Below are 55,070 nucleotides of genomic sequence, written 5' to 3'. Positions count from 1 at the left end.
GAATAAATCATTTCTCTTACTCTCTCAAGGGGTTTCCCATACTGGTATTTGAAAGTTGTTAGTTGCAAAAAGGGGCACTTAGAATTCCAAATTATTCCTGCTAAGGAGAATAACATTCAAAAGCTATAATGAAACAAGTGTTTGCAAGGATCTAGCTTTTGCATGGCCTCTTTTAGTATATTATTACCTTTATTCCTAGGTAATAATTGTCTTCTCCTTTCACAAGGACAAATTGAGACTCTGAAAGGTAAGTTGAGAACAAAGTTCTACAAGACATTAAAAGAGCTGGTGCAAGAATACATCCTAACTTGGATAGACCAGAGGGCCCAGGAAATTAGCTCCAAGCCAGGCCAATATCATGATAGTGAATTGCCTTGAGCAGATTTCACATGTGGCTTGTGGTAATTTTAAAGTATGCTCACAAATTCTTTTAACACTCCTCCCATATAAAGGTGTAGTCTAAGTCCCCTCCTCTTGAATATAGGCCAAACTTAGTGACTCCTATGTAAAGAACAGAATGTGGCATGTGGCAGAACAGAGGGACTTCGAGGCTAGGTTAGAAAGTGCAACAATTGACTGACTCTCTTATTCTCTCTGGACACTTGCCTTCGGAATCCAGCCACTATGTTGTGAGGAAGATCAGGCCATAGAGAGGCCCTGTGTAAGTGTTTCAACAGCTCCAGTGTTCCCAACTGACAGCCACCATCAACCACCAAACATGTAAGTGAGCCATTAGATGATCCTAGCCCTCAGCCTTCCACTGCTCTAGATGATGCTGAATGGAGAAGAGACCAGCTGTCCCAGTTAGAACCAGCCCAATTGCAGATTTGGGTGCAAAATAAATGTTGAGTTAAGCCACTGAGTTTTGGGGTGATTTTATACACAGCAGTAGATAACCAGAACAGTGTTTTTAATATGTTATGTCTAATTCCCACTACAAGCTTAGAAAGTAGATACTGCTATCCATTTTTTGACATGGAGTAAACAGGTCCAGAAAAGTGAAATGACTGGCTCAGGTTTGACACCAAGTGGCAGAGATTAGGATTTAAGAGCTTCAAAGAACAGGCATCTCCATTACTCCATAATGGCAAGGAGATTAGACCATTTCTTCAGCATTAGGAAGAACCTGGATTCCAAAAGCAATTTGGTTTTAATAATAACCACCACCATTGTTTGCTCACCTACAACATGTCTCTGTATAGGCTTAAAAAAAATATCCAGCAGCTTTATGGAGGTTGTATAGGGCTTTTTTTTTTTTAATATACCATTAAGGCTTTGACATTTTTTTTTAGATTTTTTTTTATTATTATTATTGGGGAAGGGGAACAGGACTTTATTGGGGGAACAGTGTGTACTTCCAGGACTTTTTTCCAAGTCAAGTTGTTTGTCCTTTCAATCTTAGTTGTGGAGGGTGCTGTTCAGCTTCAAGTTGTCCTTTCAGTCTTAATTGTGAGGGGCACAGCTCACCTCCAGGTCCAGTTGCCGTTTTCTAGTTGCAGGGGGCACAGCCCACCATCCCTTGCGGGAGTCCAATCAGTAACCTTGTGCTTGAGAGGACGCATTCCAGTCCAACCAACTGAGCCATCATCAGGGAGCTCAGTGGCAGCTCAGCTCAAGATGCCGTGTTCAATTTTAGTTGCAAGGTGCTGCCCACCATCCCTTGCGGGACTCGAGGAATTGAACCGGCAACCTTGTGGTTGAGAGCCTGCGCTCCAACCAACTGAGCCATCCGGGAGGCAGCTCAGCTCAAGGTGCCGTGTTCAATCTTAGTTGCAGGGGGCAGAGCCCACCATCCCTTGCGGGACTCGAGGAATTGAACTGGCAACCTTGTGGTTGAGAGCCCACTGGCCCACGTGGGAATCGAACCGGCAGCCTTTGGAGTTCAGAGCATGGAGCTCCAACTGCCTGAGCCACTGGGCCGACCCTGTGTAAGGCTTTTTACCCACCTTTTCTCATTTAATCTTGACAATAGCCCTCTGAGTGGGTTATCATCTTCCTAATTTTACTGATGAGAAAATCAGGGCTAAAAATAAAGGGCCTAATTCTCCACGGCCTATAGGGTAGAGCTGGGATGCAAACTCCTCCAATTTGCAAATGTTTCCCTCTACCTCTTGCCTGCAGAGAACAGATCATTTGTAAGAAACACTTTTTATTCAGTATTATAGAGGAAAAGAAAAACGTTTTCATAATTCTTTTCTCTGTTGTCAAAACTCCAGGAAGGACTAAGTGATAACTCACTGCCCAATCTGATTTCACAAGAAAGTGAAGCTAAAGAAAGTAGTCTCCTTCAAAGAAATGTAGACTTCGATACCCTTTAGCAAGAAAAGCTATGATTCCTTCCACACCTCTGTATCATTTTACACAAACCCTGGGCGGTCCCACTGGGCAAACGAGCTGGTGATAATCCTGCAGAACAGGCTCACAGGTGATCTCGGTCAAACCTTTCCTGACGGCTCCTCTCCCCCCAGCCCCCCTACGCACAGCAGTTACTCTCATTGCTCACAGAGTAGGGATTTAACATTTGCGTTTCTGTGTCCCTGTCAGCCAGAGTCTCGGCACTGGGTACGAAGTGCTTGACGTTCGTTCGCCATCTCATTTTCACCCACACACTTGCACTTTCCCTTCCCATGCAGACTTCTGGTTATGGGCGGCAGGGAACATTTCAATACATTTGTCGCCCTTAGCTCAATCAAAAGCAATCGTGGCAAGTTTGCCTACTAAGGCATCAACGCGTGATCTCGTTTATTCCTCACAGACTTATACAGAGAGACCATTTTAGAAAGGATAAGAGCTAAACTCAGAGATGTCACCAAAATTATACCACTAGTAAAAGAGCTGAGGTTCGAGCCCACACCCGGAAGGCTCAAAAGCCCCCAGGTTCGCCTAACTCATTCGCACTGGTTAGCCCCTGGGTTCGCCGCCAGCTCGAACTGTGCAAACGCAGCCGTCGACACGCTCCCAAGTCGGGCCAAGCCGCGGACCCCGACCCACTTCCCTGCTGCCACCTCCTTCCCAAAAGGAAAGCCTGGCGCGGGCCCCAAGCACAGCCCATCCCGTTCCGCCCCGCCCCGAAGCGCGCGTGGGAACGCGGCATCCTCCCCGGGGCTGCCCACGACGACCGCCTGCGCGCACCAGGGAGGGCTTCCGCCGCCCTCGACCCGGGCTCCTCGCCTCCGCCGCCACCGCCTCCCAGCCACCGCCTTCCCGCTACCGAGCGCACACAGGGGCCAGCGCCCGGGAAGCGCGTCGCGATGTTTCTCTTTTCCGTCCGGCATTGCCGCGGCCACCTCACATCCGGGCGAAGGCGGTGCTGGGGCCCGGGTGCGTGGAGGGAGTTATTAAGGAGGAGGGGGCCAGGGAGGAGGGGCGGAGGGCTGGGCCGCGGTTACGGCGGCTGAAGAGAGACAGCCGGAGCGGTTAGGGGGGCGAGCGTGAAGGCCTCGCGGAGTAGCCCTCGGACCGGCGCGGACGGTGGGGAGGGGAGCGACGGCCGTGGCGAAAGACCGCCAAGCGGCGGAGGCACCGAGTAAGGGGCTGGCTGCGGCGGCGGGGTCTGGGACGCCGCGCGCCAGGGCCCGCAGGGAGAGAAGGGGCGCGGGCGCGCTGCTCCCGGGGTCGCGTGCCTGAGCGCGAGCGCCGGGGCGCGCGCGGGGGGCGGGCAGGGACGCCAGGCCAGCGGGGTGGCGGGCGGGCAGCGGGCTGGCGGGGCCCGAGCCGCCGGAGCGGACGGCGGCGGGCCTGCGCCGGCTCCTGCGCTTAGCGCCCGGGCCGGGGGATTCGGCCTCCCGCTCCCTCCGGCCCGCCTCCCCTCGTGAGTAGCATCCCCGCCCTTCCTCGGAAGGAAGGCGCTGGGTAGGGGCCTGCGCGAGAGGCCGGGGGTTGGGGTCGCGGCCCGGGAAAGCTGAGTTTCGGCGTTCGCTCCTTCCTTGCCACGGGCGCCCCTGACATGGCCACAGGTGCGGCCGGCTGGGCGAGGGGCGCTCGGGCTCCGTCCCCAGACCCTGGCCCCTGGATAACAAGGGGCAGCTGGCGCCGTCCATTGGCAAGTGACAGGCACTGTATTACAGCCCGACTTACCGGATCCCCAGCCCCAACGAGTTTCCCATCTGCCCCCACTCCGGGAAACTTCCCCTCTACTCCCTGAACGGTCCCTATGGGTGGCAACGACTAATCTTGATATCCTTTTGTAGTAAAGCTGCTTAAAGGCTCTCTACCCTAATTTGGGCACCTTCCACTTCTTTCCTTACGTTTTTGATGCTTAGAGCACTTTATTTACTAGAAGAGATAACTACCAGTGGTTTTATTTCCAATTGGGTTCTGGTTTATAGCGTAATTGTAAGGGTTTTTTTTTTTTTTTTAAAGGTAGTCATTTTAAGAGAGAGTTTCAGTTTCTTAAACAGTTAAGACTTCTGAAAAATTATTGTTCTCCGTGACAGTTTTGTGCTGATTTATCTTCCAGGTGCAAAGAATTGTAGACCAAGGAGCCATGGATAGGAGAAGTGTGGGCGAAACAGAAAATGGAGATGCTTTCCTTGACTTGAAGAAGCAGCCGGCCTCGAAATCCCCCCATCGCTATACAAAAGTAGGCTTTGTTACTACTGAAATAGTGTTTCTTTATAAAGGTGGGGAGGTTAGTAACATTGTGTAGGTATTTCATTAGTATTATCTAAAGTGTAGTCTCATTCTGACTTACTAAATGGACTAAATATTAACTAGATTTAGTAAAGCATGGCTTTGAACTTTTTCTTCTAAGTCTGAATACCGAGTTTAAACTAGAATTTGCTTCTAAGTAGTTTTCAGGTGAAGGGAATATCTGCTCAGCTCCCATATGAATTTGTGGACCAGTGTATGTTGGCACACAAATTCTGTAATAGCTGTGTGTGTCTGGTATGTTGTTGACTTACATGCTATAGAGTAAGGATTCCAGCTCTGAGATGGCTCACAAAACCAGTGTCCTCTGTATTGATGTTTCTTTAAGAGGTGAACACCCCAAAGGAATACTCTTTGGTGCATTCTAGGTGCTTGACTGGAGTAACCAGATTTTTTAATTCTGTTTTTTACTTCCAGTTATAAATTAGATGTGGATTCACAAAAGTAAGACTTCAATTATATTTCCCCTAGCTAAAAACCTGTGATTTAGAACTGCTCGGTCTAGATACTTGCTTTTTCCAGGGAGTTGCAAATCACCTCAAGGTCGTATATTTATTGAAGCTATTGTTCCAGTATCTTGTTGACTGTTGAATGTTTCTGAAGAGGTTTGCAGGACTCAGCTGTGAATTCATTCTGGTTCCCTGAAATGTATTGGGCTGGAATACATAAAATGTGCTTGGGACAGTTGACAGGAAGGGTTATGTCCTAGGTGGGCCCATATCTGTCTTTTTTTTAGTATGGAACCAATCAAGGACTCTGGTGTAGTTATTGTCCCTAGTTTCCCAGCATACTGATGGGTTAATATTTTAAAGTCAGGCTTTGTCTGAGTACTGGTACCACTACTCTCACCTACTTGATAAAGTTACTCTTACCTACTTGATAAAGTATCAAATGATGTCAGTAATACTCATTTTCAGCATTAAAAAAAAACTCTCTAGAAGAAAAAGTGTTTTCAGGTGTAAAAGAGTTCTTGGTTAATTGCTGTCTTAACACAATCTGTTTTGGCATCACAGTGAGTTGATAGAAAGCACTTTAGTACTTCATTCATATTTGGTCTTCCCAAATGTAGTTCCCCTCAAACCTGAGAGTGCTTGAGTATTTCACAACTTAAATTCATCACCTGAAATGTTGACAGGTGAATTCTGAATGGAGAAATGCTTATTAAATGAAGGAAAACTGATTTGAACTGCTTTTGTGATTTCAACTCAGCCGGCACCTTTTGAATAAAAGTTCTAACTGGTATTCTCTTTGTAGAGTCCTGGCAGAGAGGCTTTTGAATCACTTTCACACACTGATCTGAAGGTGGCATGTATATATCATACTTAATGTATATCCATCTTTATGCTTAAGTAATTTTTAGAAAGATATTATTGGTCTCTGTTAGGGTAGAACTTATGTATGTCTACAATAAAGATGAAGAATCTCAGTATTGCCCATTTTTGACAGTCCAGCCTCAGAATTCTGCCGTATTTAGATAAATGTGCTTAAAATGGTTAAGAAAGGCGTTTTTTAAGTTAATGACAGCAGACCTTAGATTTAATGGTCTTCACTAACAAATTTAGTTGGAAATAGGTTTACTTTCCGCCCCATTCAACAGAATTTAGTTAATGGCTGGTTTAAGATTGTGTTCAAACAATGTTAGGGTAGTGCTTTCGTATGTATGTTTCTCTACTTTAGTAATTTTATGTGAGACCCTTTCAACTTTTTCTTATCTTCATCAGGGATCTTTGTTCACCAGTTCTCGAGGTGTAATACCTGCTTTTCTATTAGTGATACTATCTTCTGTTTGAACTACACAATAGAAATGCTTTGGATCATCCCATTCAGATCTGTGTGTTTTTTCCTTCAAGTGAACAAATTGATGTTAGATTACAAAATATGCATACTTTGTGCTGTTCCTCCTTTGCTTCTGTATCTTGCCACTGACCCCGTATTAAATGTTGTCACCTGCCAGTTGGACAGGAAATAACAGCAGAGGACACTCAAAACATTCAACTTGATCTTGACTAGAGTTAATCATGCACATTAAATCTAAAGAGTAGATGTTAGATTATCTGAGCTTAATTTCATGTGTGTTCTTCATTAGAGGTGATTTGTTATGAATTGGCACCATTTTAGTCATCATTGTCTGTAGGGATCTTTAAAAGGGGCCACCCTAATTTGTGGCTGATAGTTGATCAGTGGTACAGCCATATTTATGTCTTTTCTTTAACACCATTAAGAAGGTAGACAAGCAATTGAAGTGGACTGATTTGAGTAATCCTCTTAGCCTTCTCGTAGAGAATCAGTTGCAAGACATGAAGTCAAGCCTCTGAGAAAAGAGTAACTTATTTAAATCCTAGGTTGAAATCAGCAGTCAGATGATCGGTTTTTCCTATACAGAGGTTTCATTTGACAGCTTCATAGGTTTCTTTCATAAACTGAGTTGAGTAGTCACCTCTAACAGGCATGATTTCTGTGACACATTTAGCTAAAACTTCTTAAGCTAGTATAAAAATAAAGATACCTGTTTATATTGGGGAAGGCCAAATTATGGTATGAAAAATCATTATAAAATCTTAATGCTTCAGCTGTCCAGAAAATCTAGCTCCCTGGAAGTTCTTAGAGGGGGCTGGCCGTCAACACCATAGATACTGTCTTCTGACTGCACTTCCCTCCGTGTTCCAATTCTAAGTCATCTTGAAAAGTTAAGATTCAGGGCCTTGCCATCATGAGTGTCCTTTCCTATTCACTCATGGTGGGAACTTCTACATGAGTCAATCATTTCACAATTGGAACCTTTAACATAGAAATTTATAGGCAGGGCCTTTGATTTAGGAAAGGGTGCTATGAGAGGAGGCCAACTTAGGGGAAGCCTGCCCAATGACGTGGCAGTTTGGCTTAGGGTTCTCAGTTGTCTCACTGGACAGGGACACAACACTGAGTGACAGAGTTGCTGGGAGAGATTGTGCACCTTCCTTTGTCCTCTCAAGAGAAGCAGAGGAGAGGAGGCGAAGGGGCTGTTGAATCCTGCCTAGTTTAGGATCCCCCACTTTACCTCTTACTTAACCTGTGTGGCCTTCAGCCATATACTTAGCTTCTCTGAATCTCATTCTTTTCCTCTGTAAAATCCAGGTGGAATAGTATCGACCTCATGAGTTTTGTGGGGAATAAATGAGAAAATACATGTCTAGTGCTTAGAAAAGTGTCTGGCACACAATAAGTATTGAAAATTGCTTAAGGCCTAATAAGGGTATAAGGTTAGGGGGAGATACTAAAAGTTACCTCCTTTAGATACCAATTTTAGATCAAGTTGCTTATTTTCTAAATGTCATGGTGACCATCTCCATTTTAATATGAAACCGGAAAGCCCTATTAAAGATGTCATTCCAGCAACCCTTAAAAGGATTTTCTTGTTTTCTTCTAGTATTTTTCTACCTGCTTACTTAACATTTTATATTGCTTTGTTATCAGTTGTATAAACACATTTAAAAGTCAAGGTTTATTTTTATAAACCTTGGCATTGGCCAGATCAACAGAAAAAAACACTTTCCTTTTTTTTTTTTCCCACTTCCCTTCTTAGTTTCAAATAAATCCTTTCCATAGAAGAAGGTATTTGTGTCAAGTCAGCCACCATTAGATGCTTGGGTGAATCCAGGTGCTAAATCCTGCTTATCACTTCTGCAGGATCCAGTTTAAATCCTGACTTGCCTGAACTGTTCTAAATGGTGCCCCCTTTAGCAACAAACCTCACAAATGGGGGGATGGTGGAATGTATCCCATGAGTCCCCTATGTTGTTAGTTCACCACTGCGTTGGCTGTCATGTATGGATACTATTATCCCATTGTGATTCTATTTTTAAAAGCTTTCTAATCCTGTCAGAAAAGTCATGTAAGTCGCTAGAATGAAATATCAGGTTAGTCAGCAACTATCTTGAGAGTCTGATGGGCTAAGCCCAGTGCTAGAGGGTGTGTGGAGGGTAGGGACTGGCAGAGGAGGTCAAAGGCAGACCCAACCTGAACGCTGCCCCAGGGAGAGTGGCCTTCTTTAGGAGGACACTGGCTCACTTCTAGAGTGTTTGACCATTGGCAATGAAATAAAACCTGGGTTTTTTACAAAATATTTAGATTACTACCATGTTTCCCCAAAAATAAGACCTAACCAGAAAATAAGCCCTACCATGATTTTTCGGGATGACATCCCCTGAACATAAGCCCTAATGTGTCTTTTGGAGCAAAAATTAATATAAGATCCGGTCTTACTGGGAAACATGGTGATAAAAAAAATTGAGTTTTCTACTCTTTCATCTCTTATAAGTGACTTGTATGCAATTCTTCTATAAGGTCAGAATGTCATTAGAATGCATAGCTGCTTCTGCATGGGATTGCTGCAGGAAAAAACTGGATGAAGATTTTAACCACTGTTGTTTTGGCCTTATACTCAGTGCTCATTTGCTCTCTGATGTTGACCACTAAAAGTGGGTGTCCATATTAATGATTCCCAAATATGTAGATTGTTCTCAGGGGCTTGACATTTTCTTTAAGGGAGGCTGCTAAAACTAAGAAAATGTGTTTATACTTCCTTGGGTGTGTGGCTCTCAGGCAATTAGCAGCTTGTTCTTGCCTGGTCAGATTTAAATACCCTGTGAAAAAAGTAAGGTCTCAGATGTTAACACTTGTCTAGATGATAATTTTAGCGAATTTGTCCATAATCAGTAAGTTCCTGTAGGTTCTTAGGATTCTACGAAAGAGTAATCTTACATTCCCTCCTGAAGTACTCATAAGGAGGGAGCACTGCCAATTCATATTGGGCACTTTACAAGTATTTTTCCTTTAGCTAAAGTTGAAGGTTTTCTTTGAAAATATCCCAAAGGGTTTCTTTCCAGGAATAATTGCTGTTAAGGGCACTTGATGAGATGGTAAGTTTAAGAACACTTCTCTTGAAAGTCTGGGGAGCCTTGGGGCCAGGGACAAGAGTGATCTGTCTGCTCAACTCTAAGCCTCACACACAGGAAATGTTCTGTGCAAGGTATGAAGAGAACAAACTTCGTATTGACTTAGCTCTTGGTCTCTCTCCTCCCTAAAGTGGGGGGGTCCTCTCAAGCTGGGATACCATATTATGCAACTTAAGACTTTGCTGGGAGTTAACAGATTTAGCTCTCTCAACCCTATGAAGAGGCTTTCTCTCATTTTTCCCTAAATGTCCAGGTGGACATTGAGTCACATGTTGAGAAACATAATCGGGATCGGTTTAAAGCACTACTTCCTAACCTCTTGGGGGTCTGTTGGAGATCTTTTGAAGGTATGAACAATCACTGCAGAAATAGCACAAATGCATACTTTTGTATATGGTTTCCTTGAGACCATAAAACTGGTTTAAGAAGCCCTGCTCTCAAGAACAGTAAGTGTAGTTTTACCGGGATGTTTCATGTTATTCCCAGCAGCTTTCACAGTCCAAGAATTATTTTCCCAGTTCTCAGCGTATTATTGAGGAAAGTGACTCTCCCTCCTCTCTAGAAAGGTGGGCTGTGTTTTAGCCATTGCACTTAGCGGTATATCCTACCACAAATCATGCTGCTGGCATTATAATGCCAGTGTGCAATTGGCTCCTTGCTCTGCCTTGTGTCCCCACAGGCCTGTCAGGTTTGTATAGTCAGTCACTTGAGCACTTACTCACATCTAGTATATGCCAAGCATGTAAAGTCACTGAAGAAAACTGGAATTCTATGGAAGGGAAAGTTAACACATTTTTACCAACCTGAGCAACTCTTTTGTATCTGAGAATGGTTGGCATTTATCAGCCTGCGATTAGAGCAATCAGTCTGTAAGAAGTGAAGTTAAACAAAACATTAACCTTTGATGACTGAACCTCTTAGGTTAATTTACTTAAAACTGTTTTTTGAGATATAATTTACATAAAATTCACCCGTTAAAGTTGATCATTCAGTGGTTTTTAATAAAGTCACAAAGTTACACGACCATCACTACTATCTTAATTCCAGAACATTTTCATCACCCCAAACAGAAACTCTGACCCATTAGCAGTCACTCCCCACTAGACCCTTCCCATAGCCCCTGGCAGCCATTAAGTCTACTTTTTGACTCTGGATTTACTTGTTCTGAACATTACACATAAATAGAATCATATGTGGCCTTTTGTGTCTGGTTTCTTTCACTTAACATAATGTTTTCAAGAATCATGTTGTAGCATGTATCAGTACGTAGTACTCCTTTTTATTGCCAAGTGACACTCCATTGTACGGGTTTTCCACATTTTGGCTATTGTATTTTTGTTTGTTTTTTTAAAGATTTTATTAGGGAAGGGGTATAGGACTTTATTGGGGAACTGTGTGTACTTCCAGGATTTCTTTCCAAGTCAAGTTGTTGTCCTTTCAGTCGTAGTTGTGGAGGGCGCAGTTCAGCTCCAGGTCTAGTTGCCATTGTTAGTTGCAGAGGACGGAGCCCACCATCCCTTGCGGGAGCAAGGAATTGAACCAGCAACCTTGTGGTTGAGAGCCTGCGCTCCAACCAACTGAGCCATCCGGGAGGCAGCTCAGCTCAAGGTGCCGTGTTCAATCTTAGTTGCAGGGGGCAGAGCCCACCATCCCTTGCGGGACTCGAGGAATTGAACCCGCAACCTTGTGGTTGAGAGCCCACTGGCTCATGTGGGAATCGAACCAGCAGCCTTCGGAGTTAAGAGCATGGAGCTCCAACCGCCTGAGCCACTGGGCCAGTCCATAACTGTTTAACTTTTTAAGGAACTGCCACTGTTTTCCACAGCAGCTGCACCATTTTACGTTCCCATCAGCATTGTTAGGGTTCCAATTTCTCCACATCCTTGCCAGTACTTAATTTTCCTTTTTTTAAAATAGCCATCCTAGTAGAGGTGAGGTGGTATCTCACTGTGGTTTTGACTTGCATTTTCCTAATGACTAATGATGTTGAACATCTTCCATGTGCTTGTTGGCCATTTGTGTATCTTCTTTGGAGAAAAATCTATTGAAATCTTTTACCTGTTTTTAAATTGGGTTGTCTTTTTGTTGTTGAGTTGTATGAGTTCTCTCTATATTCTGGATATTAGACCCTTATCAGATACAGTAGCCTCACCCCCCACCCTTTATCTGCGGAAGATACAGTGGATGCCTGAAACCACAGATAGTACCAAACCCTACATATACTATGTTTTTTCCTGTACACACATACTTATGATAAAGTTTAATTTATAAATTAGGCACAGTAAGAAATTAACAATAATAATAAAATAGAACAATTATAACATGTAATAAAAGTTATATGAATGTGGTGTCTGTCAAAATATTTTATCATGCTGTATGAACAGTATGGATATGCTGGACAGAGATAAGGAATGTCCTAGGCAGGATGAAGCGGGATGGCTCAAGATTTCATCATGCTACTCAGAATAGTGTGCAGTTTAAAACTTATGAATTGTTTATTTATAGAATTTTCCATTTAATATTTTCAGACCACGGTTGACTAGGGGTTACTGAAACCACAGAAAGTGAAACCGTGCGTAAGGGGGCACTACGGCATATGATTTGTTTATTTTTTCTTATTCTAGGGGTTGTCTTTTCATTTTCTTAATAGTGTCAGAGTTTCTAAATTTGAAGTCCAATTATCTGTTTTTTTCTTTGGTGCTTGTGCTTTCAGTCTCATAGCCAAGAAACATTGCTTAATCCAAGGTCATGAAGATTTACACCTATGTTTTCTCCTAAGAATTTCATAGTTATAGCTCTTATATTTAGGTCTTTGATACATTTTGAGTTAATTTTTGTATATAGTTAAAAAAAAAACTTTATTTTTTAGAACAGCTTTAGATTTACAGGAAAAACTAGGAACATAGTAAGAGAGTTCCTATATACTCCTTACCCAGTATCCCTATTATTAATGTATTGGTGTGGTACATTTGTTACAATTAATGTTGATACATTGTTATTAACTAAAGTCCCCACTTTGTTCACATTTCCTTAGTTTTTTTCTTTCTTTTCCCTCCCTTCTTCCACCTCCCCCCCACACTCCGGTCCAAGCCGTTGTTTCTCAGTCTAGTTGTGTAGGACACAGCTCCCTGGCCCATGCTGGTATTATGAGCCTTGTGCTCCCCCCTCGGAGGTCACCACGATGACTGCCGGCCACTCATGCTGGCTGCCGGCTACTCCGCTCACAGCAGCACATGGAGCAGCAGCCCAGCTCCCGGGAGAGCTGTTGTTCACAATCTTAGCTGTAGAGGGCGCAGCTCACTGGCCCATGTGGGAATCAAACCCGTGACCTCAGCTGGAGCATGGCGCTCCAATCAACCACCTGAGCCACCGGGCTGGCCCACATTTCCTTAGTTTTAAACTAAACACACTTTTTCTGTTCCAGGATTCCATCCAGGGTGCCATATTACGTTAGTTGTCATCTCTCTTTAATCGCCTCATTTCCCTTTTTGTAAGGCTATTACCTTTGTTAAAATACTTTTTTGATCCCCACAAATAGAACATTTACTACTACTACATGTTTTGTGGCTGAGTTAAAATGTTAATCTTTCCCAGTTGACTCCTAAATAGGTAAAATCGGAGTTTAAGCAAAAAGCTGTAGTAAAGAGGGAATACCTATTACTTGGACTCCCTATTATCTTTTGGGGTTAAACATTTCAAATAATGCCTCATTGTTTAGAAACCTGTGTATTGAGAATATATATATTTAAGTATGAAATATATTGCCCTTGGTTTATACCGTGTTTCCTCGAAAATGAGACGTAGCCGGACCATCAGCTCTAATGCGTCTTTTGGAGCAAAAATTAATATGAAACCCGGTCTTATTTTGCTGTAATATAAAATCGGGTCTTAATGTAATATAAGACTGGGTCTTACATTAATTTTTGCTGCAAAAGACGCATTAGAGCTGATGGTCCGGCTAGGTCTCATTTTCGGGGAAACGGTAGTAAATTGGGTTCTTAGTTTAGCATTTGGATTTGAGGATGGTGAAGTAAGGGAATATGTAATAATCTCTGGGTTGCTTCTAATAGCAGAAAATGGCTTTGCAATCTTTTTTCCATAGTGTATGTATAAGTACGTATTTGTAATATTGCAAGGTCTTCCCTGTTTCTACTGGAAAATGTTTTAAGCTCTCCTGTCCTTAGGATTTCTGTATTGTAATATTTGCTATTATCAAAACCATTTACTATTGGTCCATCTGCCTCACTCCTGCTTCTCCCACCACCAAATTTGTGTCACCCCTGCACCTCTTACTATGTTGCCCTGAAGATTTCACTGGACTCTCATCTTCACTGGCGGTTTGCAGGTGGTATGCCAGTGCTTTGACAGTTATTTTCAGAATTTTGAGCAGTGTTGAGACATTTTCTTATATTTGAAATTCTGTTCATTTCAGACTTCTACATTTTTCTAGATATTTCTATCCAAAAAAATAAGACATAATTATAAATAAATCCTAAATAAATGAGAATGCCTGATATTTAGGTTTTAAAACTAAAATGTTATTTGGTCCTAGTGCATTTTGAGGTCATGGAGAAAACATTTGATGCTTCAGGTGTCTAAAGACACTGAGTGAATTCATGACATGCTTATGTGGAATGTTTCCTGTAGGCTGAGAGAGTACATCTATCCCTCCATAGTTACCCCAAAACATGGGAAGCAGTGGTTGAAAAGACAAGCAAGCATTCTATTGTCAGGCATGAGATTGGGGGTTATCGCAGAAGTCACAGCACGATGGTATATGCTTTTTGCAAGGCAGTTGTATCATTTTACTGGTACTAAAAGTTTGGGAATTGCTTTTTTCCCTTTATTATGAAAGTGTTTAAATGTATATAAAAGTGATGCAATAGTATTTGAGTATATGCATGTATATGAGCAGATATATTAGTGTGTGTGTGTATATATATGTACACACACACATACACACACAGTCATACATAAATGCACATATATCCTAGTTCTGCTGAAAGGGCCTAGAAGCAAATGAGGATACCCAGTTTCCAGACCTTGGTTTCCTATATCATTCCACTTAAAGGAACTAGAATTTCTCAGAAAAATGGCCAACTCTGGGTCTAGGACAGGATTGGTACAAGGTAAGACAGAAAGTGAAAAATGATGAGGTATGTCAAAAGGACGCAGGAGCCAGCTTGAAGAGGCTCCCAATTTGAGCACCAAAATAATTAAGGACATTAATAAATTATAGACCATTGGAAAAACTAGGAATCTGTGAGCCTTTGCCAATAATAAATAGGTTAATGGCGAGAATGGAGGATTTGTATTTAGAGTGGAATGCCAGGTGCTGACTGGTAAATGTGGAAGAGGCCTACAGTTGGAAAATCAAGATTGGTTTGGGCAAGAATCATCAATAGATGCTAAATTTGGAGAAATTTTGATGAAGACTGGGACATTTGGATCATTTTAAAGTGTCTCCCTACAGATTGCATACTAATTGCAAGAGGGAAAGTAGTAACTGAACAGTATAGAACCGTTTCTATACTGTTCAGTTACTACTTTCCCTCTTGCAATTAGTATCACCTTGACCAGTTGATCAAAATTAATCATTATTAGTAAGGGACAAATGGCCATCATGGGCATCCAAAGGTGATGATGCTATGAGATGGACACAGCATCTCTTAGGTCAGTATTCTGCTCCAGGGATGCTTAGTCCCAATCTAATCATCAGAAAACATTAGACAAACCCATAATGAACAAAGTTCTCCTAAAATACATTTCTGTATTGTTCAGAAGTGTCCGTGTCATTGAAGACAAAAGAAGCTGTAGAGATGTTCCAGATTAGAGACTAAAGAGATGCAACAACCAATATCTGATTCTAGGCTGGATCTTGTGTAGGAGGCTGAAAAGATATGGAGGATATTATTGAGTCAACTGACAATATTGGTATCTGGAGGGGTAGATTAAAGTTTCTTGATAAGTGGTTATATGAAACTGACAGTTGTCAACCAGGTTCTGAGAAGTAAGCCCTTATGCCCTAAGGCGTCCATTCTGTAATGGATCTGCTTCTCTCCTATGCATCTAAAATTATACTGGCCAAGTGTAATCCTTGGGAGAATGGAAAAATAGTCACTCAAATCATTTTTTGTAGGGCTTAATTCTCTGAAGGGGCTAGATAAGAGGCTGTGAAAGAATATCCTCATTTTTAGGAAATAGGCATTGAAGTATTTAGGGGTGAAGGAATGACATACAGTCTTCTCTTAAATGGTTCAAAAAAATTACATATAGCGAGTCCAAATGCTAAAGCAAATAGGGGAAAATGTTAACAGGCAAATCAGATAAATAGTATATGGGTGCTTTTTTCCCTTGCAACTTTATATTTAAAAAACTATCTCCTTATAAATTGGTATCTGATGCATTTAAGAGTAACATTAGCTGGATGTTTTACGTAAGCCTGAAGCTTTCATGCCTTAATGAGCACTCAGTGTTGTGGAATATACTACTGGACAGCAATTTATGAGAGAATGTCTTAGCAAGAAGCTAATCACTGTTAATTGCCAGTTGTGTTAGAGCGTCTTGTAAGAACCTCGAACTGACTCCAGTACTTTCTGGAATAAGTCAAGGTATAAATAAATAAGAACTGTGTGAAATGCTTAAGGTAGACAATTACTAAAAGCAAAAATAAGTTGAAAGTGTGTGAAATACTCTTCACAATCATATTTGATTTCTCTTTCTAGGAGGAGCTTTTGGATATAAAAGAACGCCCTCATTCCAAACAAAGGCCTTCATGCCTCTCTGAAAAATACGACAGGTAGGGTGGGTGCTTCTATTCACCTTTTTATTACATCAAACTTGGTAAATTAGGAATTGTATTGTTTTGGAGCTTTTTAGTAGAATTATGAGTGGTGAGATTTCAGGGGTATTGACATTGGGCTTCAGCATAAATACATGAACATGGCTAGCATCTTATTGTATTGTCTTCATCAGTTTTATTATTAATTAGCTTTAAACCATCGATTCAAAGATTTGAGCTACAAGGGACTCTGAGGCCAACTAAACCAATTCACTTTCAACTAACTAGTGAAGAAACTAAAACTAGAACATGACTTGGGCAAAGGCACATAGTCAGAAAGCAGAATTAAGACTTGAACACGTGAGTCCTCACTGAGGTCTTTTCTCTCTCCCAGTGGTTTTTGCACTGCTTTCAGCGTCCTTCCTCAAGGGTCTGCCCAGGTAGGGTGATCAGAAGGTCTCTGAGCCGTTTATCTGTGTCCCCTTCCCCCCACCCCCGGAACTCCCCGAAACAACTCATCCAAATTAGCCCTTTGGCATCTTGGGCTCCTTCCTAAGAAGTGGAAGGCTTTGGTTTGAGAAGACTATAGCTAAAAATGGTCTGTAAATCTCTTACAATAACCCTACATTGCACTTCTTACAGTCACCTTAAGACTTAAAGGTCACTTCTTAAATACAGTAGTATCTCGGTTTTCGAACATCTCCATTGACGAACATTTCGGTTTACAAACGCCATAAACTCAGAAATAAATGCTTCGGTTTTTGAACACGCCTTGGAAGTCGAACATGTCACGCAGCTTCCACTGAGTGCAAGATCTTGAGGCCTAGCTGTTGGCTGTTTTTGAATATTTCAGAACTCGAATGGTCTTCCGGAACGGATTACGTTCGAAAACCTAGGTACCACTGTATCAAGGTAGGAAGTTCATATTGGCCCACATTTTCAGCATATAAAGCACCTATTGTGTTTAATGTCTTGGTTGAATAGGACATACTCTTTATTTTGTATATGGACTGTTCAGAAGGTTGCTAAATCTGGACTCCTCACCACTTGCCCCTGAAAGTGATACTTGAATAATGGCTATTCCAATTGGTTAAGATTTTTTGGTAAGTCTCAGATAGCCTGAGGGTTTTGTTTTGTTTTTCATTAAAGCTGTAAAGCTTTTTTTATGCCTCAAGTTGAATTTTTTTTTGGCATAACTATTTCTTCTTGGCATAAAATAAAGTTTTGTGGGCACACATATTCCTTTTATTCTGAAGTGGAGACATTGTGCCTAGTAATAGTAACGAACATAGAGCTAGAGGAAAGAGCTGCCCATTCTGCTGTTTCTCTCCTCTCAGAATTAAAATTTGTTGGGTTCTTAAACTCCAAGCAGTTCCTACAACCAGACGAGGTAATATGTCCTTTATTGTGGGGTGTTTGAGACTAAGAGGTTGACTCACTTAGTCAAGAAATGTTCAGTTCCTGCCATGTGGCAAATACTGTGCCAGGTGCTATCAAGTACTGCCTGCATGGAACATCAGTCTGTGGGAGGATACAGTCAAATATAAGAGTTTATGAAAGACAGGTACAGAGTTCAGTGCAGCCTGGTCTGATCCAGAGTTGGGGAAGTGCTTTCTGCAGAAGACTAAAGTGCATAGCTCAGTAACTTTCCAGGATGTCCCCGGTGGTGATGGCGGAGCTACAGTTCGGTCCCACAAGCTCCAAAGCTGCTCTGCACACTGTACTATCTGTCCCACCCACCCCCACCCCATCATTAGAGAAGGAGAAACAAAATAAAACCCAAACCACACATTTTAAGTTCATAAGAGCTGTCTATCTTGCTTATGGGAAAAACTGAGACTGCGTAGGAATTCTAGAAAAATACACACCAAGCATTCCCGGAGTTACTTCTAGTGAGAGGATTAAGGGATTTTTCCCTCCCTTACACTAATTTTTAGTAAACTGAGTAGTCAGTGTTTATGGAGCCATCTTCTTTGTGTAGGACAGGTATAGTTACTTTAATCCATATGCACCCCAAGGTTTGTGGTCTGAATGTTTCATTTATACACAGAGCACTGGTTTTCAAGTGACTACTGGTGTTATGTGAACAACAACAAAGTATTACTGAATTAATAGTTGCTTTTGTTTTCATCTTAAAAGAGAGAACTATTCTGATGGCAACCGTGAAGTTTTATTTTGGAAAGGATTTCCGTAACTTGAAGAAGTTCAGAAATTAGACTACGTATGTAGTTCATGGGTGCAAGTGCTAACTGTTGGTACCCTTTGACTTATAGTGATGGCGTCTGGGACCCCGAGAAGTGGCATGCCTCTCTTTACCCAGCTTCAGGACGGAGCTCACCAGTGGAAAGTGTGAAGAAAGAGTTGGATACAGACCGGCCTTCCCTGGTGCGCAGGATAGTAGGTGAGCACGCTGTCACTCAGAAGTGGAGGGAGCAGTTTTGCAGACAATGCTCTTTGCTGCGGCTTCATTCTTACCTGCGAGAGCTTTATGCATTGGAGCAAAGTATCTTTATCGGGAAACTGATTTACCAATTGGATTTTTCCTGATTAGCTGAGTAAAATTATAGCCTTCCTGTATAGCAGAGGCAAGTAGACTGTATTAGGCTGTGTGCTTTTGAATTAAAAGTACTGATGTCGCTCATTGACATGGATAACAGAGTTAGATGTGGAGCATAAAGTTAGTAGGGAGCATAAAGTTGTACTGGAAATCCGGTTATGCTTAGTCTCGTGTGAGACTCGTCCTCAGGTATAAATCAGTTCTGGCAATTCTTAATTTGTAATGGATTGTGATCTGAATGTAGGGTGTAGATATAATTTGAGACTGGAGTACAACTTGATCTTCCATACCTCTACCCTTTTAAACTAGAAAAGATACTGAAGAGTGAAATGGGGTCCTGGCAATACAAAAACTAGTCAAGGAACTTATTGCAAGAGGAACTCCTTTTGAGATAGGAAGACAATCCATCATAAATTTGGAACTGAGCGAAGAAGATAGGAGTGACGCTAGTTTGAGCTGTAAGATATTTCTACACAGACTCTATTAGTACACTTAGTTCAGTAATGTCCCTCAAACAAGGAATTTATTCTAACAATCATTAAAGATGTGCCACAGACTTCATTAAAATGATGAAAACTTAGAAGCAACCTAAATGTCCAGCAGTAGAAATAGGTTGAGTATGTATGAGTACTACATTGTTCATCTATAAAAATATGTTGGAGATGTGTTTACCAAGTTATATATAACTGTCCATGTTATATCTTGTTTTGGAAAAAACTGAGACACTGCATGGAAATTCTGGAAAAGCACACATCGAAACATTTCAGGAACTGTTTCTGGTGAGAAGATTACAAGGTTTCTCTCACTTGGACTTACCTTCAGTTTTCTGATTTTTCTAGGAAGAATTTTTATGTGTTGACGTGTATTTTTCTTACACTTTTATTGAAATATAATTGCCATACAATAGACTACATCAAGTGTACCATTTAAAGTTTTGACATGTATACACACGTGAAGCCATTACCACAATCAAAGTAATAAGCGTTTCCATCACCCCCAAAACTTTCCTAAGTACTCCTCCTGTGAATCTCCTCCTCACACTTCCCCCCCAGACAGGCACTGATCTTCCTGTCACTACACATTAGTTTGCATTTCCTAGAACTTAATATAAATGGAATTATATGGCGTGCACTCTTTAGGTAGCTCAGAATAGTTGTTTTAAGATTCATTCATGGTGTCAGATGTATAAATAGTTCCTTTTTGTTGCCCAGTAGTATTCCATTGTATGAATTTGCCACGGTTTGTTCTCTGTTGATGGACATTTGGGTTTCCAGTTTTTGACTGTTAACCAAAACTATGAATATTCATGTACCAGTCTCTATATGGACACATGCTTTCTTGTCTCTTGGGTAAACATCTAAAAGTAGAATGGCTGGGTCCTATAGTAGATGTATGTTTAACGTTTTGAGTAACTGCCATGCCATTTTCCAAAGTGGTTATACCATTTTACAGCAGTGTATGAGAGTTCCATTTGCCCCACATCCTCCTCAGTACTTGAAATGGTCAGTCTTTTTGATTTTAGCATTTAGCAGGTGTGTAGTGGTATCACATTATGGTTTAATTTGCACTTCCCTAATGAGTAATGATGTTGAATATTTTTTCATATGCTTATTGATCATCCATGTATCCTCTCTGGCAAAGTATCCGTTCAAACCATTTGTCCATTTTTTTAACTGGATTGTTTTTTGAATTTTTAATAAGAGCTTTTGTATGTATTGGATACAGGCCGTTTATCAGATAAATGCTTTGAAATATTTTTTCCCAATCTATGGCTTATTTTTGCATTCTCTGAACAATACACCAGATTCTTGAATAACATCATTTCATTCAGCATCATTTCATTATAACGTTGATGAGATGCCCTAGGAACTTAACTTTTGTTTATATCAGTTAGCCTCTGGTAAAACTGGTTTAATTATACATCGTTCGACTTAAAAGTCACAGAACCTATCAGTGACATTAAGTGAGGACTTAACTACCATGTTTCCCCGAAACTAAGACCGGGTATTATATTAATTTTTGCTTCAAAAGACGCATTAGGGCTTATGTTCAGGGGATATCATCCTAAAAAATCATGCTAGGGCTTATTTTCCGGTTAGGTCTTATTTTCGGTGAAACACGGTATATCTGTCAAAGAGCAGAAGTTTTAAATTTTGATCAAGCCCAGTTTATCATTTTTTAAAAGGGATTATGCTCTTGCTGTGTCGTGCCTGAGAAAACTTTGCTTAACCCAGTGTCACAAAGATTTCCTCCTGTGTTTTCTTCTAGAAATTTTATAGTTTAAGGTTTTGCATTTAGATCTATGATCCATTTTGAATTAATTTTTGTGTATAGCACCAGATGTGGATTCGGGTTTATTTGTTTGTATATGGATATCCAACTGTTCAACACCATTTGGTTGCTTTTTTCTGTTTATTTTTTTTTGGGGGGGGGTTGGTGGAGGGGAACAGGACTTTATTGGGGAACAGTGTGTATGTACTTCCAGGGTTTTTTCCAATTCAAGTTGTTGTCCTTTCAGTCGTTTTGTGGAGGGCACAGCTCAGCTCCTGGTCCAGTTGCCATTGTTAGTTGCAGGGGGCACAGCCCACCACCCCTTGTGGGAGTCGAACTGGGCAACCTTGTGGTTGAGAGGACGCGCTCCAACCAACTGAGCCATCCAGGAGCTCAGCGGCAGCTCAGTTCAAGGTGCCGTGTTCAATCTTAATTGCAGGGGGCGCTGCCCACCATCCCTTGCGGGAGTCGGGGAATCGAACCAGCAGCCTTGTGTTTGAGAGTCCGTTCTCCAACCAACTGAGCCATCTGGCCACCGAGGAGCTGAGCTGCAGCTCATTGACTTCCTTCTAGTTGTGGAGGGCGCAGCTCGCTGACCCATGTAGGAATTGAACCCGCAGCCCCGTTGCCCAGAGCTCGCACTCTAACCAACTGAGCCACCCATCCGCCCCTCAATACCATTTGTTGAAGAGACACTTTATCTTTTTCAGTAGTTATGTTTTCAAATGCTGACACCTACTATAGTTTATTTGATAAACCATTTGCTAATAATTACGTAGGTAAGGACTTAGTCAAAATAAAGTGATTGAGGAGACGAATCATGGAAAATCATTTATTAAGTACGTTTATTGCTCCAAAGAGAAAAAGCAAAATCTGTGTTACTTAAATATGCAACATACATGTTACTCTGTAACTTTTAGTGGTGACTTTTGCAATACCCCTACCGCCGCCAGTCGTGGACATGCCACCTAGAGAGGAAAAATGCCCTTGCTGGTTTGCTTATCTTTCTATTTCTGGCATCTTTGCAGATCCACGAGAGCGCGTAAAAGAAGATGACTTAGATGTTGTTCTCAGCCCACAGAGACGAAGCTTTGGAGGGGGCTGCCACGTGACGGCTGCTGTTAGCTCCCGGCGCTCAGGAAGCCCGTTGGAGAAAGACAGTGATGGGCTCCGCCTTCTTGGGGGACGAAGGATTGGCAGTGGGAGGATAATCTCTGCTAGGACCTTTGAAAAGGATCACCGCCTTAACGATAAGGACCTGCGGGACTTGAGAGACAGAGACCGAGAGAGGGACTACAAGGACAAGCGTTTCAGGGTTTGTTTCTAGATCTTTTGGCACCTCGTGTACATAGGGACTCAATATTCACTTCATACCAGGTTACTTTGAGATCCTGGATGAATACAGCCCATTCATTCTTAAGCCACATAGGGAGCAGTAGAGAGAGCGGGGTGGGGTCGGGGCGCAGCTTCAGTTCTACAGCATAGTATCTTCATTGCACCAGGGAGCGTTATCTAATTCACCAAGACCTGGATTGAGGTAGAAGTGCCTTAAGTAGAATCTTATTTTTTATCTTGTATTATGTATTTTCCAGAGGGAGTTTGGCGATAGTAAGCGTGTCTTTGGTGAGCGTAGAAGAAATGATTCCTACACAGAAGAAGAACCCGAATGGTTCTCAGCCGGACCCACAAGTCAGTCTGAAACCATTGAGCTGACTGGCTTTGATGATAAGATACTGGAAGAAGATCACAAAGGGAGAAAAAGAACAAGGCGACGGACAGCCTCTGTGAAGGAAGGTCAGCAGAACCTTTGGGATGGTGTACTGTCTCCTCAGCTTGTGCCTGCTGCTAAACAGAAATGTGTCACATTACCATGTTAAGAGCACTGGGCACACGAAGGCATTCCCCAGAGATAAGAAACATGGTAGAAATAATGAGAGGTCTCATGTATTGAGCACACTTTATGACTAGACACAGAAGCATTTTGTCTATATAATCCTTCTAACAACTCTGAGCTAGGTACTTTTATGCCCATCTTGGAGACGAACAGTTAGAGGTACAGGGGGCTTAAGTGACTTGTCTGGGGGGCACCAGGGAAGTAAGTAGTGAAGAGTTAAACAAGGTGCTTTTACACTTCGGAGCCCACCTTCCTCACCAGGTATGAGACCTTCCTGGGTGACTTGGCATCTCCTAAACTCAGTTTTCTTAACTGTGAGATAAGGTTAGGTGTCTCCTTTACTAAACTGAAGAAAACAGAGCTAAATGTATGAGATGTGCCAGATGCAGAGTAGGGGCCCCATTAGTTGTTTTCAGGGCGGGCAGTCACCTGGCTCAGACGTGGCTAGTTCTGGGCTGATGGTTTTGGGAAGAAGCAGTGAAGAGCCAGGTGGGCTAGTCTGGGTTTGGAGTTCTGAGGCTGCTGCTTAGAAACACGATAACCTTTGATAAAACTCTTAACAGGTGGGCCTTTTTCTTTGTAAGGCAAAGACAACACCTACTTCGTTACTTCGAGGGTTACTTTTAGCATCAGGATCAAATGTACACATCAGAGCTCAGCCTCTTGTGGACAGTTACTCAGTAAATTCTAGCTCCTTGCAGCCTTCAGGTTTAGTGGGGGAAAATCCCTTTTGGCAGAGACCAGGCAACAAAAGGGGAAAGCTATTTGAACATGTGAGTGTTTAATCAGTGCCACTTTAAAATTAGGCTAAAACATTTAAACAGAAATAAGCTAATCGGATTTATTTAGGAGAAAGAAGGGAGAAATCATTTTACTTGTCTTTTTTTGCACAATCTTTAAAATACAGAGACATTACCATTATCTTATGCTGTTAAACTTTTCTTCCCTAAAGTAATGCGGGAAATTGATGGGTAACTTCAGAGACTTTGCTATTAAATTGCCTTTGAGATATGCCTTTGTCTCGTTCTCGATTAGACTAAAGCAGCACCAGCAAGTGTGGTCTTTTTTCCTAATGATGCAGATCAGGCTTCTGGTGAGAAAAGCATATTTTTCTTCACTGAAATGAAATTTGATTTTTAACCATTCTTGTATCAACAAGTGGAGAGGCCAGAAGGAGTGAGATATATCAGTGGTGTCACCTCCTCACCTTACAGATGCAAAGAGAAACAGGCCTGGAAAGAGGCAACAACCTGAGACCCTGTCACACAGGTTTCATGACGGAGCCTTGAGTAGAATCCAGGGGTCTTGGTTCACTCACCCCCATCAGTTAATTGCAAAAGGTTCCTAGGTTGTCTTAGCAACTGTACTTAAGAAAAATAGGTACCCTGTAGTTTCATCTTGGCTTCAAGAATGAAAAGGGGGGGAGGAATGGTGAGTGCCTTTTAGTTCGTTTTTGTGTCTGTATTGCAGCTTTCCACTGAACTTATCATGTAACAGTTCTTTGCAGACACGTGCTAGTCTGGGAGTATAGCACTGAGCAAGACAAACATGTTCCTTGCCTGCAAGCTTTTAAAACAGATAAGTATTGAGCACCCATGCTAAGTGGTGTGTATATGGTGGCAAATGAAACTATTTGAATATGTATTACACTTGTGACCAGCACAAAGTTATGTAGAACAGGAAAATAGTTAAAACCCTCTAGCGATAGAAAAGAACATTTTAATTTGCATTCTCTCTAATGAAAGTATACGATCATTCTGAAATGTGATAAAGCTTGCCCTTAGTTATCTTTCCTGGGTCACTGGCTTTTGAGGCAATCATAATAAATGGCCAGTTATGTTTGTCTGCCGGTGCATATTCCTCCCTACTTGTGCCCACTCTTCAGTTGTCAGGCCCAGTTTGCTTTCCAGAGAGCTTGAGGCTGCATAAAATTGCATGTGGGGCACTCTTGCTACTTGCAAAAGCCATTCATCTGTTAAGAGATGGTCCCATTTCAACACAGGAAAAATATTAAAGTTTCTTTTGTAAATGGATGAGCTATGTATATATAAATTCTTCTGGCTCCCATCCTTAAGTTGGGAAACAAAACTGCAGCAAAATGTATGTTGCTTGTAAGTCCTGAAGTCGGTAGGCAGGTTCTGGTGGGCAGAGTAGGTCAAGGAGAAGCACTGCTGTAGTGGAACGGACACAGACGTGGCCTTGATTGGGTGATGAAGTTGTTTGCTTTTTCTAGGGCTCAGTTTCTTTGTAAAAGAAGGATAATATCTCCACCAAAGTAGTCACTGTAGTTTCAGCGTAAATCTTTGAGGGGCTACCGTCATTGCCTCAGGTGGTTAGCCGTAAGATGTGCTGACCACCGCAGAGACGGACTTGCCTCATCCAGGGCTCACAAAGGTGGCAGACACCCCTGTGGAGGAGTGGTGCTGCCTCACACGCACAGCGGAGTGTGGCAGAGCATTGGTGGGCGTCCTGGGGTTGAAACTTCCACCACTTGCTGGTGTGGAGACCTTGGGTAAGCAAGCCACTTAAGCTTTCAGTTGTTGTAGTCCTGCTTTGCTCTCAGAAGTGTTACTGGAACGTCAGTGCAGACGACAGCATTTAGCCTCTCTTGGTCTAGAATATCCTGGCTGATTAATATCAAGGCTACGGAACTGTTGGGGACTTTTGAGAAGGGATGAGTCCAGGTTTTATGCTTTTTTTCCTAGGAGATTTTCACATCTGTTGTGATGTTGAAACTGTAGGCAGCTCTTATATAGGAGTTTTTGCAGGGTGGGGCTTTGGGAGTTCTGTTCTTCAGATTAAAAAGTTGAATGCCCAGTATCTCTCAGTGCACTTAAAAGAAAAAAGTTTTTGGTTTTTTTTTTTTTTTTAACCCTACGGATTTTGCTTTTTGCCCATACTCTCGCTAAAATTAAGATGTTAGTTTCCTTACACATTAGTTCTCGGTAGCTTCACTTAGACATTACCTTCCCATCCTAACAACCAAACATTACTGAGTTTTAAACGTACCAGGCACTACAGAGTAAGACAAAGCTGATTAGAGCAGGTTACCTGCCCTCAGAGAGCTCAGTCTTACCAGACGGTTACTGTAATATAGCATGGTAAGTACCCTGAGAGAGAATACAGTGATTATAGAGAAGGCTGTGGTTAATTTTGCTGGGTAGGATCAAAATGGATAGGCAGGGCAGGCTTCCTAGAGGAGGTGACATTTGTGCTTTGCCTTGAAGGATGAAAAACCAACCTGTAGGCAAGTGAAAATTGCCCTCATGCTAGGTTTCACATAAATACCTTAGGTTGCAGAACGCTGATGGTGCCAGATGCATGTGTGAAGACAGAGCCAAATTAATTCGGTTCCATTTTGAATCAGTAAGAGACTTGGCAAAGATTATCTTTTTAAATAAATAAATAAGTAATTAGAAAAAGAATCCACTACACTGTAGAAAACTTGAAGAATGGGCTGAGTAGGGGCTACAGTCCTGCTCTCATCATGTTGGTGTTCTGGCTTGTTAAGGCTGTTTCCTCCTCTAGCTCCCATAGGAAGGGACCTGTTTTACAGTTGCAAATGCTGTATCAGCACAAGAAGTCTGCTTTTAAAGTCATCGGTGGCTCTTTTTCGCGTGTGATGATGGCTGAAGCCACAGAGTAAGTGTGGAGCGGTTCGCTTGATCAGACTGTGTTTGTCCTGGTTTTGCTTTCAGGCATAGTCGAGTGCAATGGAGGAGTGGCCGAAGAGCACGAGGTGGAGGTCATCCTCGCACACGAGCCTGCTGCTGATCAGGAAGTGCCGAGGGACGCCGTCTTGCCTGAGCAATCCCCAGGAGAATTTGACTTTAATGAGTTCTTTAACCTTGATAAGGTGCCGTGCTTGGCTTCGGTGAGTGTAGCAGCACACTTATAAACAGAGGAACCAACTATGGGCTTACATTTGTCCTGAGTCTTAAGATACCTCTTTTTAAAGTATTGTTTTGCTAGATGTTTTGGGGTTGTTATGGCTTTTTTTCTTAATTTTTAAGAATGAACTCGTTTGAATTTTTGAATTCAAACAACTCATTTGATTTTTGTTGGCTTTGTTTTCAGAGGCTTAGTGGGAATGACTAAGTGAGAATTCAATACAAGTTAACTTTCCAGACTGGTAGCATTGGACTAAGAATTCTTCAGATGTTGAAGAACATTATCTGCTTTAACTTTTAAGTAGTTAAGTGTTTGTTGTAAAGATTTACAGTGGAAGTGGATTTTTATAACAGGTGATTGGTGTCACGCTGATCTGCATTCCTTGGGTAAGGCTGGCTGGTGAGGTGGTGCCTTTGTGATGCGATGGTTCTGAAAACCTTTCGTGCAGAGGAATTCGGGATGCTCTCAGTGTTGCTGCTGAACTGTTGCAGTCTAGGCTTTCTTGACTTTTACAGTAGAAACAGTAAGACATCCCAGACCTTCACTTGCTACCTGCCCTTGCTCCTATCCCCTTCAGCCATTTAGCGCTTAGTATAGCCTCATCAAACCTGTGAAGAAAACATTTAACTGGCCTACATACACAGAAATTAGGTTTTCTGTGGTTGCTGAAAGAATGCACAGAACTCTGATCAAACAGAATTTAAAAATCATTTGACCAAAAGAATCTGTACATTCCAGATGTCCCACTTACCAGACCAAATACAGCAAGTAAGTTTGACCAGTCCTTTAGAATTGATGGTTCATGGAATTTAACTTAAATGACTCTACTGCTTGACTATAACTGCTCCTTGTTTGATTAGTGCATGAGCAGATAAAACTGGGCACGACAGAGCGGGCAACATTGGCCTATCTCTTTTTGTCATTTGCCTGCCTCACCCTCAACCCCCAAAAGATGGCCACCCAGAAAAGGTGAGCAGACACGGCACAGCACTGATAGGTACAGGGCCACAGATGAGTTCTAGGGCAGTACTTCTTAAATTCTCTTTGGTAAGGGGGGCCAGGTTTTATTTCCAATCCACTGAGGACCAAAACTTCAGTATAAAGTACGAGTGTCAGCGCAGTGACAAATTGCTGTAGAGGTTTCTAAGCATGTACTCTCACTCTCTGAAATTACTTCTATGTAGACAGCATGGTCCAAGCCCACAGTCTGTGGCACTGCTCAGGAGCATGGCTCCAAATCAACTGGCAACTGCTTGGTTTTGTTTCTTAAGTTGTAGGAGCAATTTTAACTCAAAGTTTCCTAGCCAGAAACCTCACTAGCTAGCCAACAGTCCTTTGGCTCACTATGAACAGAAGGGTCACATCCAAATGTGAACTTAATTTACTTGATGTAAAATTGAGTGGTCCTCTCAAATTCTTAGCTTTTGAGGGGACAGTAATTTTTTATTTTTATATCAACAGACAGTGTTTGGTGACTTTTCTTTTCAGTGTTCTTAGAAGACAGATGGAAATCTTATTGTAAAAAGTTTTCACAGCAAAAGGTCAAATTTAGAGACCTGTACTTGGCTTCAAAAGTGAGCATCTATAAAACTTACCTGTGTGTTGAGGCAGACAAAAAATTCAAAACAAAACTTTTAACGATAGGTAATACACATACAAGGGCTTTAGGCTTTACATATAATTAGTCATTTAATTCTCACAAAACCTTTATAAGTTAGTTTACTGTTGTTTCCATTTTATAGATGAGGAAACAGACACAGAGATTTAAATAACTCGTCCAAAGTCACACAGCTAGTAAGTGGTGGGAACTGAATTCTGATTTATGCGGTTTCAGTTAATAGTCTTTGCTCTTAATTCCCCACAACTATACTCCCTCTAAAGCATAAAAGGGAGGAATAGGAACTCAGCACCATTTTATCCTTTGGCTCTCACCCTCAACCAAAACTTAGCTAATGCTGAGCAGTATGTACTGGGTAGGAAATCTATCCGTGCTTTTTATGGAGGTACTGCTCATTAAGGTGTGTATACTGTGTAACATTAATTTAAAAGAAAAACTGGGATCAGTAAAACAGGTGCTTCGATGTGCTATATGACCAGCTAGATTCTAATACAATGCTCAGAAAATGACCAGTCAGTTGGGGAAAATAAGTAAGAAGGGCTATATAAGATTTGAATGTCATTTAATAAATGTTATATAAAGTGCTTGAAATGGTACATGGCACTCCATAAGCTCCACAATGTTGAGAATTAATAGGTATAAACAGAAATATACCTATATTTCTAAGCTGTATTTACTGCTATTAGAAGTTGACAGTCACAAAAATCGATCCAAACTGAAAGTTTGGATCCCATGTGCAAATAATTTCAGTTAAATAATTAAAAATAGGCTTGTTTTAGGTATGTTGCAACTCTTAAACTACATACAGTGCCTGATACATAACAGGTGCTAAGTATGTTGAATGAAGAAAAAAGGAAATCAAAACGGAAATCCTAAACTATGTAGAGTGATGAACAGGAACATAACATAGAAAATCCTTGGTGGCGTAATCAAAAGTATGCGTGGAAGAAAATGTATAGCCTTAAATGCACTCATTAGAAATCCCAAAAAAATTAAACTACAGTGAAACAATACAAAAATTCACAAATTTCCATAAAAGTAGAAAGTAATAAAAGAAAAGCATTGATCAATAAAACCTAGTAATTGTCAAAGAGAAAAAATATTACACAGTATCTGTTTGATAATCAGAATAATAATAAGAATCTTAGGATATGACTTGTCTAAGTGCCCTTTGTTTGAGGGACCCGACTAACAGTCGTACAGGTTACTTTAAAAATGCTATTAAAAATCTAGTCTAGAAAGAGCAGCTGAAGCATACCAGAATACAATTCACAGGGTCCTCTCCTTGATCGGTTGATGACCAACAAGGATGTAGCAGAGGGTGTCTTGACCAGGAAGTCAGAGCTATGGGCTCAGGTCTCCAATTCCTGGGCCAGGTTGCAGGATGGGAGGCACGGCTGTTAGAGCATCCCAGCTTGCTCTGTGGTAAAAACGACTGACAAGCTAAACTCTTTCAGGTTCTTTTTGGGTTTAAAATGCTTTAGTTTCTTGAAATTGGCATTTCCAGTAAATGTGTGTAAAAGTAACTTTGTTTCTACTCTTTATGTCTTAACTATAATAAAACTTAGCCTATAATAAATCTAAGCAAAACCCAGTTGGTCAATGATCAAAATATGGAAACAACTTTCCTTACTACCTATCATATCTTTAGAAAATGTCCAATATAAAAATACTTTATATTCATGTCCTTTACTTTTTCATGTTCCTCCTGTGTATCTTCTGATTTTTCCCTATACAGTATGATCAGAGGAAATAAAAGAATTAAAATGCAAAGCCATTTTTTTGCTAATTTCAAACTTTCTAACATTAAAATATTTTTAATAGCTGTAGCTTTTAGTTACTTTTAAAGTAATTCCTGTTTATCACCAAGGTGATTGTATCTTGGGTACAATTCCCAATTTTTCACAGTGCCACATGATTCATGCTTCTCTTATACTGTATTGCAAAATTAGTGCATTTAAAAGCATTATTTAAGGTGTGAGAGTCTGCAAGTGGAATGTGATTGAAACTGTCTGAATAATACCTCAGAAAATCGAAGTACCACAAATAATAAATTAGTGTCTTGAATTAAAATCCCTTGTGTTCAAGAGAAGTATTTTGTGGTTTAGTTTGGGTATGTATAATGAGAAAATTCTTCCAGATAAGAATAAAAGAGTCTTAACCTTCCATGGCTGAACTTTAACTGGAAACTACAGGTGCCACACTTCAGATAAAACAGTCACTAACTGTCATCCATGTACCAGCTTGGGGAAAAATGTGTTTTCTGTTTACCATTGGTATAGAAGTGAAAGTTGATGCCTTATTTTCAAGGATGTGCCTCTTTTTGGATTGACATTTGCTTCATCTTGTCTTTCTAAATATCAGTAAGAACACTGCATAAAGATCAATTTGAATACTTAACTGGATTTATGATAGAGTAGAATTGAAAAATTTCCTTTTTAAAAAATATTTAAATCTAGTTTTTAAGAAGGATTGGTAATACAAATTACTATTATGAAACAGTGTTGAAGAAATCATTTCTGATCATAGTGCATCGTTTAGTTGGCCTTATTATTAAGCCAAACACCATAGAAGTCTGATTTAAAACAAAACACACCTGAAAACTCCCCATTAAGTTCATACAGATATTAGAGATTAGTTAGAAGTTCATTTTTCACATTCTGACACTTTGTAAACTTTGGCTTGGAATTATCATCTCTATGAGCTCTACTTTTTAACTTTTGACTTCTGAAATTATCAGTGTTGAACTTTATAACGTTCATTACAACTTTGAGAATGTTTGAAGCAAGGGTTTTCTTTCTTCAACTCTCCACACCTGATGTTTAGTTGAGGCCACGCATCTGCTTGGCAATGGGATGCTTTAGTCTTGGTGCCGATTGTGATTTTGAAATTATGTCCTCCTAGAACTCAGTAGTTCATGGATTTTCTAATAAGGCAAAGGATAGAAAACAAAACCGCTTTCTGTGGCCCAGAGGTTTTGCTTTATATGCTTAGAAAGTACATGGTTGGTTATGCCTGAGTTTGGGTTACTCAGAAATGACCCAGGAGAGGAAGAAAAATTAAAGATGTTCAGAATCCTAAGTTCTGAGGGTGTTTACCTTCAGGTCAGCTACTTCAAAGGAAGTTTCAAAGTAAGTGACCCTTTCTTAAAATTTGAACCTTCTTGTCCTTTTCATTTAGAAACTATTGTCTTAGCTCCTTTTGTGTTTCCCTTTAGATGATAGAAGATGTTTTGGGAGAAGGGTCCGTCTCTGCCAGTCGGTTCAGTAGGTGGTTCTCTAACCCGAGCCGATCAGGAAGCCGATCCAGCAGTCTTGGGTCAACACCACATGAAGAACTGGAGAGACTTGCAGGTAAATGGCTTCAGATTCTGGCCTTGGACGTAGACTTGAGCTTTCTCTGACATCGTTCATTCTGTCTTCATTAGTCGGGGGTCCGTTAGGGTTAAAGGATCTCTGGATAGTGAAATCTTTAATTTGTGTCCTTTTAATAGTGTTGAAGATAATGTGTCTGTGCTATATTGACACCAATTAATTATCAATATATGTACTTGAAATATTAGGTCTGGAGCAAGCCATCCTCTCTCCTGGGCAGAATTCGGGGAATTATTTTGCTCCTATACCATTGGAAGACCATGCTGAAAATAAAGTGGATATTTTAGAAATGCTACAGAAAGCCAAAGTGGATTTAAAACCTCTTCTTTCCAGCCTTTCTGCAAATAAAGAAAAACTTAAAGAGAGCTGTAAGTGTTTATTAGAGTCTGCTTTAGGTATCTGAAAAAGCTTCAATGTTGTCTTAAGGCAGTTAAATCTAACATACTGTTTCATCAAAAGTCAAATAGATGGTGGGTTTTATTTAATGTTCTTCAAAAAAAAACTTTCTATCAAACAGTAGCACCTCTTTGAGAACCTGTAGTCAGTGGGTCATGGGCCTTGTGGTAAGAACTTTTCCACCAAGTCTCCTTTCTTACCTGGAGCCTAATTATGACACCAGTGAATGGTACAATCCTAACTTGACAGCTCCTCACACCTTTGCCCCAATCTGCCATGTTCTTGCTTAGGTTATAAGCCCTCAACATAGAACCTGAGTGAGATAATAACCGTAGTGCTGGTAACAGTCTTGCTGATGTTGAGCTGCTGGGATTCCTGTCCCTGGGAACAAGTCTCCAGAAGACTCATTGTAGATGTCCTCCTGCAGGATGTGCGACGGGATCTTGTCACATCTTTTTTTTCTTTTTCTTTTTCTTTTTTTTTTTTGTAGAAAGAAAGAAAAGCAGGTTTATTCAGAATGCTGGAATTCTGGGAGAACGGGGGGCTCCTGTCCAAAGGCCATCTGCTTGATCTTGTCGAGTCTTAAAGCATAGCACTTCATGGTTGTGGTTCCCTCGTTTCTAGCACCTAAACATTTTAGGGTAGTTATGCCGTCTCTTATTAAGTATGCAATTATGGCCTTATTCCCACTGAGCAACAGTAATTTTAAGTATCTTCAATTCGTCTATTTTTGGTGTCAGCCTTTTTTATTTTCACCTTAACCATCATGATAGCCAAAGAGAATTCCTACCACATAGTCCTTTGCTTGGCTTAACCTGGACTTTCTCAACCTTTTCAGCACATTCAGGGGTTGTGCTTTCAGTGGAAGAGGTAGAAGCAGGGCTCAAGGGCTTGAAGATGGACCAGCAAGTGAAAAATTCAACTCCCTTCATGGCAGAACACTTAGAGGAGACCCTGAGTGCTGTAACCAGCAATCGACAGCTCAAAAAAGATGGAGATATGACTGCATTCAACAAGTTAGTGAGCACCATGAAGGCAAGTGGGACTTTGCCTTCTCAGCCCAAAGTCAGCGTAAGTATTTGGCACAAACCCCTGCCTTTCCTCCTTTTCCCTCTTCTATTGCACTTCCCACCACAATAAATGGATTTTTTAAAAGGTATTCTGAGTAAGTTGGAAATTCTTTAGTAGTCACTTAGTCCTTGATGCTTTTGTGTGTTCTTTAATTATCGCCATCCTATTTGTTATTAGGGAAAGATTTGTGTTTAATCTGTATGTATTGTGGGTGACAGTATAAAGATTGAAAGATTCAGACATAACTTTAAGTCACTGTTGAAAAAAAAAAAGGTGTAAAAATATGTTTTTGGATGAGCTCCAAAGAAAGTCTTCTGTTTATTCAGCTACTTAAGTTAAAATACCTTACTGTATTTTTATAGTCAGATCTTTTCACACCTTCTAATTATTCCCAAATACCTGGGATTACCGGCTTTCTTGATTAGGCAGTTGGCAGTGGTACAAATCATTTGTAAAGTATCTAGGATAGATTTTTCAAGACAAATGTACGCTGTATTTACTGATAGAAAAAGCTGTGACTCCAAACTTGTAAAACACCTTTAGGCATGAAATTAAAAGGTGACCGCATGTCAGGTGTAGCACATGCTGGTCTTTGTCATAACACATTTGAGGGTAGTTCTCCGCCATGGCCTATGTGTCAGTATTGCTGTTTCTTGATGATACAAAATAAAAGGAAACGGTAAATCTGAATAATAAAAACATAGACTTATTCCAGTTAAGCTATAGCAAGTTTACCAAATTGAGTCTTGCACTTGTTTTCCCCTTACACCTTCTTGTCTGGGGACTACAAGTTAGCTACGGCAGTGATAGATTGTACCTCGGGAAGGCAACTGGTTTTTGGTGTTTCCTATATGACCAGCAGTTAGTGACAGAGATTCCAACAGAGATAGTATCATTGTTCCCGGTCTTACTGCCAGGACTGACTCTCTACCTCTGAAAGGAGGCATTTCAGGTAGGTAGACTTATTCCTATGTATCTGACCACACCATGCCAATTGTAGGGGAACGTTTGTCATAAACTACTTTGGAGTAAATTTCCATACAAAGAATTATTAGATACAAGTTCTTTCAAAGGAAGACCAGATTAAAAGATCACAAACTATCCTGTACTCCTTCCTTGTTACCTTTGTGTCTTGGTGACTGGGTGCTGACTGCAGTGGTGTGGGTCAATTCTGTTAAGTAGCTTCTTTCTTTTAGAGTGAGTACAGAAATGGGAGTGGGGAAATTCAACAGGTAACCTGATGCTTTTGAACATTTTGTTTCAGATATGATTCTAGGGTTTGATATTGACACAATTGACCCTGAGTTGTAAGGTTTAATGTTGGTGTTTCAGTGCTCTAAAATATGTCTGGTTTCAGCCAACCAAATGAGCCTTAAACACCTGCACGTAAAGGGATGGGTGACATAATTCAAGTTGCTAGGCAAAGAGGAACACAAACTCAACCTAACCTAGAAAAAGAAGTAACAAGGAAAGTAATGTAATAAGCACATTAGCCCCAAATACTGCTTGATTTGCATGTTGTTGAGTCATAGTCTACTTCTAAAAGCAAGTCTTTCATTACCTTGCTGTGTGTGTGATGTATACTTTTTCTGATCTGCCCCCATCTGTTTAAGTTCAGTCATATTGTTCCATCCCCAGCATAGGACATGATGGTTTAATCTAAACTCCATTTCAAATTGAATTGTATACTCTATCCTCCAAATATAGTAAGCCCTGTAGTATAAAGTTGCCTACTTGTTTTTGTTAGATGGAACTAAATGACTTTTGAGGATATCTCTTATTAAAATCATCTGCATTGAGTCCCAATTCCAAAAACAGCGATAAAACACTTGGATGTCTTTGGGCTATTGGTCACGCCCGAGATTGTTGCTGTGGACCTTGGCATCTCCACCTAGGAGAAGGGAAACTGTACCAGAGCAGGCACTTTAGGCAGAGCTAAGTGGGCGCAAGGATGTACTAACGTGCAGGAATAATGCAAGTTGGATGCAAAACGTAACTGCTGCTGCATCAGAGGAGCAATAAGTGGAGGATTTGAATTTGATCCTGTATATGAGACCCCATTGTTACAGCTTACTTATAAATAAATAATAAAGTTTAAATTTCCTGAAATACGAAACTCTGAAATATAACAATTCTGGCCAAAACCGCATGTTGTTTACTAGGCTTTTAAGTAACATCTGTGGTCTGTAAATCTTGTTAAAGATAATGGGTAGCAAAGGTTGCCTCGAAAATTAAAGCCTGTAAATTGTCAAAATTTCCCATGTGTAACTTTTTACTAAGTAAGTGCTTCCCTATTTCACCATTTTCCCTTCTTTTGGTCACAGTGTTAGAAACAGTGAAATGAACTGGGGTTAACACAGGGAGGAAAAGACCTCGTCTGAGGGTCTGTGACTGGATTTCACATGCACATATGAAGATTCTTTTCCCAGATCTTTGGGACCCATGTGTTGACAGAGTGGAACAAGTTGACCTAAGTTAATTTTCTGTGACTTTGACATCGTTCTGCTCTTCGTGCTGACTCCCTGGGGAGTTTTTAATGCTTTCTCGTGGTCCCCAATTAATCTCAAAGTGAAGTGTGTAAGAAGGTTAAAACCAGTTTTCCTCTGCCTCTTTTAGCGAAACCTTGAAAGCCATTTGCTGTCCGCTGCCGAGAGTCCGGGCCGGCCTGTCCCTAAGAACATCCTGCAGGTACTTCCTCATCTTACCGAGTCCTCAGGGCCCTCAACAGTTGTCCTCTGAACGGGTTCTTGTGTGGGGCGAGCTCTGGGCCTTAGAGCATGGGCCATGTCGCCTGAGGATATGTCACTGACTTAGTTCTGTGTTGCTATTAATCTCAGGGTGGCGTGGGGAGGTGGCTAAAAAAGATGACAAAGTAAGCCCTGATTTCCAGTTTGCAATTTCTATGGAAATTTAAAGTAACCTGTGTGTGTAGCACTAACTTACAGCAGATGTTGCTAGGTGAACATTCAGAGAAATGTGCTGCACGGACATGTGCCAAGTCCTTCAGTGGGGCATGAGGGAGACTTCATTGGCTTCCAAAAGTGAATCCATACCCTCTGACTAGGCGGAAGAACTAGGTTTGTTCACAAGGACTTGACTTTTCTGCCTGTAGGAATTACTGGGGCCACCAGTTCAGAGACCTGCTTCTTCCAATCTTCTGAGTGGCCTTATGGGGAGCTTGGAGCCCACAACATCTTTGCTTGGCCAAAGGGCACCCTCTCCTCCCCTGTCACAGGTGTTTCAGACACGAGCAGCCTCAGCAGACTACCTTCGTCCTCGAATACCATCACCAATTGGTAAATACTCCTGTGTGTAGGTATCCGTCCATCTGTCCCTGTCACGCTGTACCCCTCCCCCCAAAAGGTTATACTCGTCCAGTCTTTTTTCATCAGCATCCTTGAAGACTTGAAAAATAAATGTGTGGATTTTTTATACTTTTTTCTGGGGGTGGTGGGGACACAAATGTGGAAGGTAGTTTATTATCCAACTGCTCATCTAGATAAGTATGTTCATGTTACAGTTTTTTCTCTTGAGATTGATCTGAATTGGATCCAGCTCTTTAGTCATCTTATTTTAGGAATTCAATCCAAAAAAGTTAATTTGACTTCCTAGGTTTTTTCTTGGTAGACATCGGAATGGTGGCTCTCTACCAACCTAATGAAGTTGATATGCAATCAGCTGTGAGGTTTTGTGACTAATTCAGAATATGAATGGAAGAAGCACTTCCAGAAAGCTGTCTCAGCAAAGTGTTGTGCAGAATCCCATAGTGTTCCTACCACCCTGGACTACTTTAGGCTTCCGGCCACTCTGGTCCCTGCCAGTCATACCTTGAGAAGAAGTTTTTGTAACCTTCCTCCACAGTTAGGGAGATAGAATGGAAACAGTGTGCACCTCAGGGCACTGGTCTCTGCTTTGGTTTCAGCTGGTTCGTGATAATGGGTCAAGTCACTGGCTAGAAAAGTTCTTCTCTGTCAGAGGTCTTAGCTCTGAAAGGGACAAAACTGACAGCTTAGTGGAGAAGATAGAAAAGCAGCAATTCGAGTCATTAAGTGCTGATTGAGGACCACCTAGCCCACTGGGGGTGGAGGGCACGGAAGAAGAGGGACACCCTCAGCCCGGGAAGTCAGTTCTTCCTGAAAGATGGTGTTCAGGAGCAGCATGCACTGGTGATAATGTCTCTGATGGACAATGTGCTGTCTTGACACTCACTGATACTGGAACTTTCCCCACAGGTTTCACCCCAGGACCACCGCAGCTGCTTGGAGATCCATTCCAAGGCATGCGCAAGCCCATGAGCCCTGTCACAGCCCAGGTCCGGCTGAGCTCTTTCTCAAACTCAGTCTATTGCTTGCTTTTCATCCTTGTTGTTGTTTGTGGGATGGAGAATTAAATTGCTATAATTCTTGGAAGTGGCTTTTAAACTAGAATTCAAGCTCAGCTATAATTCAAGTGAAGGCTAGAAAATTAGTGAACAATTAAAGTCATACTTAAATAGTTAAAGTCCTGTTCAGTGGGTAGCAGCACAATTTAGTCAGGTTGCAGTATCTAATTTCTCTCAGTTGCTGCTTAAATATACCCTTCTAAGAGAGACCTTTATGTAAAGTTCTTTGGCTGTCCTCATTCTTCTGTTGATCCTCCTCTGCCACTTGTGGTCAGCAGATGAGCCAGATTGAATTGCAACAAGCAGCTTTGGAGGGTCTGGCCTTGCCACATGACCTTGCAGTGCAGGCAGCAAACTTCTATCAGCCTGGTTTTGGGAAACCGCAGATGGACAGAACCAGAGATGGATTCAGAAACAGGTAAGTTACCGGTCTTACCCTTGTGGGGATTTGCAAATTAATTTTCGTCAGGTTAGCAAATGAGTTACCCACAGTATAATTCTGTTGTACACACTCATATGTTGTACAACATCTGGTGAGAATTCTATCTCACTCTAGATGTGCAGTAAGAGGAAATAACATGATTAAATTCTACAGCATGGGGATAGGCTTTACATCCTATTTAATTTCATTTATATTTTTGATTTAAAGCGTTCGTTTTTACAAATGTACATTGCTCCTTATTTGCAGTTACGCTTATGAGATAATGAAAAGCAAAAGTCTACCCAGCTTCCTCCCCCATAGATTCCTCGCTAAGTTATCGGACTATCCCTGGATGCAGGTTTATTGATCAAGAATTTGTTGGTCAGAACTGATGAGTTTGAGGGTTTGTTAATCAGAGCCGTTAACAAATGATTACTGACCTCACTTCCTGTTCTTTCTGCTAGTTGCAACAAGTAGTAAAGTGAAATGAATCATGAGTTGTGGGGGTTAGCAATATTGTACTTTTTTCATTGTAAAATAAAACAAAACAGCATTAAACAAATGTATTGCTTAGTATAAGGCAGTCTCTTGTTAGCTACCCGGAAACCCTCCATGTGCCCTGTCCCAGTAGTACCCCTTTTTCTCCCCCAGAAGTGACCCCTGTCCAGCCTTTAAGGACATTTTAGTCCTGCCCATACAGTACTTGGTAATTAAGAAGTATGTATGTTTTGATATGATTCTTAAAATTTTCCATATTCATGTCTCAGTGTCTTGCTTCAGCTGGTGTCTATGCTGACACTTTCAGAAAACATTGAGACCAGTCAGCACCCTGTCCCCTTGCCTGAATGCATCCTACCTCAGTACCCCTCAGCCTGAACAGCTCAGGACCGGTCTGCTGAGGCCCGGTCACTGAATTTCTCTCTACAGCATAATGGAGTTAATCTAATACTCGTTGGCATGATTTGTCGACTTTGAGAACACTTTTGATATCCGGAATTGTATTTGCTTTTGGCAACAACCCTGTGAGGTAGATGGGATAAATAACTGCATTTTCCCGATACAGAAACTTAGGTTTTTTAAGTGTGACGGACTTGAAACTAGTGAGTAGACCTGAGTCAGTGTCAGTGGAGCCTCCATGTTTTGGATCAAGTGTCAGCCTCGCAGGCCCTCCCCGAACACGTTATACATGGTTAGGCCCCCAACAGACATGACTTCTCCTCGCCTTGCTTTGTTTTTTATTGTCCTTAACCACCTTTCAGCATACTATTTAATTTTCGTCCATCTCTCTGCTCATAGTAACCCCTCTCTACTCTGACCACAAGAATGTAATGAGGCCAGAGATTTTGTGTGTGTGTCTGTTCCGTTTACTGCTCTATCCCCGCACCTAGAAGAGTGTCTAGCATAGAGTAGGTCCTCAAGCATGTCTGTCAGGAGGAATAAATTCTAGGTCATCAGGACCACCTGTGGGGTTCACGTCTTAATCACTCAATACTACTGGGCTTTCTTTCCCCTCGTCATATTCAGAGTCTCAGTATGGCAGCAGTGGGGCTTACCTTGTACAGACTGGAAAGAAGCCATGGGTTTAGGATTCCCATCTGCTTATGATTCAGAATAACTTCCAGAATCATGGACTGTACTTGGCCTTTGGCTTTTGTGGTGCAAGGTTGACATGGTTGAGATGCAGTGAAGCTTTCATTAGCCAGTGGGCTCACATAATTCATTCTTCTCTCTGCCTGTTTATATCTTCATCAGCTGTGTCCTGTTTCCTTTCAAGTTAAGGTAGAATGTCTGGGGAGAGAAGGGAAGTCTGTTCTTTTAAACTTTATGTGGGAGGCCTGCGATCAGCCTCGTGTGTAGACTGGGAGTGGTGGGGAAATGCTGCATGTAACTAGGCCTTCCAGTAGCTGAAACTGTCGGCGCCCGGTTTGATTGGAACCAGTGTCTCACGGGGCTCACTTCTGCCAGGCACAGTGCTAGTCACTGTTGCCCCCTACGCTCTGGAGCACAGCGTCACCCACCTCACTGGAATAGTCTACAAGTAAACTCCACCAGCCCCGGGTAACCTTACTTTCCCACGGCCTTCCCAAGTCCCTGGACCTGTTCCTTCTACCTGAATCATTGTTCTCCATCCTGCAGACTCTCATTGGTCACAACCAGTTTCATGCAGCTCCTTCCCAGAGAAGCTTTCCCAGAGTCCAATAGAAGTACCCTGTCATTCCTTGTACCCCTCATTTCTCCATTATGTCTTGTTGGTACCTAACATCTGCATGCCTTGGTTTGTCCTCGGTTAGTAAGTGTCTCCTCCACTAGACGAGAGTTCTTGCAAGGCCAGGACTCTGTTTCCGTTAGCTTTTGTCTTCCCTCAGAACTTAGCATGTGGTTTTGTGTATTTAGACACCTATTAAATGCTTGGGAAATTGAACTGGAAAAGGGAAACAGGATGTTAAAAGTCCTGGGCCACTGGTCTTGAGTGTTTTCATGGTTTTAGGACTTGGACTTTGAGCAGATTGGGGCTCATACTGATCCTTGGTTTGTTCACAGGCAACAGCGAGTGACCAAGTCACCGGCACCCGTGCACAGAGGGAATTCCTCTTCCCCTGCCCCCGCTGCCTCCATCACAAGCATGGTCAGTGACCTTTGCCTTGGTGAATGACTTCTAAGCTTCTCCCTGTTGGGCTGCGCTTGTGTTGTATCACTGGGAAGCCCAGATGTCCTTGAGTGCCTTCCACAGAATAACTGTCTGTTTATTGAGCTTTCCCCTCTCAGGATGCTGTCTAACTCTTAGGATTCTAGTGACGCCCCCTACACTGGGGAAGGTGTGTTCCAGCAGATGGACGAGTATGGCTGGAGCACACGAGTTATGTAGTATGTTGAAACAGGTGAACAGTTGAGGTGGGGAGGAAAGGGGTGAAAGACAGAAGGTGAGGCAGTTGGGGTGAGTGGGGTCAGATCCTGGGATGGCCGGGGAAACATGGTGAGTTAATGAATTTCAGATTTAGGTCTTAGTGATACAAAGTATATCTGGAGCAGAGGGGTTTGCTTACTTGTGGTGACAAGCCCAGTCTTACAGCTGACTGATGTACTGGCATTACTTATCTTTTAAAGTTTCCCTCCCCACGTTTTTATGACCTAGTCACAGCTGGCAGACACGGGGAAAAGTGTTACTGTGCTTGAGGACCCCAGGTGGGCCTTTGCACTAAGCACCGGAAGGCAGGGTCCCGAAAGAGCTTTGCTTAGCCAGCCACGGATTCGGGGCTGGTCAGTGATAAGACTTGCATGCATAAGAAATCATCAAGGTAGAAATCAGCAGCGAAGAGATGGAAAAAAGGACCCCAAATGGGGAATCCTAGTGGCTGAGGACAATGGTAAGATAATTTTGGATTTTCTGGTAGCTAAGTTAAGACGGGAAGCACCAGGAGTACAGCAGGTCCTCGAATAATGTTTCCTTCAGTGTCGTTTGTTTATAATGTTGATGAGATGCCATAGGAACTTAACTCTTGTTTATATCAATTAGCCTCTGGTAAAATTGGTTTCATTGTACGTCGTTCGCTTAAAATCACAGAAACTATCAACAGCATTAAGCGGGGACTTGCTATATAAAGAAATTTAGGCTCTGAGGTTGTGTCTAAAATGTCCTTTCCCACCTAGAAGGTCTACTGCTCCAGGATATACTTCTGCTATGTTCTTGCCTCTTCCCAGCCCAATGCCCTGGCTGGGGAGGTGGCAGCTGCATAGGCAGGTCCCCGTCACCTCAGATACAGGTAGGTTAAAGCGCTCTGTGCTTTAACTACCTTTATGTTACAACTAAGTCCAGGTTTTGATGAAAGTGAGTTGTGAGCAACAGGGACCATGTATATGGCCCATCCTGTTTCTTTTCCTCCAATAGCTAGAAACCAGCACCTTGGAGTTGGTCTCTGCCCCGTGTAGCCATAAGGGGACTCGTCAGCTTGCTGAGTAGTTTGGCCAGTTAATCCTGGCTTGATTAGGGAAAGGCATTTAGAAAATGTGCTGATACTAATTGTGTGTTTCTGCAGCTTTCTCCTTCCTTCACCCCTACCTCAGTGATTCGTAAGATGTACGAGAGCAAAGAGAAAAGCAAGGAGGAACCAGCATCTGGGAAAGCAGCTCTTGGTGACAGTAAAGAGGACACTCAGAAGGCCAGTGAAGGTACTGCAGAGCTGTGGCGGGTACACTGCCCAAGAACGTACGTGACAGGGAGCATGGGCTGGAGTGCTGAGCAGCCTGACCTGATTCTCGGCACAGCCCCGGGCAAGACCCCGACCGCTCTGGACCACGTTCTGCGTTTGACAGTGAGAAGGGCTGGACCAGCTCACAGGCGCTTAGCCACTTGAAAAATTCTGATCACTCTAACAGTAGTGTTATGAGTGCTAGTTTTAGACAGGAAGGAATGAGCTTTAGTCTCGGATCCTTATTTAGGCCTCAAAGTTGAACTATTAGTACATTTGGCAAATTTATATAGTTCAACCAGTTTTACTTCTGGAAGTTTCTCTCCAGTCTATGGAGACTAACTGTACAACAAAATTGTGCAATAGGTGAAGCATATAGCAAGTTTGGAGAGCCTTTTAGAAGTATATAGAAATGTGAGAGGCTTTTAGTAGTTGCCGGTGAAACGGTTAAGGTCATGGTGAAATAGATTGTAGTAAGTTAGGTCTATACAGGTCGTGTTGGTGGGAGAGCTTTTCGCCTGTGAGAAAGCTTCTGGGGAAACAAGGACATCCTGTTCGTCCCACTAAAAGGCAGTTAAGATTCCTTTACCATCCTGTAATTGTTATTTAAACTTTTTGTTGTGATGGATTTGCATAAGTTTACTCTTACTTGATTTTCCCCTTGGGCTGAAAAGCATATTAACCCCAAACAGCTGACTAGGACGGGCCCAGCTCCCCACACACCAGACCCCAGCCATCGGGGCAGAGCAAGGTGCCAGCTGAGTTAGACCACCAGACCTGACATGCCAGGCCCCCTTGGCCACAGCTATTCCTAGGTTGGGAGATTCTAAGGATAAAGATGTGGGTATCTTAAGAGTTGTATCATTTTTAACTTCAGAGCCTTTGGGATTTTAGAGTTTAGCAAAAATAAACTCTATTCCAACCAAGTGTTGAAGACAGGAAAACTTGGGGTCTAGTCCCATCTCTGTCCCTGACTTACCCCGACAGTCTTGACTGGGCCTATACACAAGGCAAATGATGGTCCCTATGATGCAATCATCTAAATTTGTTGAGGGGATCAAATAAGGATTGTGAGCTTTCTAAGGAATGAGATTTCCTGGATCATTGGGAGGACAGTGTTTGGGAGACATAAGCCAACACCAAAATGTTCTGTCTGAATCCTTACAGAGAACCTGCTCTCAGCCAACTCTGTGCCCAGTGCTGATCGAGACTCTTCCCCCACTACGAACCCCAAACTGTCAGCGCTGCAGCGGTCTTCGTGTCCCACCCCACTGTCCCAGACCAACCGTTACACCAAAGAACAGGATTATCGGCCTAAAGCACCTGGGAGAAAAACACCCACCTTAGCATCCCCGGTGCCAGGAGCCCCTTTTCTCCGCCCTGTCCATCAAGTCCCCCTTGTGCCCCACGTCCCAATTGTACGGCCAGCTCACCAGCTTCACCCAGGCTTGGTCCAAAGGATGCTGGCCCAGGGGGTACATCCGCAGCATCTTCCAAGTTTGATCCAAGCTGGTGAGTTTCTGACCTGCCATGACAACAGTTGCTAGAACTGACAAAGTGTTGTACTGTGGGAGGTTTTCATCCCTAGAAAGATGTTACTAGATTTTTCCATCTAACTGGTGGGCAGTGGGTCCAATCCATCCCGTAGTCCATTAAAAGATTAGAAACCTAGTTTGAACATTTACTGTTAATAAACTTTCAGATCAGCAAAACTGTACAGTCAAGCTTGAACATTCCCAGGTAGATTAAGATTACTTCTCACCAGTTTCTTCTCTCTGCCCAACAACAGGTGTGCTTCCTCCTGGGATGGATCTGACCCATTTACAGGGAATATCTGGCCCAATCCTGGGTCAACCCTTTTACCCTTTACCTGCCGCTAATCACCCTCTCCTAAACCCTCGTCCTGGGACCCCACTGCATCTGGCAGTGATGCAACAGCAGCTACAACGCTCAGGTAGGTTCAGGAATGGGCCAGGTGAGCTGGGGATGGGCTGAATAGGTTTAAAGCTTTACACCAGTTTCCAGTGAAGGGGATGAATTGACACTGACAATTCATTCTGGAACTTCTCCTAGAAAGACTGAGATAAGGGTTTTACCAGAGAATAGGATGAAGTAAACCAACCTCTATGGGATTTGAAATTCCTGCTCCTGTAAAACGGGGAAGAGCCAGGTGTGCTCTGGCTTTTGTCCTTTGCCTCTGAAGGGGAGGCTGAGCATCCTTCCGACGCCCAGAATAGATGCCCTCTCACCAGCTGATGTTAGTGCTTCTGTGATGTGGCTGCTTGCTGTGGGAAGTAGGGGTCATGTCATCTACAGTGGGTTCTCGGTGTGATGGCTTTTGAATAGCTCTGCTTTCCAAGGTTTTATCTTCTGGCATTTTGCAATGCAGTTTCCTTAAGAAGCCTCAGGATAAGTCATTTGGTAAAGAATTCTGTGTGGTTTTATGGATAGGGTTTGATGAAGCAGGGCTTGATCTAGAACTGCTCCCCCTTCAAGCTCTGAATAACCACCCCTTCCTCCTCCTCCCCACAGTTCTCCATCCTCCAGGCTCTGGTTCCCAGGCAGCTGCTATCAGTGTTCAGACGACCGCTCAGAATGTGCCCAACCGGTCAGGCCTGGCCCACATGCACTCCCAGCTGGAGCACCGCCCCAGCCAGAGGAGCAGCTCCCCAGTGGGCCTTGCGAAATGGTTTGGCTCCGATGTGCTGCAGCAGCCCCTGCCCTCCATGCCCGCCAAAGTCATCAGTGTGGATGAATTAGAATACCGCCAGTGAGCAGGGCAGGCAGGCTCACCGAGCCTGGGCCTGTGGTGGCTCCCTGCTCAGGACTCCGCCTCGTCCTCTCGGATTGGTTTACAGGCTTTTACTTTGGAGCACTCTCTGCAAAACTGTTTTGGGGGACCTAGGCCTCCTGGGAGGTCTGCATGATGGAAAGATCTTAACCGATCAAGTAAAGCCGACATGGACCGAATACAGGCTGCAGTGCTAAAAACAGTCTTTCTTTTTTTGTAAGATATGTGAATGAAGTGTTGGTGTCTTAACCAAGAGGTGGCACCTAAGGGTTCTGAGAAAATAAATGTATAGACCCTTATGTACAGACCTGTGTATAAACAACTTTTGTATATACGTATAGGATAGGTTTTTTGAACTTATACAGCTGTACATAAAAGTAGCTGGTAGTTAGGCCTGTGTCAAGTTTGGATTTCTTGCACTTGTAAATTTGGGGTTTTTCTTTTGGTCGATTAAAACTGCATATGCTCTGTCTGAATGAAGTGAATGGCATCATTTCTCCCTGCATCCCTTCTCGAAGGGATTCATACGGCCCAGTAGGTTCCTTGAGGGAAATGATCTAAAGTTTTAATTTTTCTTTAAAACTCAAGGCGTTGATCTCCTTTAGGAGGAGGGAGCCATGGCCTTCTTTCTTGAGCCTTAAGACCCCCATGGGTAAGTTTATTTTGGTCTTGTGGCCTTGTGGCTAATACCAGATTATAGTGAGCATTTTCTAAGGTTAAACGACCTAGTGAAAGCAGTTTGCTTATTGGGTAATCACACATATGGGAGTTTCTCCCAGACAAATCCACGTTTACTGGAGCAAAAGGAAATAGTTTGTTGGCATCCTGTTCAGCTCAAAGTCCCCGATAGGGAAAAACAGGGCCCCAAAGTTATGATTCAGTCCACTAATTTTTTTCCATATAGAACTTCTCTGGAGGCTCTGATGCCTCGTAAGTGATTCCTTGTGTTCTGTGTCTCCTTTTCCCTCTGTTATTTTCATTGTTCACCTTAATTACATGCACAGCACTGGAGAACAGGATTCTACCAGAACACTACAGCTGTGGTCTTGAGTCCCCTTTCCTGATCAAAGGTTTTTCGGTCCTACTGATCTGAGGTGATGATACTTATTTCTCAAGCTCCTCAAGTGAATTTTCCCAAGTTCTCGATACTTTGCCCACTTAGGGCCATCAGTTACTTTGACTTTATGCTGGAAGGTCAAATAACGAGGCCATTCTGATTCTCAGGTGAAGGGCAAGGTAGTTGGATTTTGACTGGAAGGGTATAAAAAACAACCTGAGTCTTGACTGTAAGGGGTGTTGTCTATAAACCTGGAGCTGCCCACCCTGCCCTATACTTCCAGGAACATAAGAAAACAGGTCACCTTTCAACAAAACCTGGCTCCATGGATTGAGCATGAGTGCTCTCTTCCTGGTACGTCAGCTTCATTATCCTCCCTCCCCTCAGTAGGATTTGCTCTCACTGTGATTATTTCTTGCAAACATTTTGTTTCCACAGGTAGAAGCTAGAAGGCAGTCTGACTCGCGTAACTGGCAGAACAGACACCCGAATCCAGTTCCACATTTCCTTTCACTTCTTTCCCCTTGGTGTTGAACCAACACTTGGGGGTATAGGGTGGGGAGGATTGGGTTGGAGCTGCCAGTAAGGAGGCTTTTAGAAGGAAACTGGTAGGACAGAAATGAACAAATGTAGGCACCAAATAAAGGGCAAAGCTATTACCCAGTGATTGGTGAGATGAAGCCGGAAGGAAATAAGGGAGTGTTGCTAAGAATAGCACAACAGAATCCAGAGGTACAGATTTTAACAAAACTATTTTGGTGTATGGGAGGGAGTAAAGGGTAAAGAGGAATCTGATGCAGTCCTCCAGGAGCTAAGAGCCTGATACAGTGCTCAGAGTGGGAAGAAGTGATGTCTCAGCTAATAAGACATGTCTTACATGCAGCAACTTTGGGAACTTAGCAGGCATGAGAGAAGTTTAGAAGCAATCATAGCTGGAAGGAAGGATGTGCAAAATAAATGTTAAGAGAAGCTAAGGATGTAGAAGGCCTCCTCAAAGTCAAACAGCAGAGGGCCACAGAACCTCATGGAAGACCTACCTGTAAGGATGGCGTCCAGGGAGAAGAGGAAAGAACAAGTGCCTCCCAAAGGAAGCAGCTGAGCAGCCAGTACTTGGGAAGTCAGTGGTAAGGAATGAGAAGTGAGGGGTAAAAATGGAGAGTACGACCTGGCCTTTCAGAAGATAGTATCTGATAAGCCGGGCTTTAAGATGGAAGGGAAGCCAGGTCCACTGGCCCTTCTTCGTAAATGAAAGAGACGTGCACAAACACAATCCAGGAACAAAGATATAGGAGTAAACCCTGATTCCTCAATAATTCTATTCCTTTTACCAGCAACTGGTTCAAGAATGAACATGTGACCCAAGTTAAGCCGCGTGTGACACAAAAAGGTCAAAATAGCTGGGCAGCTTCAGCGAAATGGCTTCCCAAAAAGATAAGATTCTGCCTCTTTACTATCCTCTGGATGCTGATACAAAGCCTGGGGCAGCAGCAGACATTCGTGACTGAGGGCAGCCCATTGCCCAGCAAAGCCAACAAACTGGTGGGCAGAGTAGCTTGATGGAAAGAATTTGGACCCTTAGTGACATGACAGTTGCCATAAGCCCATCTGAGCTCCAGACAACTTATGTGGAGTCAGAGTTTCCTTCATTTCAGCTGGCTGTGTGTGTTGTTAAAACACAGCTAAAAGCATTCTACCTAATTAATGGCATAGGACAGTGAGTCTGCTTAGCTGTGCTAAAAAAGACCGGGAAGAAACAATATGTAACAGCCCAGGAAATGCCAACCACGCTGTGATAGCCAAACCACTAGCCTTGGACTTCATGAAAAGACTTAGCTGTGGGAATGCCCCTCCCTGGTGGTCCTACCGCAGGCAGCATTCCGGACACAAAACTACCCCTCTCCCCAAACTCCCAAAAGGGAGAAAGGTAGGGTAAGGCTCTCAAGCACCTGGGGCCCACCGATGGGGGAGGGGAGGGCACTAGCGATGGAAGCGAGGCCTAATCAAAGCACTCCTGGTGCCTTCGATGAACTGGATTTCGGCAACCTTCCCTCCCCAACATCCTGGCAGTGCTAAATTCTGGCTCAATGAAAGGGAATTGGGGTATGAGGGTTCCCCCGAAAACCCTATATATGCTCTGGCTAGAGAGCAAAGCTTACTGGAAATCCCACAGCTCGGAAAGCCAATGTTTCTCTGAAGAGTTAGGCTCTAGAGTATGGCTTGTATTATGAATGCATCAGTGATTTTAAAGTCTATAACCTGCAAAGTGACTAGGATGACAGGCCTGAGGAGCTTGTCTCCTGGATCTGGGGACAGTGCAATGCCCAAGCTCCAGGAAGACTATCAGAGGGAAACAGGTAACCGTCCCTAAGGTAGCGGGAGTAACAAGTACTGCAAAAGGCTGAGGATGTGGCTAATCCCACTTCCCCATCCCTCACAACCGGCTGGCTCTAGCTCACTTCATCATCAAACCATCTTCCTGCAAATCAGTTTCCCTCCCTGATTTTCTCGAGGACGACCCTTCTCTATCATCCTTGTAATCCACAATGAAATCACCTTTGGCTTCTCTTCCACTAAAGACCAAGTCAGTCAGTCACCAAGTTTCAATTTCTTTGTACCTATATGCCCACACCCTCCCTCGGCCCATATTCTCACTAGCCCAGTCCACCAAAGATTTTTGCCAATTTCCCATTATCAGGGCAATCCCTTTATATTCCCTTATTCTCAGCCCAAATCCTCTGATTATGCCCTTAGTACCCTCAAGTAGTCCTGCCCTCACCCCTCCTAACCCACCCTCCCGCCTCCATACATACACGTTCACACGAACCTGCTCAGATCACACTGGCTGCCTCACTTGCAGTGTTCTGCCTCCATGCCTTCGCGCAGGTTCTATGGTTGAGGCCAGGACTGCCATGGGGGTTCAAGCAGAAAGGCTGGACTACAGGAAAGGAGCCAATAAGTGGCCCAACTGGCAGCATGGTTCAGCTCAACATTCAGCCCCACACTGATACACAGCTGTGCTCTGACTAGGGCGGCCGCGAGCCCAGGTAAAGCAAAAGGGACCAGTGACAATAAGAGCAACATTCACCAAGTGCTTACGTGCCAGATATTGTGCCAAGCATTTTATAAGTACCATCTCCCTTAATACTAACAATCTCCACTCTAGAAGATGCTATTACTATCTCCATGTTACATGAGGAAACGGGCATAGAGAGGCTGCGTAATTTGTGCAAGGGTCCACAGCTAATTAGAGGTGGACCTGCCATTCCAACTCCAGTGTAGCCGGTCAGAGTACTTAACTGCCATACTACACCGTCTCCCAAATGGGCTAGCCTTGCAAAGAATAATCAGTTAACTTACATCAAGTCCCTCCTCACTTCAGTATCATCTGGGAAAGAGTACTTGAAAGGGCTGAAGGTCACATCCAGATGGAAGGGTTTCCCATAGTTGCAAGGGCGGCCAGATAGCTCAGTTGTTTAGAGCGTGAGCTCTGAACAACAGGGTTGCCAGTTCAATTCCCACATGGGCCAGTGAGCTGCACCCTCCACAACTAGATTGAAGACAACGAGCTTCTGGAGGGGCAGCCAGATGGCTCAGTTGGTTAAAGCGTGAGCTCTCAACGACAGGGCTGCTGGTTCAATTCCCGCATGGGATGGTGGGCTATGCCCCCCGCAACTAAAAGACTGAAAACGGCCACTGGACTTGGCGCTGAGCTGCGCCCTCCACAATTAGATTGAAGGACAACGACTTGGAGCTGATGGGCCCTGGAGGAACACACTGTTCCCCAATATTCCCCAATAAAATTAGAAAAAAAATTGCAGTCACATTTTTATCCATTTCACACTCAAGACCAAGCGCCCAAGTACCCCTTCTGCAGCTGCCTCACTGTCCATACCCATCCTCAGTCAGTCCATCCCGAAACAAATTCTGACAGTGACACATGAACTGCACAGAGCCAGCTGCCAGCTGGCCTACCAGGTCCTTTATGCAGTTCAACACACAAGGTGACACCAAATTAAGATAAGTGAAAAAATAGAAATGTGACCTGGGAAAAGGGGGAAAAAAAAAGACAAGTGAAGTTCCAGTTTGGGTGCCTCCATCTCCCTCCCCTGAATCCTGATCCAATGGCTGCCAAAACCAGAAGGGGCTTGGGATGGGGTGCTTGGTCCTGGGGAAAGTTGCAGTGGTTGGCCCAGCAGATGGGAAAAGGAGGTGGCTTCACTTCTTCACAATCTGAATGACATCTTCGTCCTCCAACGTATGGTCTTTACCCACTTTTTGAGGATTGTGTTTCACAGAGAGACCCCAGACCAGAGCACTGTATGGAAGGGAAAAAAGAACAGTCAGTATAAATAATCACCCAACTTCTTCCCTATCTACCCGGGTGCCATCTTTCCACTCAGGTTTAGCTTTCCAGCTCGTAAGAGCCACAGGCCTTTAACAGCCGTGGTCCCCTCTCCTAATCAAGAATCACACTCAAAGCTCAGAGGCTTTGGATTCCTCGGTAGTGTGGCACATTGCAGCCTTCACATACAAAGTGGCAAAGACGTTTAGAAGTTGTGTAGTTCCTTTTGTTCCAGAGCCCGTTTAAGAAAGTCAAAGAAAAAAACACAAATGAGAAGTGTGACAAGCCTAGCTTAAAGTTAAAAGGAAAAAGCAAGGGTTTGTTATAGAGAAATACCCTGAAATAATTCAGATTGGAAATTGATTCTTACATACACAGTGTCAGTTATAGACTGTTAAAGAATACCAGTTTTTCATTGGATCTACTGAAACATCAATGAGTATTGATAAGAAATGCAGGGCCCCCTCCTCAGCCATGCTAGGAAAATCCTCCCTCCCTATCAAGAAACCATAATTGGTATATTCCCCTGATTTCTTAGAATACATGAAGGTAATTTTTATCCATGAGTCTCTGATATTAAGATGTTGTACTCGTGATGGAAACTGGTGAACAAGATACTGAGACCTGCCTCACAGAGGCTAAGAACTAGGTAGGTCCCAAGAGGTAGAAAATGGTGATCATACTGTTATTATACCACCTTTGCATCAAAACTTTAAGAATCTATATTCACGACGATTTCACTTTTTAAACACGTAACACTATTTATAAAATAAATATATATATAAAAAATTTGGGGCAGCCCCTTAGCTTAGTTGGTTAGAGCGTGGTGCTCTTAACAAGGTCACCAGTTCAATCCCCACATGGGCCACTGTGAGCTGCGCCCTCCACAACTAGATTGAAACAACTATTTGACTTGGAGCTGATGGGTCCTGGAAAAACACACTTTAAAAAAAAAATTTGTTTTCAAATTCACTAACAAACCAGATCAATACCTGTTTACTATCTTAAACAAGAAAACTAGTTTTTATCAGCCATACTCAATGCCTGCAGTAAAGTCACTGCTTGCTATATTGTTGATGGCAATGTAAACAGGGTCAGCCTTTTTGGAAAGCAATACAGCAACATCTATCAAAAGCTATAATCATTAATCCTATTTCTAGATTAAAGAAATAAAAAAGGAAAGATCTGTGAGTGAAGACTAGAAAATTATGTAAAGTAGCAAAAGATAGGAAAAATATAGTTATAAAAATGATATATATGAATCTTGTGACACATGGAAAACACTTATAAATGATCAAAAGATACGTGCTGTGCATGAGGTCAAGGATACAGAAGGAATGGCACAGAGACAAATGTTATAATTAATAGGCCGAAAGCTGAATCTTTTCTATTATTAAAATAGTTAAAATGCTATTTGGGCAGTAATTTAATAAACAAAATAAAACCAACAGGAAAATAGTGACCAAATAAAATTCTATTTGCTTTGATATGTCTCTTCCCCAAAATATTTTTCTCCCCCCTCATTTGATTCCCTGGTTAACGTACAATTCTAGAGGCTTTGCACAGTGTTCTGCCACCATGGAAGGCAGGAGCTATATAGAAATCCATAAAATTTTAAAAACGAAAATGTCTAATTTTCCCCAACTCTCCACTGATTCAAGCCTGTGCCAAATTATAATGGTTTGATGATAGTGGAAATTAGGACCTAAGCGTGGAATAGTTATTTTAGATAAAATAAACATAAAGCTTAATAAAGGACTTCGCTCTTTCAGTATTCTTAGGATGAGAAACAAGTTCTTTTGTTTCTTGTTTCTTTTTTTATTGGGGAATATTGGGGAACAGTGTATTTCTCCAGGGCCCATCAGCTCCAAGTTGTCCTTCAATCTAGTTGTGGAACTGCAACCTTGTTAAGACCTCACGCTCTAACCAACTGAACCATCCGGCCGCCCAAGAAACAAGTATTTTTAAAATGTCACACTGTTTCTATGCTTCCCTGATTTTTTACAATTATTTTTTGTTTTTAAAACAGGACTTTATTGGGGAACAGTGTGTACTTCCAGGACTTTTTTTTTTTTTCCAAGTCAAGTTGTTGTCCTTTCAATCCTAGTTGTGGAGGGTGCCATTCAGCTTCAAGTTGTTGTTCTTTCAGTCTTAGTTGTGGAGGGCGCAGCTCAGCTCCAGGTCCAGTTGCCGTTTTCTAGTTGCAGGGGGCACAGCCCACCATCCCTTGCGGGAGTCAAACCGGCAACCTTGTGGTTGAGAGCCGACTGGCCCATGTGGGAATCGAACCGGCAGCCTTTGGAGTTAGGAGCACGGAGCTCTAACCGCCTGGGCCACCAGGCCGGCCCTTAAAACAATTTTTAAAATTTCAGCTTCTAAAGATGAAAAGCTATTCATAAATATTATAAGCCAGTTAGTTAAAATATTTCTCACAGGATTATTGATTGCAATTCTGAACTACTTTATGTGTACACTAGAATTAAATAAGTAGATTATAGATAATAACAGCCAGGTTTCTCACTGTTGGAGAAAGAAGTTAAAAATAAGAAAAAGGGGAAGGCTAAAATGAACCAAAAAAATCAATCAACACAAACTTAACCAAATGATCAAAGTAAATATCACCATCAAATGACATCGACATCATGAATCCTGTGATGATACACTAAGGACACGTCATTTTTGTGGTATTCTTACCAAAAACGCATCTGACTTCAATCATGAGAGAACACTGGACAAACCCAAAGTGAAGGACATTCTACAAAATAACTGGCTAATACTCTTCAAGTGTCAAGGTCATGAAAGACAGTGAAAGACTAAGGAAATATTACCGGGAGACTGGAACACTGGAAGACTAAGGAGAAGTGACAACTAAATGCTATGTAATTCCTGAAACACAAAAAAGGACATTGATAGAAAAGGTATTAAAATTCAAGTAATATACCAACGCTAGTTTCTGTTCTTGGAAACTGTACTATGGTTATAGAAACTGATGATGTAGGATGAGGGATATAAGGAAACCCTCTGAAGAATTTTTGGCAACTTTTCTGTAAATCTAAAATCAGTTCAAAATAAGATGCTAAAAATAACATAAATAAATAATGAGATGCTCATTGCTAGTGAGCTATCATTGCTTGTAGGCCCTGTCAGCAGTGAAAAGTACGAGAAAGAGATTGGGGCGGTTTACCCATGCTTAAGGTTTAGGGGGGATTCAGTACTCCATCATATTGGATACGGGCAGGAAGAATTAACATTTGTGCTTGCCAAGAGGAAGATGAACTAATGAGAAAATCAGAGCCCTTTGTACTGTCGGTCCTCTTGACAAGAAGAGGCTTCCAGAGCTCTTCCTGCTCCAACTTCACATGGTTTTAAGAGGACATTGCAGAGTTCTAACCAAACAAGCATTTCAGCAGCCTCCCTGATGCCCAATTTCTTTAATGTTATCGTAAGAATTCCTAGTTAATGGACTCAGTAGCTCACAGGGAAAAGAAGGTGCCACATACCCATGATACTTACTATTTAAATTCTTTAATAAGATTTTTGTGAATCTTCATGCAGAAATCCTCCACTGTGGTCCTGGAGTAAGGCAGCACCACTGGGGATGTGTAATCTGGCAACTGGCCTTTGGGTTTGGTGTAACTAGAACAGAGGAGGAGCACAGGTTGTCTGCTTCTTGGAATGTTTCATGTGTTGACTGAAAATCAACCCGCCATCACCCCTGAGAAGATCAGACCCAGATAACCTCGAACCTGAGGAAAAAAATGCCCTCAATATGGCATAGCAGACGATAGGAGTTAATTTATTTATATCTCCAAAAAGATTATGTTAATGGGCTCCACAGGAAATCATTTTAGGACAGTCTGGTTTAATTCTTACAGCAATATTACCCTATCCACTGAGACTTACATCCTCACTAGTTTCAGATAGTCCCAGATCTTTTCCAACAGGTCATCAAAATTCCAGCGGTGATGGGCAGAGATGGGTACACAGTGAGGTACCTTATAGATGATATCCAATTCCTCAATGGAGATCTGATCAATCTTATTTAACACATAGATACAGGGGATATAAACTCTATAGAAATAGGAGAAAAACAGGACATTAGCCTGGAACTGTTGTCCAGACTGTCAGTTTGATTGTCGGCATCCCCTCACGCAGAACCCCCAAATCAGAGACTCTCAAAAGGGATCGTAAGAGGCAGATCAACTCCCACCCCCAAAAAAAGCTTCCTACCAAAATAAAGTAGAACATCCAAAAGGTGAACTATGGGTTGAAAAGCATTACAACAAAATCCAGGCCCTAGTCCCAGCAATGCAGCTAACGACTGACAGAACATGCTACAGTGGAAAGAACACAAGCTTTGGTCTCACAGATTGAATCTACTCCCAGTTCTGTCACTTTTTAGATCTATGCTCCTGGACAAGTCTTAGAGTCAATTTCCCACAAAGTTGTTTTAA

General features: G+C 42.4%; 2 protein-coding genes across 5 annotated transcripts in view; one reads left to right on the top strand and one right to left on the bottom strand.

Annotated features, from left to right (window-relative positions):
• The first annotated feature begins 3,337 nt into the window (after nt 1-3,337).
• EIF4ENIF1 (eukaryotic translation initiation factor 4E nuclear import factor 1) lies at nt 3,338-45,699 on the top strand. Of its 4 annotated transcripts, none has more exons than XM_033097726.1 (19): nt 3,338-3,526; nt 4,460-4,582; nt 16,310-16,383; nt 18,639-18,766; nt 22,222-22,508; nt 22,786-22,987; nt 26,786-26,961; nt 31,814-31,949; nt 32,159-32,338; nt 33,205-33,437; nt 36,054-36,125; nt 36,550-36,733; nt 37,670-37,749; nt 38,097-38,236; nt 40,781-40,865; nt 42,274-42,406; nt 43,594-43,938; nt 44,216-44,380; nt 44,959-45,697. In XM_033097726.1, the coding sequence occupies exons 2-19, from the start codon at nt 4,487-4,489 to the stop codon at nt 45,198-45,200; spliced, it is 2,958 nt and encodes a 985-aa protein (XP_032953617.1). In that variant the 5' UTR covers nt 3,338-3,526; nt 4,460-4,486; the 3' UTR covers nt 45,201-45,697. The 4 variants fall into 4 exon arrangements, with proteins under 4 accessions (XP_032953617.1, XP_032953613.1, XP_032953614.1 ...); XM_033097722.1 differs by having other exon boundaries at nt 3,379-3,526; nt 38,094-38,236; nt 44,959-45,699; XM_033097723.1 differs by lacking the exon at nt 3,338-3,526 and adding an exon at nt 3,686-3,811 and having other exon boundaries at nt 38,094-38,236; nt 44,959-45,699.
• Nucleotides 45,700-50,217: 4,518 nt separating this feature from the next.
• DRG1 (developmentally regulated GTP binding protein 1) overlaps nt 50,218-55,070 on the bottom strand; it is an 18,924-nt gene continuing 14,071 nt past the window's right edge. The window contains exons 7-9 of the mRNA XM_033097293.1: nt 54,520-54,687; nt 54,130-54,252; nt 50,218-50,589 (exon numbers count right to left, since the gene is read on the bottom strand). Of these exons, the coding sequence (XP_032953184.1) occupies nt 50,490-50,589; nt 54,130-54,252; nt 54,520-54,687 (391 nt within the window). The 3' untranslated portion in view covers nt 50,218-50,489. The remainder of the gene's footprint in view (nt 50,590-54,129; nt 54,253-54,519; nt 54,688-55,070) is intronic.

This window comes from Rhinolophus ferrumequinum, chromosome 25 (genome assembly GCF_004115265.2).
Source record: "Rhinolophus ferrumequinum isolate MPI-CBG mRhiFer1 chromosome 25, mRhiFer1_v1.p, whole genome shotgun sequence".
NCBI lineage: Eukaryota > Metazoa > Chordata > Mammalia > Chiroptera > Rhinolophidae > Rhinolophus > Rhinolophus ferrumequinum.
This window is presented reverse-complemented; position numbering and strand designations above follow the sequence as displayed.

Coding starts and splice junctions, on each gene's coding strand:
- EIF4ENIF1 (XM_033097722.1), top strand. CDS start 4,487: ATGGATAGGAGAAGTGTGGGCGAAACAGAAAATGGAGATGCTTTCCTT. Junction 22,988..26,785: donor GACAGCCTCTGTGAAGGAAG/GTCAGCAGAACC, acceptor TTTTGCTTTCAG/GCATAGTCGAGTGCAATGGA. Junction 36,734..37,669: donor TCGAATACCATCACCAATTG/GTAAATACTCCT, acceptor CTTTCCCCACAG/GTTTCACCCCAGGACCACCG.